Genomic DNA, 72,089 nt, shown 5'->3' with positions numbered 1-72,089 from the left:
TTTCCTCGATGAGATTTTGATGATTTTCTTCGAGTCGTTTGACCTTGATGCTGTAAGCTTGACTGACATCTTCCAGTAGTTTCTGCACGGCAGTGTATACTTCATGACGTTGTACTTCGACATTTTGAATGTTCTTCTCAAGTTCTATCTTCTTAGCGGCACATCGCTGGACAAGGTCGTTCACCTAAACAGAACAAATGATAGAGAAATGAAAATAACTTTTTCTGGCATGAGATGTATGCTATTAACATGGAGTTGATTTGAACATGAAATACAGGTGTTGCAAGCGCCTGAATTTTCACAAAAGTAATACCCCCTCCCCCCACACACATAATTATACGAGGACAGAGGAATTGAATTCATTTTTGTTTTTCTGAAACCTTAAAAGAGAATCCAGCCCTAGTAATTAGTCCATTTGTATGAAAGCAGTAAAAACAGATAAAAAGAACGGAGATAGTTTTATGATAATAATGATTATAATCATCATCATGGTAATAATGATAACAAAAGCAATATACATGTAATAGATAATAAGAAGAATAATGGTACTACTACTTCTACTTCTACTTCCAAGTATGGTGATGATGATGATGACGACGATGATGATTTTTTTTATTAACATTATTACTTTTATCTAAATGGTTTTCGTGTAACAAAAGAAAAAAAATAAAGACATTGCATTGCTCAAAGATTTGCAATTGAAGCATATTTAAAATTCATATTTTGTTACATATATTTTGTAATTCCTTGCGAGGCCACCCCCCCCCCCCTCTTGTCCCCTCCGCCCCACCCCCTTCTATCTTCTTGTGCCATTGGTACCTTAAAGTTGAATGATTTTGTCGTTTTCATGCCAAACTGAGACACGTTGACTTTTCAATCCTTGCCAGGGGAGGGGGCCTATTTCTGCCACAACCCCGGCCGGCCGTCAGTTTGACGGATGGGAGAATCTTCTCATTTGGTTGCGGTGCCTAGTAGGCCTATACATTGTAGACAGGGTTTATAATTCCATACACTGTTGGTCATAATGGTGGAATATTTTGTTTAACCCTATTTATTGAATGATTTTGACAATGATTTATTCCTAATAGATCTAGATAATAGTATACATGCTCAGATTTTATTTAATGACAATTGGGGAGTGTTTGTTTTGCGTGACTGCTATTGAGCATGTGTGTGCTACTATGCTAATCAACTAGGGGACCTTCGTCCTTAAGTCATAACTGACAGTAATGGGGATTAATACCTCATAAAAGGGCACTAATATAGCACATCGACACGGTTTTGATCCTGGGGGCTCACAGTAACGAGGCCATTGCTTAGCCAATGAATCATGACTGTACGCAGCGGGCGCTAGGGTATTTCGACGCCCCCACAAAACAAAAAAACAAAGAAAATGCAATAAAGTTTAAATAATTAATTGCATTTTCCCCCAGTCCCCACGACCCCCACGACCCCAACAGAAAAAAATCTTCTATGTGGGCATGCCTTGAACCATAATGCATGGCCCTACAGAGGAATTTTTTCCGTTGGGGACTGGGGGAAAATGCAATTAATTATTTAAACTTTATTGCTGTCAGTTATGACTTAAGGACGTAGGACCCCAAGTTGATTACCATAGTAGCACACACAAGCTTTAGCAGTCACGCAAAACAAACACTCCCCGATTGTCATTAAATAAAATCTGAGCATGTATACTATTATCTAGATCTAATAGGAATAAATCATTGTCAAAATTATTCAATAAATTGGGGTAAAATAATTATTCCAACATTATGACAAACAGTATACAATAAACACCTGATCAATCAATATTCGAGGGAATTTAGCGACCGCGTGAAGAAATGTTTAATTTTAGAATGCTCGAAAAATACTTTTCAGAGAAATTGAAAGCTTATTTTGATGCAGGGAATTCTATATAATTTTCCTTTACTTGTCCTTGCATGCGAGGGGTACCTTCCCTTGTCTGAATTGTATGAGTAAAGTTGTCAGGTCTTTATAGCCAAACGCAAGTAGCTTTGGTAAAATGAACCCACTTACCTTCATTCAATTTTGTCCCCCACTTGAATAATGCAGCTCTAGACATCAACCCCCTCTGCCCCCACCCTCCGACTTCAAGGGCCTATGCACCTTCCCTTATCTGAATCGTATGAGTTAACTTGTGTCAGGCCTCATAGATTGTGTCAAATGAACCCACTTACCTTAAGACGTAGCTGCTGCTCGAAGTCAGCCTGATTTTTGATGTTGTGATGTTGATGACCGACGATCACGCACTTGAGACAGACATGGACCTTACAATCCTCACAAAACATATCTTTGTTCTCTTGTTTGTGGATGGAGCACTTCTCAGGTAAGTGACCAATGTTGACCTTCCCGTTGATGATATCCTGTATGGATACAATCTCATGACCTTCAAAGACTGAGGTCATTAGCTCATGACTGCAGTCGCAATTAATGCACAAGTAATTATTACACGTTCTACAGAATGAGACAGCCTCTGATTGTTGATGAAAGTTGGAAGCAGTGCATTTTGGACGCATCTCAAGGACAGCGTTCAACCCTCCACACTCGGCGTGGTGATTATCTACAAGTCTGTTGACAGTCACATTGGTGAGGAGATTACCGACACGGTTCGCAGACAACTTGGTGATCTTCCTGCAGAGAGGACAGATCATGTGATCAAGATCCTGGTGGGAAAGGTCATAGTTCTTAAGACATTTCCGACAGAAGGTGTGTCCACATGAAGTCAGGATCGTTGCTTCGTCGAAGATATCAAGACATAATGGACACGTCAGGTTCTCTAAAGAGCTTGGAGCTTTCTCTTTCTCAGTCTGCTGAGCCATTGGTACATATAGCGGGTTTCTGGCTTATTACAAACACGAGCTCATTCTACGCTTATATATATCCAATGTCCCTAAAAACGCAATAACTACTAACACTAGAAGCCAACAATCAGTTCATGTAAGCACGAAGTATGCAGTGATAGATTTTGTCCTGAGTGCATGCATGCAATTCTGTACCAAGTTCTCACGTTGATTACAAATATGTGACGAAAGAGGAGCGAATTACTTTGATCGAAAATACTGAGCTTCTATTGAGGTGTATATATTATATACAATTAATAACGATGCTGAAATTAAACAACTTTTTCGTGATGTTTGTGTTCTCTTTGATTTGTATTAGCAATCTATATTTACAATTCATAGTAAACGTTTATAGCTGACATAATATTTTCACATAACGGTAACGAAATTTGGCCCCAAACAAATCTTATCCCAATCTATAGAGAGCACTACAGTACTACATCAACTACCCCGAACTATTATGATATATCACTACGTCCAAGAAACCCAAAGTTTTTCATTTGACTTCTGCTTTATTTTTATATCATCACAGGACAACTAAACAAATGACCATAATTATTATAGCATTTTAGTAAGAACACTAACTAAGTATGCGTAGCTTTGTTTGTTTGTGTGTGCCTCAAATGAGGTGTATACATTCAAGCATCAAAATAAAGTTGTGAGAACAAATATGATTGACGTACAATGTTATCAACAGAAATCACATATTTTCTCAACTGTACAATATTTTGCTTCTTTTCATTTAAAGTGCTTTTAACAGTTTCCCTGAAAACTCTTGGTCTGGCTTTTTTTAGCTCTTGATTTTACAACACAACAAGTATTTTTTCTTTTCTCTTTCAAATATATACGTATTTTAGTTTGAAACGGCTTTCGTTGAAACCATACTTATTCCGGAAGACTAATATTTTGTATATACATGTACACCAGAATGAGATAGTTGTTACATTGTCTATCTCTCTGTCAATACTAATTTTAAGTAAAAACTATCAGTCGATTGTCTGTGAATATAATGCAGTTTGTGCCTCCTAAATCTATGAATAGAAGTGGTTTTCCCACAGAGAGTGCGCGCGCAGCCGATATTTAGCACCTTTAAACTTATTTCCTAATTCGCAAACTCAAACGGAAATACATCTTTTCCTATTGATCTTACGACCTTTGCTATACTATACAAACATAACAATGACACATTATAATTACCTTGGGGAGCACCGAACTTCAGCTACGAACACGAGACCGCGCGCGATACAGGCAGAAAGTAGATCAGTAAGACATCATGAAACGATCTCAAGATGGAAAACAATTGTCCTGTACGAGGAAGAAGCAACACGTCTTCCTATCGCCAAATTAGATGTAATCTTTAACAGAGGAAAGTGTGTCTCCTAAAAATACAAAATGGGCAAATGAACGAAATGTTTTACCAAACCGACACAACAAAGAACATCACCATATCTTTATATTCGATCATTTTCAATTTATTCCAGGTAGAACCAAACAAGATATATTCTATCTATATAAGTAATACGCTAAGGCTCCGCGGGGGGGGGGGGGGGCGTGACGTCTCCGCCAGCCTTTCTTTCTATTATTTTTTAATGAGATCGCCGACCGAAGTTGGTGCAACTATCTCCTCCTGAACCCTCCCCTCGGGGTACCCGTGCCCGGTGCCATCGTCCGCTGGAGAGTCTACTCTGTGGAATTGGCTATACTCCGCCCGAGGTCCTCCTCCGTGTCGACGTCCAGGGCGAAAACAGACGCGATATGCATAATGCATGATATGCGTGACGACAGAGATACCTCATGGATATTCAACATTACATCCGTAGACACACGACCGATGACCATCCACTCACATTAAGTTGCGTATTAAATGCACGATGCACAGGGTCGGGATTACCCAGAGTAAAGCGTCTTGCTATAGGATGTGCTTTGTTGTAGCTAGGATGTGCTTTGTAGTAGCTGCACAAGAGATACACGGGGCTTCCAGTCGACGTCCAAACTTAGAGACCTATTTCCATCATGATTGCCGCGATTTTGATATAGTTTTCGTGAATGGAGGTATGAAATCAAAGCTTATTTTGTGATTATTACGGCCATGTTTACTGAATTTTGATTATCATTTTCTAAAGGAAAGTTTTCACAAGAAAATCATTGGACTGGTAGTTCAGTCGCAAGCTGCCTTCAGTCAACACACATACACATACACACAGTGCAGCTGCGCTGCTCGGGAAGCTCCAACACCGGCACCGCGCACCGCAGGCGTCCGACGCCTGCGGCGCCGGTGTTCGAGCTTCCTGGAGTTACGCTGCAGTGTGTGTGAGTTCAGCTGAGCTGAGCTCGAGTCGAAGAGATTTGACACTTTGAAATTGTTATCTGTTGGTTTGCATCATTATTGCCGCGATTTCAATATAGTTTCGTGAATAGATTTACGAAACCTGAGCTTAGAATTAGTAAAAGTATTACTAATGTCTACGTTTTTAAAAGACTGTCTGATTTTCTTGTGAAAATTTTACTTTGAAAAATGATTATCGAAATTCATGGTCAGAAATAATCACAATCTAGGGTCTATTATGTTACAGTTCTTGCATCAAATCAATGCATGAAAACTTAGTTATTGAACTAGAAAAATGTTTTGTTTTTTAAATAGGCAATTATGAAGTAGGAAGCCTGAAACCTTAGCCTACTAAACAAATCTCAACAAAGTGTAGGCCTATCCTTTTATGAATTAATGAAAAAGTATCCCCAGAAAAAAGAAACGACTGTCTGATTTTCTTGTGAAAATTTTACTTTGAAAAATGATTATCGAAATTCATGGTCAGAAATAATCACAATCTAGGGTCTATTATGTTACAGTTCTTGCATCAAATCAATGCATGAAAACTTAGTTATTGAACTAGAATTTTTTTTTTTTTTAAATAGGCAATTATGAAGTAGGAAGCCTGAAACCTTAGCCTACTAAACAAATCTCAACAAAGTGTAGGCCTATCCTTTTATGAATTATTGAAAAAGTAGCCCCAGAAAAAAGAGCCCCCGAAAGTTGAAAAAGTAGCCCCCGAAAATTTCCCAAAAATTTGAAATGGAGCCCCCGAAATGAAAAACTTAATTTTTTGCCTGCGCCCCCCTCTAGAATCCCGCGAATTTCCGCGGGTCCTGAGTTGAGTGTATATATAATATAGGCGTGGGGTCCAGGGGTTTCAAGGGGCCATAAACCCCCGAAAGCTCGGGGGTTTTAGGCGTTTAATAAGGGTCAGATGAGCATATTTTTAATACTTTATTTGTGACACTTGCGGGTCACTAATTGGCGTGGGGTCAATACGTAGAGTTGCGAAGTGTTGCGTACCAACTACGCTGGCCTACGTTACTATATGCTGAGGGACGGAAAGGGGTACGCAAGATGAACGAAAACAATTCAACATGTTTAATTTTTTTCGCGTACTTTCGGCGTAGCAACTTGACGCAGAAAGTACGCCTTTTTACGCAACACTACGCTACATGCCTACGCAACAGTACGCTACCCTACGCCAGATCGATAAAGCAGTAAAAGCTTTCCACACAGTAAGCAACCATAAGCAAACCTGTAGGCCAGCCTACGCATAACCTACGCAGGGACTATTTTCCATTAATACGCAGCCTAATTTCTGCGTAGTCGGTACCCCACACTACGGAACTCTACGCAGTTCCAGTGGCTTAAAGAATAACTACCGGTACAGTTGGATTTTTTTATTTTATTGAATATAAGGCCAAATTAAAAAAAAAACATGCTTATAGCGTCCTGTTTTTTCGAAAAATGGGAAGGAAGAGGCCCCCTTTTTTTTTTTTTCAAAATGGCCGCTCCGTACATTTTCCCTGACATTGGGGCTATTTTTCAAGATGGCGGCCGACAATTTTTTTGTTTTCTTTTTTTAAATCAGAAATACATTTTAGCAGTGCTTTTCATGTTTTTTTTCTTTCAAAAAAAAAAAATTCAAAACAAATTCAAAAAAAAAAAAAAAATAGGAGGCGGCCCCCAAAAAGGAAGCGGGCGGGGACGCTAAACATGTATATTTTTTAATAGCCTGAATGGCAAATAAAGTTCTTGGTGGTTTTAATTTAGACAGTCTCTATATATCTATTTACACCCCCCCCCCCCGCCCCCCTCTAGAATCCCGCGGATTTCCGCGGGTCCTGCTAGTCATTATATAAAAAACTACAAAACTAAAGTGGCCATGAAGCTCGAAGCGATAACGGTCAGTGGCTAAACCATTCACTCTGTACGTACGTGTAATGTACATGCGTACACACTATGAACATGACGGGCAAAGAAAGAGGACAAATATACAGTTCCTTATTCTACCCTCAACAATTGCTGTGGTAGACAAAGGAACATCCCTTCACTGCTATTATGTAAACATGTGTAGAACAGCTGAATATGCATGTGACACCTGTTCTACACATGTTTACATAATAGCAGTGAAGGATGTTCCTTTGTCTACCACAGCAATTGTTGAGGGTAGAATGAGGAACTGTATATTTTGTCCTCTTTTTTTCCGTCATGTTCATAGTGACACAACCTAATCTTCATTTGTATAGGAATACAAAGCATCTTGTAACATACAATAGGAAATTACATTATATCATAACTTAATCACAATTATAATTAATAAATGACACATATTTGTAAAGCTTTCATTGTATACAACTCATATAATGCATATTTCACGCGTGAGTGATTAACAGCAATTTGAAGGAAGGAAACCAAAAAGTCATTTGGTGGCGAATTTCAAACAAAATCATATTTCTAGAAAGTTCATTTTCTGCTCTTTCGTATGACACCTCAATCAGGGAAAATGAGCAAGTAATAACGAAGTTCTGTTAGTTTATTTTGATGCTTGCATTTCCATAATTTAATTTTAAAAGTTCGTTTTCACTGGCTGCCTGCCGTAGCAACAAGCAGTATTGACAAAAGACCTAACTCCGTTTCATTGACAATCAGCCATGCATGGAGTCTTTCACGTGTACTGGTATTTAAAATGTGTTTAGCTGTATTTTACTTGAATGGCAATCAGCCTAATTGAGAAGTGCAATATCCATTTTCTTATGAATTAAGTTACGATCGGAATATGTTAAGGAAGAATTAGATACCACAATTGGTTTGTATGCTGGTTAATTAATAGGAGCTCAATTGCTCATTTGTATTCTCTGTAGAGCCAGTAATACCTCAATGATGCCACGAGACTGACTCAAACCGACTCCACACCGATCTGTTTTTTGACATTCGGGATAACGTGACTTTTATTTTATGCGGTCTGGGGTCGGTCATGTGTTGCTCTCGTCCGTGCGACTGAGATTTTACATATTTATGAGTTATGTAGCGTAGTATCACATCTTTTTAAATGTATTACTCGTTTATTTTTTTAACAGATAAAGCAATACTAATTATCATTTAAAGCCATATACAGCTTGCAAAAACAGGATATTAGTATGAACATTTGTTTTTCATCAATGCTTGAATGTTACTTCATTGACCTGTCTATATTGGTTGTTATAACTACAGTTAAACCGTAGATTTGTCTTCATGTGTAGCATATTTATATTGGAAGAAGGTGGGTATGAGGGAGAGAGAGAGAGAGAGAGAGAGAGGGAGAGAGGAGGACAGTAGTCAATGATCGAGACGATGAGTGATAATTCGCAAGAAAGACAAAAGAAAAGAGCATGCAAGAGAAGAAAAAAGGAAAAGTAACAGACAGAATCAATCTAACTCTGAGAATGAATAGAGAAATAGAGAGGAGGAAGAGATCATCTGAAAAACATGTGCTTCGATATTACAGCGTATGGACACCCAACTGCGATGATATCTTGCTTTCCATACAGTGTGAGATAACACGGTATGCTAAGAAACGTGGAAAGAGATCTTACAGCGTATGGACAGCAACACGTGATCAAAGTGTAACCTATGAAGGATCAATATTACCAAATTCTACGTCAGCTAGCGCTTCATCTATACATTTTTTTTATCATCTCATTAACGATTAAACAAATTGAATCAGTCATTTTTATACTCAGAAAAGTTTACATTCATGTGATTTTATTTTGGAAAGGCTTGCAGTAATAACACGAGAATACTAAGTTTATGGATGTCAATATCACATAAGACAAGTATAATCTAGATCTGCCACAAATATATAAAATGAACATGTTATTGTGATATATAGGCAACATTTAAAGCGTATACATACTTTCTATAACTTTTTAAGTTAAGGAAAAAAAAGGACAATAGAGGAAAATACACACACACAAAAACAAACTTCGATATGTAAAAGGGTAATCCAACCCTTGTAATAAGTTCATTTGTATAAAAGTGGATCTCAAATTGGCGGATTGGTCATAATGACGCAGTCCCGTTTGTCGTGTACACAAATATAATTATATTTCCGTTTTTCGCCTAAGCGCCTTCTCCCTTTTGAAATGTTAGTACTTGTGTGTGTTGGAAGAAATTGGGCAAGTTGTCCGCCACTACATCACAGAGACATTACCGATTCAGTCAGTTTAAACAGCCTATATTTATAGTGATTACAACTCTAAACAATTCATAAATTTCTCAATTCTGTCCGATTTCATTCAAACTTTCACCAGTCTACTTTTCGGATTTTTCTGCTTTTCTCTAGTCGGTAGTTTAATTTCCAGGTTGGATTCCCTTTAAAGGTACTTCACACAACTGTGTTTGAAACAGACAGTAGTCTGTCCCGAAATAGTCACCCCATTTTCCCCATAAGAATTGACCGAACAAAGTTACTTAGACCATACGAGGAACAAAATCAAGCTTAACATTATCCTCGGGTTTGGTCAATCATATTGCGTCACTGCATATCCATGCACCAAACATTGTTAGGAGGGAGATGTAGGAACATTATCATGACACAAAAACTGAAAAGAAAACAATGAAGGTCTGGATTGGTTTTCAGACCAACCACTGTTTATGGTTATCAGATTATATGTATGATTGAATCCAATTTAATATAATTTAACTAAACTGAATTTAATTAAAGCGGCAATTATTATGGAAAGAAAAACTGCCGAAATCAATTTTAAAATACGCAAAAAGTGACGTTATATATCATTACAGAAATACAGTAAACATTTTCCAAGATATAATAATATTTATAAAGTACTTAGGATGTTTTAGTCAAGAAGCTGAACTTCCGATTGTTAAACTTGGCCTATTCTGTGTTGATACATTGTTCTTCTCTACATCATTCTCTACATCACATTATCAGTTCCCGGAGCTTTCAATTTAATGGCTTTTCAGATAGAGTGCAAAGTGAATACGAAGGAATTTTTGATGGAATATCGCACCAGGGTCCTCCCATGATTTTTTAAATTTAATTTGATGTATTAGGCAAGTTCAATGTAACATCCATATGAAGAGTAAAATGATATTGTAAAGGATATTGTAAAATTGAAACAAAATAATAGTACCAATAACTTTACAGGATGACCCACAGGATGACCCGTGAGAGCCAAAAAGATACAAAATAATCACAATATATAAGTCAAGAAATATAAGCACAAACATTTAAGGTAAAGTTTAGTTCTGGTCGTGCGATTGCATTGTGAAAGAAAAATAGTGGAATCAATACAAAAGTTGGTAATCTAGCATATATGTATTGGTGTGTACTGCAAGGTTCTGGAATCAAAATGATAACAAATTTAGTCCAGTCTCGGTGAAGTTACAAGCACTGTACACAAAAATATGTATATGGGACTACACGAACACGTGGCATAAAAATCCGTCCCGATTGTTATGATGTTACACGCCATATTTCGAATATATGGACATTTTAAGAGCCATGCTTTTCAGGGAACATGTTTCATCTGATGTTTTTCCACACTTGCATAATAACAATGATAACGCTGACAAACTATTTTTCACCTCTTCCCGGAACTCAACCTTCTCTTTAAACGAAATACTTTGGGAATAACAACATAAGAAATAAAACTAATAATAAGTCAATCAATATCTTACCAATTTCCAAGTTGTACATTATACATGTAATATCATATCACTGGCTTTCAGTAAATATCTAGGAGATGCGATTACACAATGGAAGAAGTAGATGCATATTTTACGTAAAGTATTTACATACTATTTTAAAAGAGGGAATTGCTTGGATAATGACAACGGTATTCAGGCACTATAAAACATAATTAAACAATATGATATGACACGTTAATTATAGGCCCATATTAGAGTAGAGCTGGAGCAGAGAGGTATACACAACACCAATAATGATAATAAAGAGAGTGAGATGGATTACAGTGTTACTTTGATAAAATACAACTTCTTGTAACAAGCAAACGCGAGCATGTCTGGAGAGAGGGAAACCAAGTAGCACCAACTATTTTTAAGCGTCAGATTAAGAACAATGAACTCCACTCTCTCCTTCAGGTTCAGACCATCAAGGTCATAGAGCCTGATCACTACGTCACCATTCTTACAATCAACACTCGCTACATACACCCTATCCTGCTCATCCACGGCAGCATACAGCTGGACACCGCTTGGAGCTTGTAGAGAATTACCAGCATTACCATCCCTGTCATAGACCGTCACCACGCTTGGATTGGTGAAATAACATGAACTCGTGACGATCAAACCTGACCTGGTGGCAGATACCTGCCTCGTAATGTTGTGTTTTGTTGAAACAGTGCGTTTGAGAGCGGATCCAGTCGGGTCATAGACATATATTTGCTTCCCAGCGTTAGCGATGAGGATTTCATTTGATGGACTTCTGTTTAGTTTGAGAAAATAGATATTGTCTTCCACGTGGATGGTTGATTTCCTGGATCCATTGGGAGAATATATGTGTGTTTCTTTGCTACCCGTCGATATGCATAATGACCTGTCTTGTTGAAACACAAGATCATAACACCCAATGTTACTTGGTATGTTTGTATACTGCTCCTGTTTACCAGCTGAATCAATTATATCTATACCCTGTGTACCTCTATATGCGATAGCCACACTGTCATCAGAGTACTTGGTCATACCATTCATCTTTCCCCGTAGATCTACACACTGAATGACTTGCAACTTGGGATCTGATTCTGAGATGCTACCGAGGTCCAGATGAGTATCATCTGCAGGCTTGAACCTCTTCTTATGTCCTTTCTTCGTAATGGCTGCAGCAGAAGTGTGATCAGTAGCCTCCTTCAGCATGTCATCCAGCTCCTCACAGAGCAAGGTATGAGCAGACAGACTGTCTGTCTCAAGACGACCCAGTCTGTCATTAGATACCAGTGCTATTGAACTACAAATACTCTTAATCCTCTGTCGATCCTTGGATTTCAAGACGCTGAGGTCGTCATCGAAACTCCACTTTACTGCATTGATCTGCTCGATGAGACTTTGATGGTTTTCTTCAAGCACTTTGGCCTTGATGATATAGGCTTGACTGACATCGTCCAGTAGTTTCTGCACGGCAGTGTATACTTCCTGGCGTTGTACTTCAACATTCTGAATGTTCTTCTCCAGTTCTGTCTTCTTAGCGGCACATCGCTGGACAAGGTCGTTCACCTAAATAAAATAAATAATAGAGAAGTGAAAAGATCTTTTTTCTAGCATGAGATGTATGATAATTACATGGAGCAGAAAATGAAACAAAACCCCGCGCCTGAAGTTTCACAAAAGTAAGATCAACCAACCCCCCCCCCCCCCTCCCCAAACACACACACACGCTCATCATCATATATCATATGAGGACAGAGGAATTGAATACATTGTTTTTTTCTTCTGCTTTCTTAACCCTAAAAAGGCTGGGCTATTTGAGGTCTTAATACGCCCCCCTCCCTAAGATCTCGGCCTAGGAATGTCCAATTAATGTGAACGTTAGCATGGTGATAGATTGAAGTATATTAGATAAGATGGTGATGTTTATTTTCTTTTATATTTATTTTTTTCATGTCTTTATTAATATTTTTATGACAATATGCACACAAAAAATAGAAATTTTCAAAAAGTGCGTGATTTTGAACAATGCATCCATGGGCAGATTTGATTTGATTTGAAGTTGCTGTTTTAGTTGAGTAATATCATTTATCAATCGAAATATAATAGTTTGTAATAAATACAAACATACAAATAAACACACACATGCAGGTACAAATATGTTTGTACAATATTTTGAGGGTGAAACGCGTCAGTTTCTTTTATATTTATAATTACCAATTTCTTATTTATACTATTGGTTTTAATTTCTTATGTATTTCATTATGTGAATTTAAAAAAATGTTTGGCCAGTACTAAACAAGTATAAGCATGAATGTATGACTGCTTAACATGAAAATAAATCACTCATGATATTGATTTTGATAAAGATCAAATAACTGCAATATACTAACACACGCACATTTTGTGAGAATTACATATTTTGATTGACATGTGATGATATTCCGTCACCTAACACCCGAACCATAGGTCTGCCCATGACAAATTTGATATCAAAATGTGCGGGAGATATAGGGGAAAACTCATGAAATTTCAGCGCCAGAAGTTCAGGGGTTTTGATGCAGCGGCAAAAATTCGACAGGGGGGGGGGTATTATGCCCCCAACCCCTCCCCCGGGCTTATTAGGGTTAAAAGGAAATCCAGTCATTGTAATAAGTCCATTTGTATGAAAGCAGTAATATCAGATAAACATAATGGATATAAGCCAAATAGTAATAATATTATCATAATAATTATTAATATCATCATGATAAAAATAATAACTTAAATAATTATGATACATATTTTTTGTTTTCAATATACACACAAAAATAGAAATTTTCAAAAAGTTTTCAAAAATGATACATATAGTAATAACGATAACAAAAGCAGTTTAATGATAATAATACGAATAATGATACTATGGGCTGATTGTAAAGGGGAGAGGGGTGGATCTCATTTTGCCTCAACACTTTGATAGATAGGAATACCTTCTCCCATGCTCGCCGTGTCTTTATTAAAGACAGTTTTTACAAACATAATAAACACAGAGTCTATATATTTGAAGGATAGTATGTAGCGACCGCTTGGAGAAAATTTTAATTTTAGGATGCTGAGAGTTACTTTTCAGGGCACTTGAAATCTTATTAAGTTGCAAAGGAACTAAATGTAATTTTCCTTTATTTGTCCTTCGGGGTGGGCCAGAATCGAATTTTTCCACATTTTGAATAATGCGGGACATCAACCTCTCTTCTCGCCTCTTCCGGCGCCTACGATATCTTCCCTTATCTGAATTGTATGAGTAAATTTGTCAGGCCTTAGCCAAACGCAAGTATTTTTTGTCAAATACCGACTTACCTTAAGACGTAACTGCTGCTCGAAGTCATCCTGATTCTTGATGTTGTGATTTTGATGACCGACGATCACGCACTTGTGACAGACATGAACCTTACAATCCTCACAAAACATATCTTTGTTCTCTTGTTTGTGGATGCAGCACTTCTCAGATAGATGACCTATGCTGACCTTCCCGTCGATGATATCCTGTATGGATACAATCTCATGACCTTCAAAGACTGATGTCAGCAGCGCATGGCTGCAGTCGCAATCAGTGCACATGTAATTATTACACGTTTTACAGAATGATACAGCATCTGATTCTTGATGAAACTTGGAAGCAGTGCATTTTGGACGCATCTCAAGGACAGCATTCATCCCCCCACACTTGGCGTGGTAATTGTCTACAAGTCCGTTGACAGTCACATGGGTGAGGAAATCATCGACACGGTTTACAGACAACTTGGTGATCTTTCTGCAAAGAGGACAGATCATGTGATCGAGATCCTGGTGGGAAAGGTCATAGTTCTTGAGACATTTCCGACAGAAGGTGTGTCTGCATGAAGTCAGGATCGTTGCTTCGTCGAAGATATCAAGACATAATGGACACGTCAGGTTCTCTAAAGAGCTTGGAGCTTTCTCTTTCTCAGTCTTCTCAGCCATTGGTACAAATATCGGATTTCTGGCTTATTACAAACACGAGCTCATTCTACGCATATATCCAATGTCCATTAAAACTTTAATTTGTGATCAGCTGACGTGTACTATAGAAGCCAGCAGTCAGTTTCTGCAAGCACAAACTTTGTATATGCAATGCAGTGACGTACTGTAGTATAGTAGATTGCGTCCTATACTGCATGCAGTTCTGCGAGGTGCGAATAACTTTGATCGAAAATACTGAGATTCTATACAAGTGTATACATCAATACAAATGTGATTACAATGCTAAACTCATACTTCAGTAGATCGTCTGTGAATAAAATGCAGTTTGTGTATCCTATATAGTTATGGCCTATTAATAGATGTGGGTTTTTCCACAGAGAGTGCGTGCGCATCGTTATTGCACCTTTGAGCGTCATAGCGGTATTCATCATTTTTATCTATAGAGGGCGACTCATAGTTTTTCAGTTATGGATACATTGCGTTGGAGATCTTTAGTTGGAGTACTTTTAGTAGAATCCGAAGTACTACTAATAAGAGTAAGACATTTATTTGCCTCTATAACTATGTTTGGAAGGGTAAAAGACGATAACCACACTTATATTTCACCCCTTCCTTCTCCACTACTCCTCCTTTATCTTCTTCCATTTCTCTCATTCTCTTCCCTTTTTCCGTCATAAATTGATTTCAAAACTATTGCGTTTTTAATGCTACAAGATGTCTCACCTGCCTGGCCACACTTATTATAATGCGAAATTCGCCTGAAATAATATTTAACCACTTCCTCTCTTATAAAATATATCATGCTTTAGAACTATAAACATACAAATGTTGTTCATGTCTGTCTCATGAGCTGATGATCTGAAAGATGATAGCAAATAGAATATGTAGGCCATATTGCATGGAAATATGATTCATTTGAAAAAATAACGTGTTAAGGTTACTGTAAGAGTTCTGTTTGTGCTACTGCATTTCGTGGAAAACTGTCGAAGTTGTTTCTTTTCATTGTTAACATTAATGGGTTGTTTTGGACTAGCAAAATAGCAAAAATAAGTCTGAAACATTGCTAGAATAATATATCTGTGTGCAGTGGTTTTCACTGGTTGTGATTTTCAGCAAGATTGATATCAGTGTGTCAGTATCATTTAAATGATTCCTAAATATCATAAATAAGCCTACATAATTTGGCCCAAACAATTACTCCTATGTTATATACTACATAGTCAACATTTCCCGATAACTTAATAGACAGTTTCAATTGCTTCCGGACAGTTTCTCTCGTACATGTCATACAGGCAAATTTAATTTACCAGCACTCATCTTTATCTGTAGTGGTATCAAAAGTTCAGTCGCTCTGTTTAGATTATCTCAGGTATTCAACAAGATGACAGTTATCTTCTGTCATTTCTGTAGATTAGTGACAATCAATATAAGTGTTCATGAATGTATATTTGATTTGCACAAGATGCATCATATATTTATATGAGTGTAGGTGTATTTTATACATTTGCACTGGTATTAAAAAGGTTTTTCGTGTATTTTATATTAATGACCATCAGCCTGATTGCGAAATGCAATATTCATTTATGTATGAATTAAAGTTTACAATAATTGGAACATGTTAAGGGAAAAATTAAATAGCACAACAGGTTCATTGCTAGTTAATTTAATATGAGCTCAATTGCTCATTTGTATTCTCTGTAGAGCCAATAATACCTCAATGATGTCACGTGACGGGTTCAAACCGACTACACACCGATCTGATTTTTGACATTCGGGGTCACGTGACTATTATTTGGTGCAGTCTGGGGTCGGTCTTGTGTTGCTATTGTCCGTGCGACTGAGATTTTACATATGTATGAGTTATGTAGTGTTTAGTATGTTTATCATATCTTTTTAAATGTACTACTCGTTTATTTTTAAAGCAGTACTTATTTTCATTACAAGCCATATACAGGTGAACTGCAAAACAGGAAACTATAGTATGATCATTTGTTTGATCAATGCTTGAATGTTAGTTGCTTGACCTGTCATATATTTTTACAGTTAAACCCAAGTTCACTCTTTTTTCATGGGTTGCATATTAATTTCGAAAGAGAGTAGGTATTCGAGAGAGAGAGAGAGAGAGGGGGGAAGGAAGGAATAGAAGTCAATGATCGAGACGATGATAATTCGCAAGAAAGACAAAGGGAAAGAGCATGTAAGAGAAGGAAAAGGGAAAAGTAACAGGCAGAATTAATCTTGTTCTGAGAACGAATAGAGAAAGATAGACAGAGGAGGAAAAGATAATCTAAACAAAGATAAGCTTCAATGCATGTAAAGGCCTAATAGCAATGGACATAGAAAAAAGAGAAAGATTTACATCGGAGAGAACGTTCATTAGTCTGCAATCTACAGTGTATTTTGCATTTTTGTAAATCGTTTATGTCGTAGTGTCTTAAAGGGATCGTTTAACAATGTTAAATATGAGATACACGGCCCTACGTGTTATCAGTGTCCGTGATATGGTGTAATATTGAAGCCCTAAAAAAATTGCGCTTCAAAATGATCAAGAAGTGCCTCAAAAAAGTAAAAATCTTTGAGTGACCGGTTTTACCATACTCGTTTTCCCCAATAGACTGTAGTGTTATGAAAACCGTCAGGCGAACGGTTTTCAAAATTTGTAATTCCAATCATAAATATCTTGATAATCAGACAGGCGATCGGCTTGTAAAAGTCATGGGGTTCCTGACTGACCTAAAGGTTTATAATTATCATTGCATCATGAGCTAAATCCAGAATTTTGTTTCAGAATCTGAGACAAAGTTACCGGATCCCTTTAAGGCTCGATCGTGGTTTTATTTATAAAAGATTTGACAGCTAACTGCGATGACATCTTGCTTTCCATTCAATGTGAGATAACATTGCATGCTAAGGAACATGGAAAGAGATGTTATGGCGTTCGAACACCTAACTGAGATAACATGACATGCTGAGAAACATGGTGAGAGATCCTACAGCGTATGGACACCTAACTAAGATGACACCTTGCTGTCCATACAGTGTTAGATAACATGACATGCTAAGATCCATGGACAGAGATGTCACGGCGTGTGGACACCTAACTGAGATGACATCTTGCTGTCCATACAATGTGAGTTAGTATGACATGCTAAGAAACATGGTGGGAGATCTTACAGCGTATGGACACCTAACTGCGATGACATATTGCTGTCCGTACGTACAGTGTGAGATAGCATAAGATGCTAAAAAACATGGACAGAGATGTCACGGCGTATGGACACCTAACTGAGATGACATCTTGCTGTTGATACAGTGTGAGATAGCATAACATGCTATAAAGAAACATGGACAGAGATGTATCGGGGTGTGGACACCTAACTGAGATGACATCTTGCTGTCCATACAGTGTGAGGTAGCATGACATTCTAAGAAAGATGGTGAGAGATCTTACAGCGTATGGACACCTAACTGAGATGACATCTTGCTGTCCATACAATGTGAGATAGTATGACATGCTAAGAAACATGGACAGAGATGTCACGGCCTGTGGACACCTAACTGAGATGACATCTTGCTGTCTATACAATGTGAGATAGTATCACATGCTAAGAAACATGGTGAGAGATCTTACAGCGTATGGACACCTAACTGAGATGACATCTTGCTGTCCATACAGTGTGAGATAGCATAACATTCTAAGAAACATGGTGAAAGATCTTACAGCGTATGGACACCTAACTGGGATGACATCTTGCTGTTCATACAATGTGAGATAGTATGACATGCTAAGAAACATGGACAGAGATGTCACGGCCTGTGGACACCTAACTGAGATGACATCTTGCTGTCTATACAATGTGAGTTAGTATGACATGCTAAGAAACATGGTGGGAGATCTTACAGCGTATGGACACCTAACTGCGATGACATATTGCTGTCCGTACGTACAGTGTGAGATAGCATAACATGCTAAGAAACATGGACAGAGATGTCACGACGTGTGGAAACCTAACTGAGATGACAACTTGCTGTCGGTACGTACAGTGTGAGATAGCATAAGATGCTAAAAAACATGGACAGAGATGTCACGGCGTATGGACACCTAACTGAGATGACATCTTGCTGTACATACAGTGTGAGGTAGCATGACATTCTAAGAAAGATGGTGAGAGATCTTACAGCGTATGGACACCTAACTGAGATGACATCTTGCTGTCCATACAGTGTGATATAGCATGACATGCTAAGAAACATGGTGAGAGATCTTACAGCATATGGACACCTAACTGCGATGACATATTGCTGTACGTACGTACAGTGTGAGATAGCATAACATGCTAAGAAACATGGACAGAGATGTCACGGCGTGTGGACACCTAACTGAGATGACATCTTGCTGTCCATACAATGTGAGATAGTATGACATGCTAAGAAACATGGACAGAGATGTCACGGCCTGTGGACACCTAACTGAGATGACATCTTGCTGTCTATACAATGTGAGATAGTATCACATGCTAAGAAACATGGTGAGAGATCTTACAGCGTATGGACACCTAACTGAGATGACATCTTGCTGTCCATACAGTGTGAGATAGCATAACATTCTAAGAAACATGGTGAAAGATCTTACAGCGTATGGACACCTAACTGGGATGACATCTTGCTGTTCATACAATGTGAGATAGCATAACATTCTAAGAAACATGGTGAGAGATCTTACAGCGTATGGACACCTAACTGAGATGACATCTTGCTGTCCATACAGTGTGAGATAGCATAACATTCTAAGAAACATGGTGAAAGATCTTACAGCGTATGGACACCTATTACTGGGATGACATCTTGCTGTTCATACAATGTGAGATAGCATAACATTCTAAGAAACATGGTGAGAGATCTTACAGCGTATGGACACCTAACTGAGATGACATCTTGCTGTCCATACAGTGTGAGATAGCATAACATTCTAAGAAACATGGTGAAAGATCTTACAGCGTATGGACACCTAACTGAGATGACATCTTGCTGTTCATACAATGTGAGATAGCATAACATTCTAAGAAACACGGTGAAAGATCTTACAGCGTATGGACACCTAACTGAGATGACATCTTGCTGTCCATACAACGTGAGATAGTACGACATGCTAAGAAACATGGCGAGAGATCTTACAGCGTATGGACACCTAACTGAGATGACATTTTGCTGTCCATACAGTGAGAGGATGCATGACATGCTAAGAAACATGGTGAGAGATCTTACAGCGTATGGACACCTAACTGAGATGACATCTTGCTGTCCATACAGAGTGAGATAACTGTGATCAAAATGTAACCTAAAGAAAGGATCAATATTACCAAATTCTACGTCAGCTTGCGCTTCGTTTAAAGAGTTCTTGTATCACCTCATTAACGATTAAACAAATTGAATCAGTCGTTTTTATGCTCAGAATTGTTTCCATTGTTGTGATTTTATTTTGGGTAGGCTTGCAGTAATAACACGAGAATACTAAGTTTACGGATGTCAATATCACATGAGACAAGTATAATCTAGATCTGCCACAAATATATAAAATGAACATGTTATTGTGATATATCGGCTACATTTACAGCGTATACGTACTTTCTATAACTATTTTCTAGGTTAAGGGGGAAAAAAGGACAATAGAGGAAAATACACACACACAAAAAAAAACTTCGATATGTAAAAGGTTAATCTAACCCTTGTTATAAGTTCATTTATATAAAAGTGTATCTCAAATTGGCAGATTGGTCATTGTGATGCAGTCCCGTTTGTCGTGCACACAAATATAATTATATTTCCGTTTTTCGCGTAAGCGCCTTCTCTCTTTTGAAATGTTAGCACTTTTGTGTGTTGGAAGAAATTGGGCAAGTTGTCCGCCACTACATCACAGAGACATTACCGATTCAGCCAATTTAAACAGCCTATATTTATAGTGATTACAACTCTAAACATTTCATAAATTTCTCAACTTTTTCCTATTTCATTCAAACTTTCACCAGTCTACTTTTCGGATTTTTCTGCTTTTCTCTAGTCGGTAGTTTAATTTCCAGGTTGGATTCCCCTTCAAAGGTACTTCACACAACTGTGTAATAATAGCTAGTTCTTATATAGCGCTTTCCAAGACCAAAGGCCCTCTCAAAGCGCTTTACAGATATATATGAAACAGAAAAGGGCCAGTAGTCTGTCCCGAAATAGTCACCCCATTTTCCCATAAAAATTGACCAAACAAAGTTACTTAGACCATATGAGGAACAAAATCAAGCTTAACATTGTCCTCGGGTTTGGTCAATCACATTGGGTCACCGCATTTATACCCATGCACCAAACATTGTTAGGAGGGAGTTGTAGGTACATTATCATGACACAAAAACTGAAAAGAAAACAATGAAGGTCTGGATTGGTTTTCAGAACAACCACTGTGTATGGTTATAAGATTATATGTATGATTGAATCCAATTTAATACAATTTAACTAAACTGAATTTAATTAAAGCGGCAATTATTATGGAAAGAAAAACTGCCGAAATCAATTTTAAAATACGCAAAAAGTGACGTTATATATCATTACAGAAATGCAGTAAACATTTCCCAAGATATAATGATATTTATAAAGTACTTAGGATGTTTTAGTCAAGAAGCTGAACTTCCGATTGTTTAACTTGGCCTATTTTGTTTTGATACATTGTCCTTCTCTACATCATAGCAGACTAATCTGTCACATTATCAGTTCCCGGAGATTTCAATTTATTGACTTTTCAGGCAGGGTGCAAAGTGAATACGAGGGAATTATTAATGGAATGTCGCACCAGGGTCCTCCCATGTTTTCTCAAATTTGATTTGATGCATTAGGCAAGTTCAATGTAACATCCATATGAAGAGTAAAATGATATTGTAAAATTTAAACAAAACAATAATACCAATAACTTTACAGGATGACCCGTGAGAGCCAAAAGATACACAATAATCACAATATATAAGTCAAGAAATATAAGCACAAACATTAAAGATAAAGTTGAGTTCTGGTCATGCGATTGCATTGTGAAAGAAAAATTGTGTAATCAATACAAAAGTTGGTCATCTAGCATATAAGTATTGGTGTGTACTGAAAGGTTCTGGAATCAGCAAAATGATAACAAATTTAGCCCAGTCTCGGTAAAGTTACAAGCACACGAACACGTGGCATAAAAATCCGTCCCGATTTTTATGATGTTACACGCCATATTTTGAATATATGGACATTTTAAGAGCCATGCTTTTCAGGGAACATGTTTCATCTGATGTTCTTCCACACTTGCATAATAACAATGATAACGCTGACAAACTATTTTCACCTCTTCCCGGAACTCAACCTTCTCTTTAAACGAAATACTTTGGGAATAACAACATAAGAAATAAAACTAATAATAAGTCAATCAATATCTTACCAATTTCCAAGTTGTACATTATACATGTAATACCATATCACTGGCTTTCAGTAAGTATCTAGGAGATGCGATTACACAATGGAAGAAGTAGATGCATATTTTACCTAAAGTATTTACATACTATTTTAAAAGAAGGAATTGCTTGGATAATGACAACGGTATTCAGGCACTATACAAAATAATTAAACAATATGATATGACACGTTAATTATAGGCCCATATTAGAGTAGAGCTGGAGCAGAGAGGTATACACAACACCAATAATGATAATAAAGAGAGTGAGATGGATTACAGTGTTACTTTGATAAAATACAACTTCTTGTCACAAGCAAACGCGAGCATGTCTGGAGAGAGGGAAACCAAGTAGCACCAACTATTTTTAAGCGTCAGATTAAGAACAATGAACTCAACTCTCTCCTTCAGGTTCTGACCATCAAGGTCATAGAGCCTGATCACTACGTTACCATTCTTATCATCAACACTCGCTACATACACCCTGTCCTGCTCATCCACGGCAGCCGTAAGGTGGACACCGCTTGCAGCTTGTAGAAGCTTACCAGCATTCCCATCCCTGTCATAAACCGTCACTACGATTGGATTGACGATATGTGAACTCGTGACGATCAAACCCGACCTGGTGGCAGATACCTGGTTCGGATTGTTGTGTTTTGTTGGAACAGTGTGTTTGAGGGTGGATCCAGTCGGGTCATAGATATAGACTTGCTTCTCATTGTTAGCGATGAGGATTTCATCTGATGAACTTCTGTTTAGTCTGATAAAACCATGGCTACTCATGTGGATGGTTGATTTCCTGGATCCATTGGGAGAATATACGTGTGCTTCTGTCTCACCCGTCGATATGCATAACGACCTGTCTTGTTGAAACACAAGATCACAATACTTCGTGTTACTTGGTATGTGTGCATACTGCACCTGTTTACCAGCTGAATCAATTATATCTATACCAGATGCATTAAAATATCCGATAGCTACACTATCATCAGAGTACGGGGTCATACCCCACATCCGTCCCCGTAGATCTACACACTGAATGACTTGCAAATTGGGATCTGGTTCTGAGATGATCCCGAGTTCAAGACGAGTATCAGCTGCAGGCTTGAATCTCTTCTTCTGTGCTTTCTTCGTAATGGCTGCCGCAGAAGTGTGATCAGTAGCCTCTTTCAGCATGGCATCCAGCTCCTCACAGAGCAAGGTATGAACAGACAGACTGTCTGTCTCAAGACGACCCAATCTGTCATTGGATACCAGTGATATTGAACTACAAATACTCTTGATCCTCTGTCGATCCTTGGATTTCAAGACGCTGAGGTCATCATCGAAACTCTGCTTTACTGCACTGATTTGCTCGATGAAATTTCGATGATTTTCTTCAAGCCGTTTTGCCTTGATGATGTAGGCTTGACTGACATCGTCCAGTATTTTCTGCACGGCAGTGTATACTTCCTGGCGTTGCACTTCAACATTCTGAATGTTCTTCTCCAGTTCTGTCTTCCTAGCTGCACATCGCTGGACAAGGTCGTTCACCTAAACAGAACAAATGATAGAGAAATGAAAATAACTTTTTCTGGCATGAGATGTATGCTAATAACATGGAGTTGATTTGAATATGAAATACAGGTTTTGCAAGCGCCTGAATTTTCACAAAAGTAATACCCCCCCCCCCACACACACACACACACACACACACACATAATCATACGAGGACATAGGAATTGAATTCATTGTTGTTTTTTCTGCTTCCTTAAAAGGGAATCCAGCCGTAGTGATTAGTCCACTTGTATGAAAGAAGTAATAACGGATAAACAGAATGGAGATAGTTTTATGATAATAATGATTATAATCATCATGGTAATAATGATAACAAAAGCAATACAATAGATAATAAGAAGAATAATGGTACTACTACTTCTACTTCCAAGTATGGTGATGATGATGATAATTTTCATTAACATTATTACTTTAATTTAAATGATTTTCGTGTAACAAAAAAGGGGGAAAAAAGACATTGCATTTATCAAGGATTTGCAGTGTCTCCTCCCCCCCCCCCCCCCCCCCCCCCCCCCCCCTTCCTCGCTTCTCGCTTCTTGTGCCAATGGTACCTTTAAGTTAAATGATTTTGTCGTTTTCATGCCAAGTTGAGACACACGATGCCTTTACAATCCTTGTCAGATCAGGGGAGGGAGACCTATTTTTGCCCGAACCCGTCAGTTTGACGGATGGGAGAATCTTCTCCTTTGGTCGCGGTGCCTAGTATACATTGTAGACAGGGTTTAATATACGGACAATAAACACCTGATCAATCAGTACTCGAGGGAATTTAGCGACCGGGTGAATATTTGTTTGATTTTAGGATGCTCGAAAAATACTTTTCAGAGCAATTGAAAGCTTATTTTGATGCAAGGAATTCGATATAATTTTCCTTTATTTTTCCTTGCATGCGAGGGGGTACCTTCCCTCGTCTGAATTGTACGAGTTAACTTGTGTGAGGCCTTATAGTTATTGTTAAATGAACCCACTTACCTTAAGACGTAACTGCTGCTCGAAGTCAGCCTGATTCTTGATGTTGTGATTTTGATGACCGACGATCACGCACTTGAGACAGACATGGACCTTACAATCCTCACAAAACATATCTTTGTTCTCTTGTCTGTGGATGCAGCACTTCTCGGATATATGGCTTATACTGACCTTCCCGTTGATGATATCCTGTATGGATACAACCTCATGACCTTCAAAGTGTGACGTCAACTGCTCATGGCTACAGTCGCAATTAGTGCACATGTAGAAATTACACGTTTTACAGAATGAGACAGCATCTTGATGGCACTTGCATGCAGTGCATTTTGGACGCATCTCAAGGACAGCGTTCATTCCTCCACACTCGGCGTGGTAATTATCTACAAGTCCGTTGACAGTCACATTGGTGAGGAAATCATCGACACGGTTCGCAGACAACTTGGTGATCTTCCTGCAGAGAGGACAGATCATGTGATCGAGATCCTGGTGGGAAAGGTCATAGTTCTTGAGACATTTTCGACAGAAGGTATGTCCGCATGAAGTCAGGATGGTTGCCTCGTCGAAGATATCAAGACATAATGGACACGTCAGGTTCTCTAAAGAGCTTGGAGCTTTCTCTTTCTCAGTCTGCTGAGCCATTGGTACAAATAGCGGATTTCTGACTTATTACAAACACGAGATCATTCTACGTATATATCCCATTAATGTCAATACAACTCGAAAAGTGTGATCAGCTGACGTGTACTAGAAGCCAACGATCAGTTCATGCAAGCACAAACTATATGCAGTGACGTGACGTTATAGATTGTAGTATATTTGCGTCTCAATGCATGCTGTTATGTAGCAAGTTCTCACGTTGAATACATATATTTTTGTCGAATCAAGACTCCAATTAGGTGCATATAACTTTGATTGAAAATACCGAGTCTCTATTCAAGCATATACATCAACACAAAATGTGAATACAATGCTAAACTCCCAGATCGGTTGCCACTAATGCAGTTTATACATCCTAAGAATAGAAGTGGGTTTTCCCACAGAGAGCGCGCATGCAATATAATACCAAGCACCTTTGAACTTGATGGCGGTATTCATCATCATTTTATATCTATAGAGGGCGACTTATCTAGGTTTTCAGTAGAGTACCTATAGGTACTCTAGTTTTCAGCAGTGCCATTGATTAGGAGAGTTTGGCCAACCCGGTTCGAGTTGGACACAATATGGCGACTACTGCTTTGTTGGGCAAGCAGAAAACACAAGAATATACGCCATGTTGTGACCCAGTGAAACCAAGTTGGCCAAACTCTGTGTATAGATGGCTCTGATTCTAAGTAAAGGGACACTTTTTTCAGTTGAGGATACATGATTGATTGATTGATCTTATTCCATTTCATATATCAATTGTTTGCACAATAAAGAACATAATTGACAAAGTAAATTCAAAATCATGAAATGAAACAGAAACCTACTGGAAAGCATAGCTTGTTTGTGTAGGTTCCAAAGAATAAATATAATATGAATATTATTTTCATAAATCATTTTAAAAGTGTCTTAATAATCACATTAAAATAGGTATTATATAATAACACATTTTCATAAACCATTTTAAGTATCTAAAGGTGAAGGTGTGTCCGCATGAAGTCAGGATGGTTGCCTTGTCGAAGATATCAAGACATAATGGACATGTAAGGTTCTCTAAAGAGCTTGGAGCTTTCTCTTTCTCAGTCTGCTCAGCCATTGGTACAAATATCAGATTTCTGGCTTATTACAAACACGAGCTCATTCTACGTGTATATCCCATTCATGTTCAATAAAACTCGAAAAGTGTGATCAGCTGACGTGTACTTGAAGCCAATAGTCAGTTTATGCAAGAACATATTATATGCAGTAACGTACATGTAGTAGATTGTTCAGCTTGTATAGTAGATTGCGTCATTTCTGCATGCATGCAGTTATGTACCTAGTTCTCACGTTGATTACAAATATGTGTCGAAAGAGTTGCGAATATTTTTCATCGACAATGCTATAATCATATTCAAGTATTGATCGTCTGTGAATATAATGCAGTGTGTGCATCCTAGATCTATGAACAGAAGTGGGTTTTCACACGCGCTCAGTGTATACTATAGCACCTTTGAACTTAAGTGGATAGTTGAGTTCTTGTTTCAGACCGAAAATGCCTTCAAAGTGCATGGTTATTGCTCTTATTCTTATTTATGACATTTCTAGTGCTCTTTTAGGACCTGAATTTGCTATGAAGATAATTTTAGACCCCAAAATTTGTGAAATTTAGCCAATACGATCATACTAATTCAGCTCCAAGTTCCCAAAAATATGGTGACCGTTAATTGATTAATTAATTAACTTACATTACACGGGCCGGCCGTTGTTGTTGTTGTTTTAGTCTTAAAGGCGTGTGTCATTCAATTATGAATATTTACGCCTGTTGTGCGTATCACAGCCTGCACGAAAAAGCCAACAAAAAGCCAACATCGGCATTGGCTGGAATAGAACGTTGAGGCGCTATTTCGTTTTTCTCCGGCTGGTTCAAATTTTGAATATTTGTGGTGGTACACAAATATTAAAAATGGTTATGTTCATGGATATTTCAACCGTCTCTGAATCGATTTTGATCAAACAAAATGATTTTGCCATTTGAATTGTATGGTCTTTCAAATTTGATACTCAGTTTTTCATTATCTCACCAAAACAAACAAAATTGTGTAGCGCCCTCTGCCACAGAACTCGACTATCCCTTTGATAACCGCTATCAAAGGGATAGTCGAGTTCTGTTTTTATCATTTTGATAGAGGGCAAACTGATTTAGGCTTTCAGTTGTGGATACATTGTGTTGGAGATCCACTTTAGTAGAATCCTTAGTAATAGAGCAAGACATTTCATTTGCTTTTATTTTTACCAAACTTATATTTCACCTCTTCTTTCTCCACTATTCCTCCTTCCATTTCTCTCATTCTCTTCCCTTTTCTCTGTCAACAATTTTTATTATTTCTTTGCCTCTGGAAAGCTGCGATGCTACACTTATTACAATGCAAAAGCCGCCTGAAAAAATATTTCACCACGTTTTCTCTTATAAGAAATATCATGATTTAGACTTAAATATAACCATAACAATGTTAATCATGTATGTACGTCTCAAGAGCTAATGATGTGAAAAACAATATCAAACAGAATATGTAGGCCATATTGCGCGGGAATATGATTCATTTGAAATAATAATCTATCAAGGTAATCTTAAGAGTTCTGTTTGTGATACTGCATCTTGGGTAAATATGTCGACTAGTTTTAATTCTCATTGTAAAGTGAATGGGTTGTTTCGGACTAGCAAAATAGCAAAAATAAGTCTAAATACTTGCTGGAATCAAAAATCTGTGTGCAGTGGTTTTCACTGGTTGTGATTTCCAGCAAGATTGATATCAGTGTGTTATCATTTGAAATTATTCCAAAATCTAATAAATAAGCGTCATAAAGTATCTGAAGTGGTATCAATTTAGTCGCTCTGTTTAAATTATTTAAAGTATTCAACAAGATGACTGTTATCTTCTGTAATTTCTGGAGATTAGTGAAAATCAAAACATAATAATAATAAAATTAATTTTTATATAGCGCTTAATACATATATGTGTTTATGCATGCATATTCGATTCGCACAGGATGCTGATGAAAGAAGTATGTATCATGTTTGTACTTGCATTTAACATGTTTTTACGTGTATTTAATTTTAATGGCCATCAGCCTTATTGCAAAGTGCAATATCCATTTATTTGTTATTTTAAGTTACAATTGGGATATGTTTAGGAAGAGTTAGATAGCACATTAGGTTTGGTTGGTAGTTATAAAATTAGGAGCTCAATTGCTTAATTCTCTGTAGAGGCAGTAATACCTCGATGATGCCATGATACTGGCTCGAACTGATTCCACACCGATCTTTTTAAATGCATTACTTACTTTTTTTTTCTTCTTTTCTTGTCTTCAGAAAAAGCAGTACTTATTTTCATTCAAAGCCATATACAGGTGAACTGCAAAACAGGAAAAAGGTATGATTATTTGGTTGATCAATGCTTGAATGTAAGTTAATTAACCTGTCCATATATATCTCCTGTAAACCCCAGGTTCACTCTTTTTCTTCATGTGTTGCATATTAATTTCGAAAGAGAGTAGGTATTCGAGAGAGAGAGAGAGAGAGAGAGAGAGGGGGGGGGAAGGAAGGAATAGAAGTCAATGATCGAGACGATGATAATTCGCAAGAAAGGCAAAGGGAAAGAGTATGTAAGAGAAGGAAAAGGGAAAAGTAACATACATAATTAATATTGTTCTGAGAACGATAAGCGAAAGATAGAGGGAGGAGGAAGAGATAATCTAAACAAAGATAAGCTTCAATGCATGTAAGGGCCTAATAGTAATAGCCAGGCGCGTACGCAGGATTTTTTTCAAGGGTGGAGTGGGGGGGGGTAAGAGGGCCCTTTTTTAGGTCAGCCATTTGTATACATTTTGTTTTTTAATTTGTAAAATTACCAAAGGGGGGGGGGTTCCTCCAAAATACACAAATAAACATTACCAAAGGGGGGGGTTTAACCCCCCCCCCCCCCCACCACTGCGTACGCGCCTGGTAATAGCAATGGACAGAGAAAAAAGAGAAAGATTTACATCGGAAAGAACGTTCATTGGTCTGCAGTCTACAGTGTATTTTTCCTTTGTAAATCGTTTATGTCGTAGCTCGTTCAGATGAGGCGGGGTTTTATCTGTAAAAAATTGAACACCTAACTGAGATGTCATCTTGTTTTCCATTCAATGTGAGATAACATGGCATGCTAAAAAGAATGGGAAAAATATAACAGCGTAAAGACACCTTACTGAGATGTCATCTTGCTGTCCATATAGTGTAGAGATGACATGACATACTAAGAAACGTGTGGAAGATATAACAGCGTATGGACAGCAACATGTGATCTAAATGTAACCTAGGAAGGATCAATATTTATTTACCAAATTCTACGTCAGCTTGCGCTTCATTTAGAGATTTCCTTTATCACCTCATTAACGATTACACAAATTGAGTCTTTTTTATGTTAAAAAATGCTCCATTCTTGTGATTTTAATTTTGGTAGGCTTGCAGTAATAACAAAAGAATACTGAGTTTACAGATGTCAATATCATACGAAACATAATCTTGATCTATACCATAAATATATCCCGTGTCCGTCAACAAAACTGTGTTTATACAAAGAAAAATGAACATGTTATTGTGATAATACGCTACATTTACAGCATATACTTTCTATAGCTATTTTCTAAGTTAATGACGAAAAATAATAACAGAGGAAAATCAAAAAAAGGAAGAACTTCGATATGTTTAAGGGCAAATCAACCCTTGTAATAAATTCATTGGTATACTATAAAAGCGTATCTCAAATTGGCGTATTGGTCATTGTGACGTAGTGACGGATAACTCTCCCGTTTGTTGTGCACAAAATATCATTGTATTTCTATTTTACGCCATAGCGCCTTCTCCCTTTTGAAATCTTAGTAATTTTGTAAGATGAAAAAATCTGTCCGTCCCTACATCACAGAGACATGACTGATTCAGCCAATGTTAATAGACTGTATAGTGATTACAACTTTACAAATTCATAACTTTTTCATTTTTGACGGATTTTATTCAAACTTTCACCAGTCTACATTCCTCATTTTTTGTTGTTGCTTTTCTCTAGAGTGGTTTGATATGAAGGGTGGATTTCAATTTAAAGGTACTTAACAAAACTGTGTACAAAGCAGTACAGGGGTCAGTAGTCTGTCCCCGAAATAGTCGCCCCATTTTCCCCATAAGAATTGACCGAACAAAGCTTATTAGACCATACGAAAAATTTGTCAAGCTGAACATTTGTCCTCGTGTTTGGTCGGTCACTTTTGGTCACCGCATCTACACCCATGCACCAAACTTTGTCAGGAGGAAGTTGTAGGTACATTAATATTATCATGACACAAAAACTGAAGAAAAAATATAAGGTGGGGATTGGTTTTCAGACCAACCATCGTGTGTGGTTTAATATCAGAATATACATTATGTCATAGTTTTAAGACTATTGTACTTTTATCTTGTAATATCATGTACTTTTCAATTGTAGTCGAATGGCAATTCAGTTGCTAAACTGCGACGATGGAATTTTTTGTAATAAAACCCTTCCATATAATAATATCCTTATGATTGAATTCAACTTAGTCTAATTTAAATAAACTTAATTGAATTGAAGCGGTAATTTTTGTGAAAAGGAAAACTGCTGAATTCACATGAAATATGTAAAAGGTGAAATTACCAATTATAACAACAATGCAGTTCAATGTTATATCCATACGAAGAGTAAAATAAAGACAACATAATAATACCAATAACTTGGTAACTTGGATAACCCGTGAAGGCTAAAAAGATACAAAATAATCGCAATATAGGTTAAGGAATATAAGCAAAACATTAAAGAAAATGCTATTGGAATAACTTTATACAACATAAGGAAAATAACACTAATCAGAAGTTAATCAATATCTCACGTTTTTTTAAAGTTGTACACTATGATATCATATCACTGTCTTTCAGTTAATATCTAGGAGATGCGATTACACAATGGAAGAATTAGATGCATAGTTTATGTACAGTATATACATACTATTTCGAGAGAGGAAAGTTCTAATAAAATTGAATAATGACAACGATATTCAGGCAATTAAAAATCTATCGAGAGAATACACATCTTCTCATTCGGTTAGTTATCACATAATAAACAATAGAATATGACACATCATAGGACATATTAGAGTAAATCTGGAGCAGAGAGGTATACACAAAACCAATACTGGTAATAAAGAGTGTGAGGTGGATTACAGTGATACTTTGATAAAATACAACTTCTTGTCACAAGCAAACGCGAGCATGTCTGGAGAGAGGGAAACCAAGTAACACCACGTAGGTTTTATCGCCAGATCAAGTGCATTGAACTCCACTCTCTCCTTCAGGTTCAGACCATCAAGGTCATAGAGCCTGATCACCACGTTACCATTCTTACGATCAACACTCGCTACATACACACTGTCCTGCTCATCCACGGCAGCGTACAGGTTGACACCGCTTGGAGCTTGTAGAGACTTACCAGCATTCCCATCCCTGTCATAGACCGTCACCACGATTGGCTCATGATCACATGAACTCGTGACGATTAAACCCGACCTGGTGGCAGATACCTGCCTCGTAATGTTGTGTTTTGTTGAAACAGTGTGTTTGAGAGTGGATCCAGTCGGGTCATAGACATAGATTTGCTTCCCAAAGTTAGCGATGAGGATTTCATCTGATGGACTTCTGTTTAGTCTGAGATAAAAGACAGAGCTATTTACGTGGATGGTTAATTTCCGGGATCCATTGGGATAATATATGTGTGCTTCTGTGTATAAACCCGTCGATACGCATAACGACCTGTCTTGTAGAAGCACAAGATCAAGACACGCCATGTTACTTGGTATGTTTGCATACTCCTCCTGTTTACCAGCTGAATCAATGATATCTATACCATGTGTAAAACCATATCCAATAGCCACACTGTCCTCAGAGTAATGAGTCATACCCGACATCACTCCCCGTAGATCCACACACTGAATTACTTGCAAATTGGGATCTGGTTCTGAGATGCTCCCGAGGTCCAGATGAGTATCATCTGCAGGCTTGAACCTCTTCTCCTGTGCTTTCTTCGTAATGGCTACCGCAGAAGTGTGATCAGTAGCCTCCTTCAGCATGGCATCCAGCTCCTCACAGAGCAAGGTATGAGCAGACAGACTGTCTGTCTCAAGACGACCCAGTCTGTCATTAGATACCAGTGTTATTGAACTACAAATGATCTTGATCCTCTGTCGATCCTTGGATTTCAAGACGCTGAGGTCGTCATCGAATCTCCGCTTTACTGCATTGATTTCCTCGATGAGATATTGATGATTGGCTTCAAGCTCTTTGACCTTGATGCTGTAGGCTTGACTGACATCGTCCAGTAGTTTCTGCATGGCAGTGCATACTTCATGGCGTTGTACCTCAACATTCTGAATGTTCTTCTCCAGTTCTGTCTTCTTAGCGGCACATCGCTGTAAAAGGTCCTTCACCTAAACAAAACAAATTATAGAGAAATGAAAAGAACATGTTTTGGCATGAGATGTATGCTAATAACATGGAGTTGATTTGAATATGAAATACGGATTAGGTAAGCGCCAGAATTTTCACAAAAGTAATACCCCCCCCCCCCGACCCCACATAATCATACGAGGACAGAGGAATTGAATACATTGTTGTATTTCTGCTTTCTTAAAAGGGGATCCAGCCCTTGATATTAGTCCATGTGTATGAAAGCAGTAATATCAGATATTACTGAATGGAGATAGGCCAAATAAAATTAGTTTTATGATTATTAATAATTATAATCATCATAATGATAATATTGATATAAACACAAGCAATATATAGATAGTTAAGAAGAATAATGGTACTACTAAATGGTACTACTACTTCTACTTCCAAGTATGGTGATGGTGGTGATGATCATGATCATGATCATGATAATTTTCATTAACATTATTACTTTTTTTTATTACTTTTATTGCAATTTTTCAGGACTACACTCCTCCAAGAAAGATTACCGAGTCAGAGTCCTTTTCAGGACTCCTCAAACCTCTCTCTCTCTCTCACACACACATGGTGCAACCGCAAACCTACTGTATTATTACTTTTATCTAAATGATTTTCGTGTAACAAAAGAAACCCAAAAAACACATTGCATTTCTCAAAAATTTGCAATTGAAGCATATTTAAAATTTGCATGTTTGAATAATAACATAACATACCTGATGCAAAAGTGTTTCTATAGTATTTAGGATCATAAAGAAATCGACAGAAAGTCTACTATTAGTATTACGCGAGTGAGTGAAGCGAAATTTAAAAGTGTAACTTTCTTATTAGTTATCTGATTTTGCTCAAACATTTTTTGATTGGTTTGTCTAATTTTCTGCTTTTATTGAAAGTAAGTTATTTGTTAGAATGGTCTCGTCCTTTAAAGGGATCCGGTAACTTTGTCTCAGATTCTGAAACAAAATTCTGGATTTAGCTCATGATGCAATAATAATTATAAACCTTTAGGTCAGTCAGGAACCCCATGACTTTTACAAGCCGATCGCCTGTCTGATTATCAAGATATTTATGATTGGAATTACAAATTTTGAAAACCGTTCGCCTGACGGTTTTCATAACACTACAGTCTATTGGGGAAAACGAGTATGGTATAACCGGTCACTCAAAGATTTTTACTTTTTTGAGGCACTTCTTGATCATTTTGAAGCGCAATTTTTTAGGGCTTCAATATTACACCATATCACAGACACTGATAACACATAGGGCCGTGTATCTCAGATTAACATTGTTAAACGATCCCTTTAAGGGAGTCAATATGGATTACTGAACACATGTTAAGCCAGATCATTACATATTGCAATTTTGTATCTTTACAAAATTACTGACATATAATCGATATACGGAGAAATTATGTCTTGTAAAGGGGAGAAAGGGGGAGAATAATTATCAGCCTCATCGCTTTGACGATTCGAAAAGATAATGAGAATTCTAGAATTTAGATGGTGACACTTTGTTTTTTAGAACCTCTTTTTCTATGGTTAATGATGTCAATTTTTGTATTTCTCTGGCAGGGGAGGAGGGAAAAAAATCTCTCTTTTGGAACTTCTAGGAGATGATTTCTATTGTATAAACAGAGGCTTACAATCTTTATATATTTTGTAAGGAAGGGTAGGTCTGGGTAACGAGCAATAACTGATAAAAGTTAGGTTTAGGAATGGTTAAACTTCGCACTTGAGAATACTTATCTGCTGATTGAGCAATAACCTTTTGCTAATTCTGTTACATATATTTTGTAATTCCTTGCGAGGCCACCTGAATTGTATCTGTAAACTTGTCAGGCCTTTATAGCCAAACGCAAGTGCCTTTTGTCAAATGAACCTAATTCCTTCCTTAAATTTTGTCCCCCACTTGAATAATGCAGAGACATCAACGCCCTCTGCCCTACCCCTCCGACTTCCAGCGCCTAATGGTACCTTCCCTTATCTGAATCGTATGAGTAAACTTGTGTCAGGCCTTATAGTTTTTGTCAAATGAACCCACTTACCTTAAGACGTAACTGCTGCTCGAAGTCAGCCTGATTCTTGATGTTGTGATTTTGATGACCGACGATCACGCACTTGAGACAGACATGGACCTTACAATCCTCACAAAACATATCTTTGTTCTCTTGTTTGTGTATGGAGCACTTCTCAGATAGATGACCAATACTGACCTTCCCGTCGATGATATCCTGTATGGATACAATCTCATGACCTTCAAAGACTGATGTCATTAGCTCATGACTGCAGTCGCAATTAGTGCACAAGTAATTATTACACGTTCTACAGAATGATACAGCATCTGATTCTTGATGAAACTTAGAAGCAGTGCATTGTGGACGCATCTCAAGGACAGCATTCATCCCTCCACACTCGGTGTGGTAATTGTCTACAAGTCCGTTGACAGTCTCATTGGTGAGGGAATCATCGACACGGTTTACAGACAACTTGGTGATCTTCCTGCAGAGAGGACAGATCATGTGATCGAGATCCTGGTGGGAAAGGTCGTAGTTCTTGAGACATTTCCGACAGAAGGTGTGTCCGCATGAAGTCAGGATGGTTGCCTCGTCGAAGATATCAAGACATAGTGGACATGTAAGGTTCTCTAAAGAGCTTGGAGCTTTCTCTTTCTCAGTCTGCTGAGCCATTTGTACAAAATATCGGATTTCTGACTTATTACAAACACGAGCTCATTCTACGCATATATCCAATGTCCAACTTGAACTAGAAGCCAACAGTTAGCTGCTGCAAGCACAAACTACATTGCATATGTAATGCAGTGACGTAGTAGATTATAGTAGTATATTGCGTAACTGCATGCATGCAGTTCTGTACCAAGTTCTCACGCTGATTACAAATATGTGACGAAAGAGGAGCGAATTACTTAGATTGAAAATACTGAGTCTCTATTCAAGTGTATACATCAATACAAATGTAACTACAATGCATAAACTAACAGTAGATCGTCTGTTAAATATAATGCAATTTGTGCATCCTAGATCTATGAATAGAAGTGGTTTTCCCACAGAGAGTGGGCGCGCAGCCAATGCTAAGCACCTTTGAACTTATTTCCTAATTCGCAAACTCAAACGGAAATACATCGTTTCCTATTGATCTTACGACCTCTGCTATACTATACAAACATAACAATGACACATTATAATTACCTTTGGGAGCACCGAACTTCAGCTACGAACACGAGACCGCGCGCGATACAGGCAGAAAGTAGATCAGTAAGACATCATGAAACGATTTCAAGATGGAAAACAATTATCCTGTATAAGGAAGAAGCAACACGTCTTCCTATCGACAAATTAGATGTAATCTTTAACAGAGAAAAGTGTGTCTCCTAAATATACAAAAAGGGCATATGAATGAAATGGCTTACCAAATATGTCAGATTTAAATACTGAAAATTATTATGGTCTGACGATAAATTAGGTTCTGATGAAATGAGTATGTATCACAATAAAATCAAGCAATTTCAAGAGTAAAGTATAATGTACAAACAGTTTATTTAAGAGCCATCGGCTCAATATAATTAAACATGCAAATAATTGACAAATATAAAATGATTCAGAGTCACTATGAACTGAGATAGGAGTATATCCTATCACTGTTTATGTCGTCTTATCGGTACTCAATTATATCACAATATAATTCTCCATATTTCCAAAGGAAAATAGATTACCTGATGACCAGGTCATCCTTCGAGGTATAACATACAGTTAATCTCCCACCGACTCTAGCCCGGTCTTTATATAAAAAGTATACTGTTGTGGGTTAGAGAGTCCCGATTTAGAGTTCGTAAATACCACCTCTTCCCAGATAACAATACGGCGTTGGGCCAACGTCGGCCACGGTCGGCAGGGTCGCAGTCGGCAAGCCAACGTTGGCTAATCGTTGGGCCATCGTCGCCATTTTTTACTGATAAATGGTGGCTATTGGTTGGCTCATTCGACGTTGGGCCAATGTTGGCCGAACGTTGGTCCATTGTCGCCATTTTCACTGATAAATGGTGGCTATTGGTTGGCTATTCGACGTTGGGCCAATGTTGGCTGGACGTTGGTCCATTGTCGCCATTTTCACTGATAAATGGTGGCTATTGGTTGGCTATTCGACGTTGGTCCAATGTTGGCTGAACGTTGGTCCATTGTCGCCATTTTCACTGATAAATGGTGGCTATTGGTTGGCGCTTCGACGTTGGGCCAATGTTGGCTGAACGTTGGTCCATTGTCGCCATTTTCACTGATAAATGGTGGCTTTTGGTTGGCTATTCGACGTTAGGCTATTGTTGGTTTAATGTTGGTCCATTGTCGCCATTTTCACTGATAAATGGTGGCTTTGGGTTGGCTATTCGACGTTGGGCCAATGTTGGCTAAATGTTGGTCCATCGTCTCAATTATCACTGATAAATATTGGCTATTGATTGGCTATTCGACGTTGGGCTAACGTTGGCTCATTGTCGCCATTTTCACTGATAAATGTTGGCTTTTGGTTGGCTATTCGACGTTGGGCCAATGTTGGCTGAACGTTGGTCCATTGTCGCCATTTTCACTGATAAATGGTGGCTATTGGTTGGCTATTCGACGTTGGGCCAATGTTGGCTGAACGTTGGTCCATTGTCGCCATTTTCACTGATAAATGGTGGCTATTGGTTGGCTATTCGACGTTGGGCCAATGTTGGCTGAACGTTGGTCCATTGTCGCCATTTTCACTGATAAATGGTGGCTATTGGTTGGCTATTCGACGTTGGCCAATGTTGGTTGAACGTTGGTCTATTGTCTCATTTATTACTGATAAATGGTGGCTTTGGTTTGGCTATTCGACGTTTGGCCAATGTTGGCTAAATGTTGGTCCATCGTCTCAATTATCACTGATAAATGTTGGCTATTGGTTGGCTATTCGACGTTGGGCCAATGTTGGTTGAACGTTGGTCTATTGTCTCATTTATTACTGATAAATGTTGGCTTTTGGTTGGCTATTCGACGTTGGGCTAACGTTGGCTCATTGTCGCCATTTTCACTGATAAATGGTGGCTATTGGTTGGCTATTCGACGTTGGGCTAAAGTTGGCTCAACGTTGGTCCATTGTTGCCATTTTCACTGATAAATGGTGGCTATTGGTTGGCTATTCGACGTTGGGCCAATGTTGGCTGAACGTTGGTCCATTGTCTCAAATATTACTGATAACTGTTGGCGTTTGGTTGGATATTCGACGTTAGGCCAATGTGGGCTGAAAGTTGGACCATCGTCTCAATTTTAACTTATAAATGTTGGCTATTGGTTGGCTATTCGGCGTTGGGCCAATGTTGGCTTCATGTTGGTCCATCGTCTCAATTTTTTTTTTTAAATGGTGGCTTTGGGTTGGCTATTCGACGTTGGGCTAACGTCGGCTGAACGTTGGTCCATCGTCTCAATTTTAAATTTTAAATGTTGGCTTTTGGCTGGCCATTCGATGTTGGGCCAATGTTGGCTGAACGTTGGTCCATCGTCTCAATTATTACTGATAAATTGTGGCTGTTAATTGGCTATTCGACGTTTGGCTATTAACGTTGGCTCAATGTTGGTCCATCGTTTCAAATTTTACTGAGAAATGGTGGATATGTTGGCTAATATACGCGACGTTGGGCCAACCTTGGCTTAACGTTGGTCTATATCGTCTCCATCTTTACTGATAAATAGTGCATGTATATATTGGTTGGCTATATGACGTTGGGCCAACGTAGCAAATACGACCTAGTACCGCTACATCCGGGTAAAAAAAAAATTGCATGCGTGCGCATGCCCATGTGCTCATGCAATTGCAATGCAACGTACGTCAGCCATATCCTGTCCATTTGTCTGGATCAGTTGCCGGGGAGTACCAACACTGCATGGTAAATGAATGATTTTCTTTCTCTTTCAACGTTATTTTTGTGAGCATGTCGCGTGAAACTGATAAATTGTATAGTGTGAGAACTCCCCGTCACAAAGCGAGGGAAATAGCATGAGAAATTGTTAAAGTAATCATTGATAATTCCCTGTCCAAATGAAAGTGAAAGTGCATGATTACGAGTGTACCGCTCGGCGTACGCTTAATTAGCATGCACACCCGCTGCGTGCAATTGAAGTGTGAGTGATGGCTATGATGGCTATGATGGGGGCCGAAGTGTCGGCATCAGATGCATTGAGTGTTTGCCGTGATAAATGTTAATATGTTCCTGACTTAGAGTTAGACCTAGGTGATGTATTGATGCATCATGTTGCAGCGTCCGTGACAGTGATGATGTTCATCCCAATATGCAATATCGACCATGAATCAAATGATTGTGAATCTGTTGGTGTTACAAGTGTTGAAGGTGCTGATGCATTGTTGGAAAGACCAATTGAATCAAATAGAGCTGAATGGGAAGACGCATCATTTTTTTATGCATATCTAAATGATATTATAGTCTCTGATACTTTCAGATTTAGAAGTAGGTCTATACTATACTATACTCTGTAGGAGCTCAATATATGCTGATGATGATTCAGTTCGAAAAGGAATAAATTACGAGATTGGGCTGTGAATTAAGATATCCCGCTAGTACATGTTTCTAGCCTCCTGAAATCTTACAAGGGAGTGTGCCAAGTCTGCCAAAATATGCAAGAACTTTGTATCAACACATTTAGTGGATTTTGAGTGTGATGTGAAAGAGGTAGCTGGTGGGAATTACCCTCATTTTGGCATTTGCAATCATTTAAAGTCGCAATTGGCCAAGAACCTCAATTTGATCAAATAGTAAATAGGAAAAAATATTGGGGGCGGGGGTAACACTGATCGATCCCATAATTTTCATTCACAATTTTAATTCACAAATTTGATTATTGCTGCATTTTTATTCCCATTTTCAAATTAGTTTTTATTGTTTATGCACATGTATATTAAATTGCTATAATTTTAACTGAAGGTAAATATTCTAATTATTTATTTTTAAAATTCTGACGTTCTTTATTAATACATTCAATTCTATATAGCTCTTCCAAATCCCAATACTTTTTTCTCCCATAATCCCTACAATTCTGAAATTTAAATATGAAATCCTGCATTTCATATCGTCAACTTTACAACAAATTCCAGATTCCTCTACCCGTTCAGATCCAGCTACCCCTACCTCGATCATCCAGAACAGCATCAACAGCACCAAGGACCCCTTCGACATCGACCCCATCAACCTCCAGAACACTGTCGACCCCAATGACCCCATTGACCTCAACATTAAGAAATATGGGTATGTCATTTGGCATTTTATTCATTTTGTATTTAGTTATACATGTAGACAGGATAGCACTTCTTAGTATTCGTTATAGTTGTGCCCTGCACACAAAGTACAAATGTACTGGATTAATATACGTTTGTGTAGGACATAGCTGCTAACGGATGCTAGTATCTTTTTCCTGATTATATTGAGAAACTGCATTGTGATCACTTACAAAACTATTCAACAACAACAAATCTTGAAATACTGCTTATAGCAGTATTTTTTGGGAAACGATTCTGAATGCAGGGTGCCACAAAAAACAAAACACAGTCAATTGATTTGTTTCTTGTATAAGCAACTAACGATATAGCTTTGTGTTTTTGTTTCTACTTTGAAGCCCCTCGAGCTCTCTCAAGTATTGGGAGCTTACATAAATACAAAAAAAAGTATTGGGAGCTTCACATTTCTCTTCAATGTTGTAATGATGTGAAAGAAAATGCCACTCTTCTTCAAAAATTTGTCCTAAAAATTAGAAAGAATACAAACTTACTAAGGGTTTTGTGTTGTATGCAGAAAACGCAAATTTTGTATTCTTTCATCCATATTCTACTTCAAACACATTTGTTAGGGCAATATTCTATTTGCAGAAGTGTCCGGGTGTTAATGACATCCTCTTTTACATCATACCATTTAAGTGAGATTGTGCCATCTATTCTTTGGCTAATTTTGGGATCCAACACTTAAGAGGGGCTTTAAACTGTTATCAATCAAGCATCTCAACACTGAGCAAACAGATACTATAAATTGGTTCTTTCTATTGAAGAATATTACTGCCATTTTACCTCAAATGTATATTTCCTTTGTTAAGAAGAGTGTTTGATGCTATTCTAATTAAACAAGACAAAAATAAAAGAAATCCCTTCCTTTCTAATTTCCATACGTCTGGGTCATTCGCTCTAAAGTTTGAACGAAGTTATTTTCATGACAAAGTACTTCTATCCATGAAATTTCATCAAAACTAGGGAGGATGTGCCACTCAGGACTACTTCCCTTGAATGCCGTACTATTTGATTAATATCCGTACTATTTCAAGGTGATGTTTCCATGATCTGCTTTTAAATCTTGTTTGGTTTCTTTCTTCTTCTTTTTTTTTGCCGCAGATGTCGAAGTTGTACCACCACAAGCTAGACAAGATTTTGATTCCGACCAACCCATTCTTTAAAGGTCCATTGCCTTAGGAAATTAAAACTTTTATGTCTTGTATCAAGACCCTTTTAAAGCAACATAATAACAATTGTTTCATAAATAAATGCCTCCTTATATTTTTTACAATTTTTTGAAAACCTCTCCAAGTTGCTCGTCTAATGGTGGACCCCGCCCCTTACAATTCTCAGAGTTCCTCGGAATGATTGACCAAAGGATTAGTGATGTTATATCAAGAACGATCTCCGCTTAGGCAAGCTACGGTGCTTGCTAGCCAGCTCTGCAGGCATTATGTTTTGTACACAAACATAAACAATAACTTTTGTTATTAAATAGTGTGCTATGCATCTTTACTTGTTATTTATTGTGGTGAAATTTCACTAATGGCCCAATTTTAAAAAGAGAGCTATACCATGAGTCGAAGAAGGTCATAATTGATTTGAATGCCTGTATAACGTGTCAACTAAATGCATGCTATAAAGAATTTCAAAGGTAAGAAAAAAATGTTTCATATATCTAAGTGACTGAATGTTTTTCGTACTACCTTCTTCTCAATTTAAAGAAATATTGAAAGTGGTATATCAGAGTGAAGAAACTTGTGTTTTTCCCTTTACAAGCTCTGCTCTTTCTTACTTCACTTTCAAATTTCCTCTCTTGTTATATAAACATTTAGCGATTGCTTTACTTCACACATTCAAGCAATGTATACCATCCCTCCTAAAAAAAAAACAGTTTGTAGATGTGTTAACAATAGATATGGCGACGAAATGTATCAGCATCTCTGAAATGCCTAAGCATAAAAAATGTTGGCAATTTCTCTGAATTTTATTTTTTATTTTTTATGGGACATTGTTTACATTAATTGCCTAGTTCTTGGTATGCAAATGGTGGACACTTTATTAATTTCTTTATATTTTTGTGCTGTACATATGTAAAGGAATCTTGTCATAAGCAATCGTGTTCGTCTGCCAGAAAGTTTGTTTTGTTTTACTCGGGAAGTTGTGAGGATTGTTTATTATATTCGTACAATAAATTTCAGTATGTTATGTTGTGTTACGTGTAAGCGACAATTCATTTTATAACAGCTCCTATCGTCCTAGCATTCATTGATAGTAGGCCTATATTGTGACACATTGAGATACCTTGAACTTGAAACTATGTTTACATCTTTTTCGAATTCAAACGAAAATACAAAAGAAAGATGTACAATAATTGTATTCACATTTACAACAATTTGTTTATTACACATAAAATAAAGTATGTTTTATCACAAAATCAGTTTATTTTCCTTGTTCTTTTGTTTTGGAGGGAGGGGGATGTATTCAGAGCAAATTCTTAGAAGCAAGATGGTGAACTTTTCATTAAAATGGGACAAATAAGTTGTTATCAAGTTTTGATAGTGATTAAAATGTACAAGATAATAGACATGACGAAATTAAAATAACATGTCCCTCTTGCTTCAATATTGTTATTATACATATCTTCCAGAGGGATCTAAGTCGAGTTCTATAATGAACTTTTCTCAAATTCAGTCTAATTTTGATGAAATTGTTACTATCTTCATTTTGTGGATTTTGCTCTGTTTATTTATTTAATCCATCCAATCTTAAACTACTAGTCTTGGCTTTTCCTTGTCATGTTGTGATGCATGTGTTTGAATGATTGTACATGTCCGATGTAGTATGATCTTGACGATGTTCTTATGAACGGACGACTGATGTTGGTGTGAATATGTTTTTGAGTTGGTGTTGGTAATGTCAGAAGAATGTTGGCATGAACTGGAAAGGGGAGGTACAACGTCGGCACATGGTAGGATACGGGTTGGCATAACGTTGCTTCTACGTCGGCAAATGGTGGAGAAGAGGTTGGCATAACGTTGGTCTAGCATTGGCACATGGTGGAAGAGGGGTCGGCACTTGGTGGGAAAAGGGTTGGCATTATGTTAGGACAACGTCGGGGAGACGTCGGCACATAGTGTAAAAGGGGTTGGCATTACGTTGGTCCTACGTCAGGGAGACGTCGGCACATGGTGGAAAAGGGGTTGGCATTACGTTAGGACAACGTCGGGGAGACGTCGGCACATAGTGTAAAAGGGGTTGGCATTACGTTGGTCCTACGTCAGGGAGACGTCGGCACATGGTGGAAAAGGGGTTGGCATTACGTTTGTCCTATGTCGGCATATGGTGGGATAGGGGTTGACATGACGTTGGTCATACGTCGGGGGGACGTTGGCCCGATGTTGGCTTAATGTCATTTCGTCGCTGTCGAGCCAACGTTGGCCCGCCGGCAAGAAAGCCGTTGGCCCAACATCACATTGACGACGATGGCGCAACGTAACAGCCCACGACGTCGGCACATGGTGGGATAGGGGTTGGCATAACGTTGGTCCAATGTCGGAACTAAGTCGGCACATGGTTGAAAAGGGGTTGGTATAACGTTGGGCCAATGTCGAGGAGACGTCGGCACATGGTGGGATAAGGGTTGGCATAACGTTTATCCAATGTCGGAACAACGTCGGCACATGGTGGGATAGGGGTTGGCATAACGTTGGTCGTACGTCGGCACATGGTTAAAAAAGGGTCGGGACGACGTTGGTCCAATGTCGGAAAGACGTCGGCATACGGTGGAAAAGAGGTTGGCATAACGTTGGTTCAATGTCGGGAGGACATCGGCACATATGGTCGGATAGGGGTCGGCGTAACGTTGGCCCGATGTTGGCTTAATGTCATTTTGTCACTGTCGGGCCAACGTTGGCCCACCGGCAAGAAAGCCGTGGGCCCAACATCATGTTGGCGACGTTGGACCAACGTAACAGCTTACGTTGGCCCCACGTTGGCGTAACGTCGTATTGTTATCTGGGTTCCTGTTTCTGAATAGGCGGAACCAAATACTCTGGTGTATGTAGTAACCCGGTGCGATATGATGCATGACCTGCTAAGCCTGACCGGTGTACGACAGCACTGGGCGTTGACTCAACGACTTGACGCGAGTAGGTTGCCTGAGCTTGTCGACTACGAACACATGTCCATTCACTGATGGTGCCTAGGGTTATGGCTACGAGCCCAGCTTGTCCAGTTCAGATGTTCAAATGATGATTCAAGTTGAGGCGAGGGCTGATGAGGCTTCTACCACGTCGGCCTGTGCTGCCTGGTTCTTGCCTGGTCCCATAGTATAGGGAAAGTCTATGCCAGCAACTGCATGCTTATAGCCTGTGGCTGTAACTTTTACCTTCGTGGCCAACACCCCTCATTCACTCCCCAAAATCAGACCAAATTCTGAAAGGTCTGCTCCTCTCGAGATCTCATGTGCAATCTGATTAAACTACCCTAAATCTCTAATCCACGTTGGCTCTCTCAATAGTAACCTCTTTAACATTCTTTGTATTCCTCTCATGCCAAAACTGTCCATCCAAATTCCTTTTACTGAATCCTCTATACAAAACTTTCCTATTAACATTCTCCTCATCCTTTCCCCACACACAGACAAAGACAGACACCTGCTCTACTAGAGACCCAAGTTAGTTGACCTAGTAAATTGCTACCAACAACATCTATTCATCTAACACCTGTCCATTACATTCTCTGTCTAAAAAAGAAATCCCAGTCACATTGTGACATATCTCCCCTTCCTTCAAGAAATTTATATAATTTCAGAAAAAAAATTCAGAGTGGTTTTCTCATTCTATGCAAGGAAAATTTCAGAGTGGTTTTCTCATTCTATACGAGGAAAATTTGTTTACAGGAAAATATAAAGATCAATAATAATTATTAAAAAAAAAAAACCTTCTGTTCCTGCTTTACTTGAAATCAACTACTGGTATCTGGTATCCTACTTAAGTAGTCTGCACCGACGTTTTCACTGCCCTTGATAGCTGTGATGCTAAAATGGTACGGTTGAAGCGCCAGAGCCCATCTCAGAATCCTTGAGTTCGCGACTTTTGATTTCGTGATACACTGCAGTGGCTGGTGATCAGTTTCTAGTTCAAAATGCTTGCCGTAGAGGTATGGTTCGAACTTCTGAACACCCCAGACTACTGCTAAGCATTCACGTTCCATAACACAGTAGCGCTGCTCTCTTGGGAGAGGTTTCCTACTAGCGTAGGCGATAGGGAACTTCTTCCCTTCTGTCTCTTGTAGCAGAATTGCACCGAGACCATGATCTGAGGCATCAGTCCTCAGGATGAAAGGAAGATCTAAGTCCGGAAGATGGAGGATGGGTTCACTAGCAAGTTTCTTTTTCAAGGTAGTGAAAGCTGCCTCTTCCGCATCTCCCCATTTCACTAGAAGTGGCTCTCCTTTCTTCGTTCGGTCAGTCAGTGGTACTGCTAATGCTGCGAAGTTGGGAACAAACCGTCTGTAATAACCCACAAGACCTAGAAAGGATCGAAGTTGCTTTTTGGTCTTAGGTCTCGCAGCTCCTTGAACTGCATCGACTTTGTCTTGCACTGGTCGAAGCTCTCCTTGACCTATTCGATGACCAAGAAATTCGATACTTACACATCCTACAGTGCACTTGGTAGGCCTCGCTGTCAAGTTTGCTCTCCTCAGTCTCTCGAACACCTCACGGAGGGTATCTAAATGCTCCTCAAAACTTACTGTATGGATCAAAATATCATCAATGAAATTGTCTACACCATGCAAGCCACGGAGCAAAGCCCTCATGATACGACTAAAGCTTGCCGGAGCATTAACTAGCCCAAATGGCATGCTTCGAAATTGATACAAACCATCTGGTGTCACAAATGCTGTCAGTTCCTTGGCTTCCTCTGTTAAGGGTACTTGCCAATACCCTTTGGTTAGATCAATCTTTGTGAAATACTTGGCCCTAGAAAGTTTTGCAAATATTTCTTCCTGATCAGGTATCGGTTCTGCATCAGTTACGGTAACTTGATTTAACTTACGATAATCACAACAAAACCTGATCGTCCCATCTTTCTTCTTTACCATCACTACCGGGGATGCATAAGGAGAAGACGAGGATTCAACTATGCCAACATCTATCATCTTCTGAACCTCCTCCTTCACCTTACCTCGCAAAGCATGTGGTAATGGGTACGGTTTACTCTTAATGGGTTCCTTATGGACAAGTTTAATGTCATGCTTACCTAAGTTTGTCAATCCCGGCATATCAGTCAAAACTTCTTCATACTCCCGTAAAAGAGAGTTGACCTCCTCACGCTGCTTATCATCTAGATGTGGACTGATCTGCACATCTTTGAGAGATTCTGTTGGGGTAAGATTGGGGAGATGAAGAATATCCTTTCTCGAAGAATGGTTTACATCTTCATTCTCTCCTTCGCTACATTCCTCAGACAAGCCATCATCCACAACAGAAACACCAGCAACATCAAACCCACCTGCACTCTCCTCTCTCCTGTAGTACTTCTTCAGAAGATTTGCATGGAAGGATTTTATCTTTCCATCCTTATCAATTCTGTAGTCCATTTGTCCTATCTTCTTTACCACCTTGAAGGGTCCTTTCCAGTGCATCAACAGTTTGTTGTTGTCACTCGGAAGTAGAAGAAGGACTTCATCATCAACTTCAAACTTTCTCTCCTTTGCTTTCTTATTGTACTGTCTCCTGTACCTCTCTGCTGATTTGCTGAGATTCTGTTGGGCAACTTCACAAGTCAATTGCAGCCTGTCTTTCAGATCCAATACATACTGATATGTAGTCTTGGTATCCGGTTCATCAACCTCTCCAGTCCACAGCTCCCGTAGGATAGCAAGAGGGCCTCGAACTGCTCTCCCAAACAGGAGTTCAAAGGGTGAGAATCCCGTGCTCTCCTGCACTGACTCTCTGTAAGCAAACAAGAGGGGGTTCAAATACCTACCCCAATCCTTGGGTCGTTCTTCACACATCTTGCGGAGCATAGACTTCAAGGTACCGTTGAAACGTTCAACCAACCCATTGCAAGCGGGATGATAGGGTGTAGTCGTCATCTGACGGATGGAGAATAGACGACTGACTTCCTTCATCAGCTCTGATGTGAATTGGCTGCCCCGGTCTGTCAACACCTCTCGTGGTATCCCCACCCTGGAGTAGATGTCCATCAGTGCCTCTGCAACTGTCTGTGCATCAATCCTGCGAAGTGCCACAGCTTCTGGGTAACGTGTAGCATAGTCTACAACGGTAAGAATGTACCGATTACCTTTGCTAGTAGCAGGTTCTATCGGTCCAACCAGGTCCATCGCCACACGTCTAAAAGGTTCATCGATGAGAGGGGTTGATCCCAGAGGCACCTTCGTAACCTTCCCCTTAGGCGAAGTACGCTGACATGGTCCACATGACCGACAATACCGCACTATATCTGCATGCATACCTGGCCAGAAAAAGTGAGTCAAAATCTTATCACGGGTCTTTTTAGTTCCAAAATGACCACCAAGAATAGATTCGTGAGCAAGCTTCAAGACTTGATTCCTGAATTTAGTGGGTACCACAACTTGCACGAGTACATCTGACCCTGGGGTTGCATCAATATATTCTCTATAGAGTACATCCTTCTTAACGAGAAAGTAAGACGAATTTCCACTCTTACTTATCTTCTTTTCTCCACTTTCAGCGAGTTTCCTGGAAGCATCCAGTGCATTGTCCTCCTTCTGGGCCTGGATTAGATCATCCACAGACACAATGTCATTCAGTGAATCAGGTACTTGAAGGGGAGGCCTCGTACGTCCTGCCTTCCGCTTCTGTGCTCTTGTCTCTACTGCGTTGGCCTGATGATCTTTTGGCTTCCAGTCTTGGTCTGGGTCAGCTGGTTGCCGGGCTCCATAAATGTTCCCTAGTACAATATCATACACGGGTGTTAGCACACACAAAGCTTCTGCCTTACCTGTGAAGAAAGGAGTATCTAGCTCGATCGTTGCAACTTGGAAGGTTCTGATCGTCCGATCAATGAGCAAGCAAGTCCGCTGTTCTCCAGTGAACTGCTCTTCCGACACCAAGTCTTGCCGAACAATGACAGTCGTACAACCGCTGTCACGTAGAACATCCACGAGCTTCCCGTTCACCATTCCCTTGCTGACTGGCATCTCCACTGGTGAACCACTCGCTGCTGCTGATAGTACCGGGAGGGTGTCGCCAGATGCTAGCTTCACTCCGGTTCCATCTTCGGTGAGGTTTTCTCTCACGATGAGACTCAAACCCTTCGAGTCATCCAGATGAGCTGTCTCTCTTGAGTCAGTAGGTCCTGCTGCAGCATCATGTCTGGCTGATATATCATCTGCTGACCTGCCTTTGACGAGACTTGATCCCATCTTACGTCGACCTTTCTTTCCACTTGGGCAATTGAAAGAAAGATGTCCAAACTTATTATAAGTGTAACATTTCTTGTTCGAAAGATTAGAGTTGGTTGGATTCTCAGACCTACTTGATCTTTTATCACTACTTGAACTAGTAGAACTGTTTGGACTCTTAGTATTATTTGAACTGTTAGAACTGGACTGCTGGGCTTTCACCCTTCTTACCCTCAAATCTGTATGAGCATCATGATATTGATCAGCTAGAGTTAATACTTCTGTAAGCTTTCCAGGATGACGTTCCTTAACGAACATCAGGCATTCCTTACTGCTTGTATTAAATATCTGTTCCTGGATGAGCAGGCTCTTCAGACCTTCAACATTGTCATCATAAGAGCTAAGATCAATCCATCGATCTAAGTATTTCTCAATTCTATGGGCATATTGAACATAGGTTTCCCCCTGATGGAGTTTAGCATACCTAAACTTAGTCCTATACCCTTCTTCCGTAAGATCATATCCTTTTAGAAGTGAGGATTTAACTATGTCATAATCCTTAACCTGGGAAACTGTAAGTCTTGAAATAATATCCAAAGCCTTACCCGACATCAAAGCACAAATTGCGAGTGCCCAATCCGACTTATCCCACCCTACAATTACGGCATGTCTCTCAAACCTAGACAAATAACTGTCAATATCATCCTTTCCTTCTTGGAAAACTGGAAGAGGAGGAATACTGGGCCTACTACGTGGGTGCCCCGACTGTGAACTAGGTCCCGTCCCATTAGTTTTCCTTAGTTCCTCTAGTCTAATCTGTTGAGCTATTACTTCAGTCTCGGCACTCCTTGCTGCCGCTCGTTCATCTCTAGCTTCACGCACACACTCATCAACATACGTTCTCAATTCCTTCCCCTCCAAATTAAACTCTTTCCCTTGTGTAATAAACTTATCTCTCTCCATACTGCAGGCCACACCAAGGTAAATTTACAAACCTGCCAAATGCAGACAATTTATGCAGCGCAAACGTCACCACGCCCTCAGCTCTGGCACAGGCACGTAGAGAAGCCTCCCTGCCCCGACCTGCACTTGCACCACCGTCCGAACAGTCTTGAACCTACAAACACTGTAAACTGGAGAGAAGATCAAGTTTTCATTATTACACAAAAACAATCACAAGACATATTAACCAATGATAACAATCTAATCATTATAACCTAACCTATCAAATAGACAAAATTTGTCCCTTCGTGGTCGCCAATATGTCAGATTTAAATACTGAAAATCATTATGGTCTGACGATAAATTAGGTTCTGATGAAATGAGTATGTATCACAATAAAATCAAGCAATTTCAAGAGTAAAGTATAATGTACAAACAGTTTATTTAAGAGCCATCGGCTCAATATAATAAACTGTTTGTACATTATCATTTGGCGGGCGGTATCTGAATTTCGAAGAAAAATTCACATTTCTAGAAAGTTTATTTTCTGCTCTTTCATATGACACCTCAATCAGGAAAAATGAGCCAGGAATAACAAACTTCTGTTTGTTTAAATTGAAGCTTGCATTTCCATAACTTGATTAAACGTTTTCACTGGCTGGCTGCCGTAGCAACAGACGGAATTGACAAAAGACTGAACTCCGTTTTGTCAATTCTGCTTTTTTTTTCTTCTTAATATTTTTGATAAATAGAGTAAGGCATTTTAATTGCTTTTATTACTGTGTTTGGAAAGGGTGAAAGACGCTAACCACACTTTAATTTCACCTCTTCTTTCTACTATTTTTCCTTTGTCTCCTTCCACTTCTCTCATTCTCTTCCCTTTTCTCTGTCAACAATTTATCTTAAAATGATTGCGTATCGAATGATACGAGGCAACTCTTATTCCACTGCAAAATATGCCTGAAAAAAATATTTCACCACTTTCTCTCTTAAATGAGAAATATAATGATTTAGAATTATAACCATTATAATTATAATTATAAATTACGTCTCAAGAGCTAATGATGTGAAAAATGATATCAAACAGAATATGTAGTCCATATTGCGCGGAAATATGATTCATTTGAAATAATAATCTATCAACGTAATCATAAGAGTTCTGTTTGTGATACTGCATTTTGGGGAAATCTGTCGACAAGTTTTTCTTTTCATTTTAAAATGAATGGGTTGTTTGGACTAGCAAAATAACAAAAATAAGTTAAACATTGTCGCAATCATAAATCTGTGTGCAGTGGTTTTCACTGGATGTGATTTCCAGCAAGATTGATATCAGTGTGTAATCATTTAAATGATTCCCAAATTTCATATATAAGCCTACACAATTTTGCCCAAACAATTACTCATACTACATCGTAAACATTCCCTATGAATTTGTAGACAGTTTCCAATCGCTTCTGGACAGTTTCTCTCGTACATGTCATGTAGTTAGATATGAGTGACCGGCACTCATCTTTATCTGTAGTAGTATCAAAATTGTAGTCGTTATGTTAGTCGTTACTACGAGCCACATGAAAAGTTAATCGAAATGGGTCTGCATTGGAGCGAAGGTTTGTACGCACAGGTCGATACAACTCAAGACAGTCACTAAAATACTCTGGCGCCTGATCATGAAAAAAATTGTATACAAATAAAAGAATCTTAAAAACAATCCTCTGTTTGATTGGCAACCAATGAAGGGATGTTAGTAGAGGCATGGTATCATGACGACGGTCTAACCGAAAAATAATACGAGCAGCTCAGTTCATCAAACTTTGAAGTCTTCTGATATGTGTTTGAGGGACTTATGTAAGCAGCCCGTTACAATAATCTAACCGGGAAAGAACATGGCTGCGAATCACATGATGACATGCATCTTCAGATGCATACTTCCTAATCTGTGATATATTCTGCAACTGAAATCGTACAGATTTACAAAGCTGGTCTATTTGGTTAGACATGGACATGTTACAATCAAAAATTACACCAAGGTTCTTGCCCGATGTAGATGGTGCAATCTGGGTGGTTCCAAATGTAAGATTAACATCACTAATGTTTCCCAATTAAGTTGTGTTTGGAGCCGATTACCAAAAACTCTGTGTTTTCCTCATTTAGTTTAAGCTTATTCTTCCTTATCATATTCCAATCGTAACTTATGCTATGGTCACATAACCAAAAAGTAGCCTGCTCGGCGGCCGAGCGGCGAGTTTTAAACCAATTCTGCCCGGCGGCTGCCCAGCCACCGACCGGCGGCCGCCCAGGCACCGCTCGTTTTTAGGGCATCGCTCGGTCGCCGCTGAAGTTTTAGCGCGGAGTTAAAATTTGGGCGGCGCCTGCTCACTTTTCTCTCGCCGCCCAAAATACGCTCGGTGCCTGGGCGGTCGCCGCCCGGCACCGACCTAATCGCTGGGCGATGCCTAAATTCCAGCAACGACCGAGCAGGCTACTGATCGGTCGGTCGCTGCTCTGATTTGTGACCATAGCTTAAGAGTATAAGTAATGGATTGCACTCCATTTGAAATGGTACTTTAAAATGCTTTTAATTAACAAAAATTGTAACGCCCATCAACCTAATTGCGAAGTGCAATCCATTACTTATGAATTGATTGGAATATGATAAGGAAGAATTAGATAGCACAATGGGTTTGTCTCCTAGTTAATTTAATAGGAGCTCAGTTGCTCATTTGTATTCTCTGTAGAGGCAGTAATACCTCAATGATGCCACGAGACTGGCTCAAACCGATTTTACACCGATCTGGTTTTTTTGACATTGCATAACTTTTTATGCAAAGGAAAGTTAACGCTAAAATTAAATTTAACGCTGTTTCTGGACTTATCGCTAAAATAGGGGCTTAACAATGCGTTAAAAGTTTGATGCAACAGGACCCAGGGGTCCGTCTTGTATTGCTCTGGTCCGTGCGACTGAGATTTTACATAGTTATGTAGTTTGGTATGAGTATCGTATATTTTGTTAATGTATTACTCATTTTTTTCAAACAGATAACGCAATACTAATTTTCATTTAAAGCCATAATAAAGGTTAACTGCAAAACCAGGATATTAGTAGGATCATTTGTTCTGATCAATGCTTGAGCATTGAGATGAAAATATTGTATAGTTGAGAAAAAAAATATGTGATTTTATTGATAACATTGTGCGTCAATTGTATTTGTTCTCACAACTTTATTTTTATGTTTGAATGTAAATAAACACCTCATTAGAGGCACACAAAAAAAGCTAATTGACCTGTTCAAATTGGTTGCTATATCTACAGTTAAACCGAAGTTTTTTCTTCATGTGTAGTATATTTATATCGGAAGAAGGTGGGTATGAGAGAGAGAGAGAGAAAGAAGAGGAATTACAATAATCAATGATCGAGATGAGGAGTGATAATTCACAAGAAAGAGAAAAGAAAAGAGCATGCAAGAGAAGGAAAAAGGAAAAATAACAGACAGAATCAATCTAATTCTGAGAATGAATAGAGAGAAGGAAGAGATCATCTGAAAAACATGTGCTTCGATGTAACGGCGTATGGACACCTAACTGCGATGAAATCTTGCTTTCCATACAATGTGAGGTAACACGGTATGCTAAGAAACGTGGAAAGATATATAACAGCGTATGGACACCTAAAATCTTGCTTTCCGTACAGTGTGAGATAGCATGACATGCTAAGAAACATGGAAAGAGATCTCACAACGTATGGACAGCAACACGTGATCAAAATGTAACCTATGAAGGATCAATATTACCAAATTCTACGTCAGCTTGCGCTTCATCTATAGATTTCTCTTATCACCTCATTAACGATTAAACAAATTAAATCAGTCGTTTTTATGCCCAGAAAATGTTTCACTCTTGTGATTTTTATTTTGGTAGGCATGCAGTAATGACAACAACAAAAATTAGTTTAGAGATGTCAATATCACACGAGTCTATAATCTATATCCGCCACAAATATATCCAGTGTCCGTCAACAATACTGTGTTTATACCCCCCAAAAAGAACATGTTCTTGTAACATATAGGCTACAAGTACAACTTATACAAACTTTTTAAGTTAAGAAAACAAGAGAACAACACAGGAAAATACAAAAAAGGGCAATGCAACCTTTGTAATAAGTTCATTACTATGTATGAAGGCGTATCTCAAATTGGCAGATTGGTCATTGCATTGTAACGTAGCGACGGATAACCCATTCGTCATACATGCACTAAAATATCATATTCCCGTTTTCCACCTAAGCGCCTTCCCGCCTTCTCCCTTTTTAATTACGAATTTAAGTAACTGAATTGAATTGAACCTGTAATTATTAGAAAAAAGAAAACGGCGTAATTCACATGAAATATGCAAAAAGTGACATTACCAATTATAACAGAAACTTAGTAAATGTTTACAAAGATATCATTATATTATTACATTACTTACGATGTTTAGTCAAGAAACAGAACTTCCAACGGTTAACCTTGGCCTGTATTCTGTTAATATAAACATTGTTCTTCTCTACATCATAGCAAACTAATCAGTACCCAGAGCTTTCAATTTAATGGCTTTATCAGACAGGGTGCAAAGTATACGACGGTATTACTAATGAAATGTCGCACCATGCATGGTCGATTTTGTAACTCTTGATTTTGTAACTCTTGATTTGATGCATTAGGAAAGTTCAATTTAACATCCATACGAAAAGTAAAATGATATTATAAAATGAAAACAAAATCATAATACCAATAATTTTACAGGATGACCCGTGAAAGCTACAAAGATAACAAATAATCACTATAAAAGTCAAGAAATATGAGCAAAAACATTAAAGAAAATGCTTTTGGAATAACTTACAGCGTGAGGGAAATAACACTTACTCAATATCTTACCAATTTTCAAGCTGTACATTATGAAATTATATCGCTGGCTTTCAGTTAATATCGAGGAGAAACGATTACACAATGCAAGAAGTAGATGCAAAGTTAACGTACAGTATTTACATTTACATTACTATTTCGAAAGAGGGAAGTTCTAATTATATTGGATAATGACAACGGTGTAGTCATGTAATTCAAATCTATCGAAAGAATAGGCATCTTCTTATTCGGCTAGTAATTTAGTTATCATATAATAAACAATATAGTATGACACATTATAGGCCCATATGAGAGTAGAGCTGGAGCAGAGAGGTTTGCACAACACCAATAAGGGTAATGAATTTGAGATGGATTACAGTGATACTTTAATGAAATACAACTTCTTGTGACAAGCAAACGTGAGCATGTCTGGAGAGAGGGAAACCAAGTAACACCAATCAGTTTCAAGCGTCATATTGAGTACATTGAACTTAACTCTCTCCTTCAGGTTCAGACCATCAAGGTCATAGAGCCTGATCACCACATTACTATAAATCTTACGATCAACACTCGCTACATACACCCTGTCCTGCTCATCCACGGCAGCATACAGGTGGACATCGTATGGAGCTTGTAGAGACCTACCAGCATTCCCATCCCTGTCATAGACCGTCACCACACTCGGGTCGATGGAGTAATTACATGAACTCGTGATGATTAAACCCGACTTGGTGGCAGATACCTGTCTCGTTACGTTGTGTTTTGTTGAAACAGTGTATTTGAGAGTGGATCCAGTTCGGTCATAGATATGAATAGGCTTTTCACAGCAAGCGATGAGGATCTCATCTGATGGACTTCTGTTAAGTTTTAGAGAATACGAAGTATTGTCTTTCACGCGGATGGTTGATTTCCTGGATCCATTGGGAGAATATAGGTGTGCTTCGTTGACACCCGTCGATATGCATAACGACCTGTCTTGTTGAAACACCAGATCACAACACTTCATGTTACTTGGTATGTGTGCATACTGCTCGTGTTTACCAGCTGAATCAATGATATCTATACCACGCGTGTCCCCATATACGATGGCCACACTATCATCAGAGTACTGGGTCACTCCCCACATCTTTCCCTGTAGATCTACACACTGAATGATTTGAACCTTCGGATCTGATTCTGAGATGCTCCCGATGTCAAGACGAGTATCATCTGCTGGCTTGAACATCTTCTCGTGTGCTTTCGTCGTAATGGCTGCCGCAGAAGTGTGATCAGTAGCCTCCTTCAGCATAGCATCCAGCTCCTCACAGAGCAAGGTATGAGCAGACAGACTGTCTGTCTCAAGACGACCCAGTCTGTCATTAGATACCAGTGATATTGAACTACAAATACTCTTGATCCTCTGTCGATCTTTGGATTTCATAACGCTCAGGTCGTCATCGAAACTCCGCTTTACTGCATTGATTTCCTCGATGAGATTTTGATGATTTTCTTCAAGCCGTTTGGCCTTGATGCTGTAGGCTTGACGGACATCTTCCTGTAGTTTCTGCACGGCAGTATATACTTCATGGCGTTGTACCTCAACATTCTGAATGTTCTTCTCCAGTTCTGTTTTCTTAGCGGCACATCGCTGGACAAGGTCGTTCACCTAAATAAAACAAATAAAAGAGAAGTGAAAAGATTTTTTTCTAGCATGAGATATATGATAACTGCATGGAGCTGGTATGAAAATGAAACAAAACCCCGTGCTTGAAGTTTCACAAAAGTAAGATCACCCACCCCCCCCCAAAAAAAAAACAACAACAACAACAACAAACAAACAAACAAACAAAACACACACGCTCATCATCATATATCATACGAGGATAGAGGAATTGAATACATTTTTTGTCCTGCTTTCTTAACCCTAAAAAGGCCGGGCAATTTGACGTCTTAAAACGCCCCCCCCCCCCCCCCCCTCCCAACGTAAGATCTCGGCTTATCCGTGATTTTGAACAAGGCATGGGCAGATTTGATTTGATTCGAAATTGCTGTTTTAGTTGAGTAATAACATTTATCAATTGAAATATAATAGTTTGTAATGAATACAAACATACAAATAAACACACACATGCAGGTACAAATATGTTTGCTACATGTTGTTTTCATATAAAACTATAGTGTTTACAATATTTTGCGGGTGAAAAGTGTAAGTTTCTTTTATATTTATAATTACCAATTTCTTATGTATTCTATCGTGTTTAATTTCTAATGTATTTCATTATGTGAATAAAAGAATGCTTGGCCAATACTAAACAAGTATAATCATGAATATATGATTGCATAACATGAAATAAATCACTCATGATATTGATTTTGATAAAGATCTTATAACTGCAATATACTTACACACGCACAATTGCGAGAATTACATATTTTGATTGACATATGATGATATATCTTCATCTAACACCCGAACCATAGGTCCGCCATAAGGAAAAAACTCATAAAATGTCAGCGCCAAAGGTTCAAGGGTTTTGATGCAGCGTCAAATATTCGACAGGGGGGATTATGCCCCCTCCCCCGGGCTTATTAGGGTTAAAAGGGAATCCAGCCATTGTAATAAGTCCATTTGTATGAAAGCTGTAATATCAGATAAACAAAATGTATATAATAGTAATAAAATTATCATAATAATGATTATAATCATCATCATAATAACAAATAACTATGATACATATAGTAGTAACCATAATAAAGTATTAATAATAATAAGGGCTGATTATCAAGGGGGAGGGGTGGATCTCATTTTGCCCCAACACTTTGATAGATAGGAATATCTTCTCCCATGCTTGCGGTATCTTTATTGAAGACAGATTTTACAAACATAATAAACACAGAGTCTATTAATATTCGAGGGATAGTATGTAGCGACCGCTTGGAGAAAATTTAGATTTTAGGATGCTGAGAATTACCTTTCAGGGCACTTGAAAGCGTATTTAGTTGCAAAGAAATTCAATGTAATCTTCCTTTATTTGTCCTTGCGAGGGGGGCACAATCAAATCCGTCCCACATTTGAATAACGCGGGAAATCAATTACTCCCTCTGCTCGAATCTTCCGGCGGCTACGGTATACTTTTCCTTATCTGAGTTGTATGAGTAAACTTGTCGGGCCTTAGCCAAAGGCAAGTATTCTTTATCAAATGAACCAACTTACCTTAAGACGTAACTGCTGCTCGAAGTCAGCCTGATTCTTGATGTCGTGATGTTGATGACCGACGATCACGCACTTGAGACAGACATGGACCTTACAATCCTCACAAAACATATCTTTGTTCTCTTGTTTGTGGGTGGAGCACTTCTCGGATAGATGACCAATGCTGACCTTCCCGTTGATGATATCCTGTATGGATACAATCTCATGTCCTTCAAAGACTGAAGTCAGCAGCGCATGGCTGCAGTCGCAATCAGTGCACATGTAATTATTACACGTTCTACAGAATGAGACAGCATCTGATTCTTGATGAAACTTGGAAGCAGTGCATTTTGGACGCATCTCAAGGACAGCGTTCATCCCTCCACACTCGGCGTGGTAATTGTCTACAAGTCCATTGACAGTCACATTGGTGAGGAAATCATCGACACGGTTCGCAGACAACTTGGTGATCTTCCTGCAGAGAGGACAGATCATGTGATGGAGATCCTGGTGGGAAAGGTCATAGTTCTTGAGACATTTCCGACAGAAGGTGTGTCCGCATGAAGTCAGGATGGTTGCCTCGTCGAAGATATCAAGACATAAGGGACACGTCAGGTTCTCCAAAGAGCTTGGAGCTTTCTCTTTCTCAGTCTGATCAGCCATTGGTACAAATATCGCATTTCTGCCTTATTACAAACACGAGCTCATTTTACGCATATTATATTCATTGTTCAATAAAACTTAAAATTGTGATCAGTTGACGTGTACTATAGAAGCCAGCAGTCAGTTTCTGCAAGCACAAACTTTGTATATGCAATGCAGTGACGTATTGTAGTATAGTAGATTGCGTCCTATATTGCATACAGTTCTGCATATACACCAAGTTCCCACGTTGATTACACAAATGTTATTATATGTCGAAACCGCTAGGTGCTAATAACTTTGATCGAAAATACTGAGATTCTATACAAGTGTATACATCAATACAAAATGTGAATATAATGCAGTTTGTGCATCCTATATAATTATGGCCTATTAATAGATGTGGGTTTTTCCATGGAGAGTGCGTGCGCAGCGTTTAAGCACCTTTGAGCTTCAAAGCGGTATTCATCATTTTTATCTATAGAGGGCGACTCATAGTTTTTCAGTTATTGATACATTGCGTTGGAGATCTTTAGTTGGAGTACTTTGGTACGTAGAATCTGATCAGTACTAGTAATAAGAGCAAGACAATTATTTGCCTCTATAACTATGTTTGGAAGGGTAAAAGACGGTAACCACACTTAATATTTCACCCCTTCCTTCTCCACTATTCTTCCTTTATCTCCTTCCATTTCTCTCATTCTCTTCCCCTTTTTCCGTCAAAAATTGATTTCAAAACTTTTGCGTTTTTAATGCTACAAGATGTCTCACCTGCCTGGCCACACTTATTATAATGCAAAATTCGCCTGAAAAAATATTTAACCACTTCCTCTCTTATAAAATATATCATGCTTTAGAACTATAGACATACAAATGTTGTTCATGTCTGTCTCAAGAGCTGATGATCTGAAAGATGATAGCAAATAGAATATGTAGGCCATATTGCATGAAAATATGATTCATTTGAAAAAATAACGTGTTAAGGTTACTGTAAGAGTTCTGTTTGTGCTACTGCATTTCGTGGAAAACTGTTGAAGTTGTTTCTTTTTATTTTTATAATGGATGGGTTGTTTTTGACTAGCAAAATAGCAACAATAAATCTGAAACATTGCTAGAATAATATATCTGTGTGCAGTGGTTTTCACTGGTTGTGATTTTCAGCAAGATTGATATCAGTGTGTCAGTATCATTTAAATGATTCCTAAATGTCATAAAAAAGCCTACACAATTTGGCCCAAACAATTACTCCTATATTATATACTACATAGTTAATATTTCCCGATAACTTAATAGACAGTTTCAATCGCTTTCGGACAGTTTCTCTCGTATATGTCATGCAGGCAAATTTAATTTACCAGCACTCATCTTTATCTGTAGTGGTATCATAAGTTCAGTCGCTCTGTTTAGATTATCTAAGGTATTCAACAAGATGACTGTTATCTTCTGTAATTTCTGTAAATTAGTGACAATCAACATAAGTGTTCATGAATGTATATTTGATTTGCACAAGATGCTGGCGAGAGTAGTATGCATCATGTATTTATGTGCACAGGTATTAAAAAGGTTTTTCGTGTATTTTATATTAATGGCCATCAGCCTAATTGCGAAATGCAATATCCATTTATTTATGAATTAAAGTTACAATAATTGGAACATGTTAAGGGAAAATTAAATAGCACAACAGGTTCGTTGTTAGTTAATCTAATAGGAGCTCAATTGCTCATTTATATTCTCTGTAGAGCGAGTAATACCTCAATGATGCCACGTGACGGGTTCAAACCGATTCCACACCGATCTGTTTTTTGACATTCGGGATAACGTGACTTTTATTTTATGCGGTCTGGGGTCGGTCTTGTGTTGCTCTCGTCCGTGCGACTGAGATTTTACATATTTATGAGTTATGTAGTGTTTAGTATGTTTATCATATCTTTTTAAATGTACTACTCGTTTATTTATTTTTAACAGATAAAGCAATACTAATTTCCATTTAAAGCCATATTCAGCTTAACTGCAAAAACAGGATATTAGTATAAACAAATGTTTTCATCAATGCTTGAATGTTAGTTAATTGACCTGTTCATATTGGTTGCTATATCTACTGGTAAACCGAAGTTTTTTCTTCATGTGTAGCATATTTATATCGTAAGGAAGTGGTTATGAGAGAGAGAGAAGAGAAAAGGAACAGTAGTCAATGATCGAGACGATGAGTGATAATTCGTAGGGAAGACAAAGAGAAAGAGCATGCAAGAGAAGGAAAAAAGAAAAGTAACAGACAGAATCAATCTCATTCTGAGAATGGATAGAAAAAGATAGAGAGAGGAGGAAGAGATCATCTGAAAAACATGTGCTTCGATGTTACGGCGTATGGACACCTAACTGCGATGACATCTTGGTGTCCATACAATGTGAGATAACACGGTATGCTAAGAAACATGGAAAGACATAACAGCGTATAGACAATATTACGTCAATTCTACGTCAGCTTGCGCTTCATTTAAAGATTTCTTTTATCACCTCATTAACGATTAAACAAATTGAATCAGTCGTTTTTATGCTCAGAAAATGTTCCATTTTTGTGATTTTTATTTGGGTAGGCTTTCAGTCATAACAAATAATACTTAATTTACAGATGTCAGTATCACATAAGACAAGTATAAGCTAGATCTGCCACAAATATATAGAGTGTCCGTCAACAATAGGCGTACCGTGTTTATACAAATAAAAAAATGTACATGTTATTGTAATATATAGGCTATATTTACAGCGTTTACATACTTTCCATGAATGTTTTCAGTAAGTTAACCGGCAAAAAAAGAACAGAGGAAAGTACACAAATGAAAAAGTTCGATATGTTAAAGTGACTCGGTAAAATTGATGAAGGTTGATGAAAAAAAATGTATGTAATTTGTGTATAAAATGTTACTTATTATATTCCTTCTACTGTACTAACCCTCTGACATGCAAAAATACTGAAACAAATTCTCAAACCACAAAGATATCTATGGTTTTCTTTGAAGGCGTAACTGGGCAACACCCTCCAACAGTGATTAACAGTAAATTCTTCCAACCTTTTTTGAATTTTCCCAACCGTTTTTCCATGAAAAAAGACATAAAACAGGCTATTAGAATCTTTCAACACCTAAATGTCTGGAATGGTATGTAAATCCAATATATTGTTTTGTGACAATTTACATTCACCTAAAATGTAATGAAATTGTAATTATATAGTTGGGAGAATGAAGGAATCGATCAGATCAGTTGTTTCCAATTTGTATCATAATTAATAACGGTCCGTTTTCACTCAAATTTTCAGATAATCTTTAACTGTACACCTAGCATAGAAGTCACTACCTTATCACCACTTTCTCTCATCTGAACAATGTTACCAAGTCCCTTTAAAGAGCAATCCAACCCTTGTAATAAGTTCATTTGTATAAAAGCGTATCTCAAATTGGCAGATTTGTCATTGTATTGTGACATTATAGTGACGGATAACTTTGCCGTTGGTCGTGCACAAAAAATATCATTATTCCGTTTTCGCATAAGCGCCTTCTCCCTTTTAAAATTTCGGTAATTTTGTTTGTTGGAAGAATTTGGGAAAATTGTCACCACATCACAGAGACATTACCGATTCAGCCCATTTGAAAAGGCTATTATTTGTAGTGATTTCAATTTTTTAAATTTAATAATTTTCTCAATTTTGTCTGATTTCATTCAAACTTTCACCAGTCTACTTTTCAGATTTTTCTGCTTTTCTCTAGTCGGTAGTTTAATTTCCAGGTTGGATTCCCCTTTAAAGGTACTTCACACAACTGTGTAATAATAGCTAGTTCTTATATAGCGCTTTCCAAGACCAAAGGCCCTCTCAAAGCGCTTTACAGATATATATGAAACAGAAAAGGGCCAGTAGTCTGTCCCGAAATAGTCACCCCATTTTCCCATAAGAATTGACCGAACGAAGTCAAGCTTAAAGATGAAGTTGAGTTCTGGTCATGCGATTGCATTGTGAAAGAAACAGTGTGGAACCGACAAGAAAAGGTTGATCATCTAGCATATAAGAATTTGTTTGTATTGCAACGTTCTGGAATCATCAAAATGATAAGAAATTTGGCCAAGTCTTGGTAAAGTTACACACACTATACACAGAAAAATGTATATGGGACTACACGAACACGTGGCGTAAAAAGCCGGCCCCCGATTTTTACGATGTTACATGTATATTTAGAATATGAAGGCATTTGAAGAGCCATGCTTTTCAGGGAACATGTCTTATCTGATGTTCTTCCACACTTGCATAATAAGAATGAGTAACGCTCACAAATTATTTTTCACCTCTTCCCAGAACTCAACATTCTCTTTAACATTGTCCTAGGGTATGGTCAATCACATTGGGTCACCGCATACCCATGCACCAAACGTTGTTAGGAGGGATTTGTAGGTATATTAACGTGACACAACAACTGAAGAACAGAAATGTAAGGTCTGGATTGATTCCCAGACCAACCACCGTGTGTAGTTATCAAAGAATATCCCGTATGTTTGAATTCAATTTAATTTACCAATTATAACAGAAATGCAGTAAACGTTTACAAAGATATCATAACATTTTTACATTTCTTAGGATGTTTAGACAAGAAATAGAACTTACGACTGTTAAACAAATACAATTTGATATATTAGGCAAGTTCAATGTAACATCCATGCCAAGAGTAAGATGATAAATTATTATAAAATGAAGGGGAAAAAATAATACTATTAACTTTACAGGATGACCCGTGAAAGCTGAAAAGATACAATATAATGACGATATAAGTCAAGGAATATAAGCACAAACATTTACAAAAATACTTTCGGAATAACAACATGAGAGAAAAGTTTAAACATATTTGTGGCTTACACCCAGTAAATAAGATCGATAGAAATTTTTCTCAGGAAGCATTACATTTATTAAAAAAAATGAGAGAAATAACATTAAAAAGAAGTAAATCAATATCTTACCAATTTTCAAGCTGTACATTGTATCGCTAGCTTTCATTAAATATCTAGGAGAAACGATTACACAATGCAAGAAGTAGACGCATAGTTAAGGTACAGTATTTACATACTATTTCGAGAGAGGAGAGTTATAATTATATTGGATAATTACAACGGTATTCAGACAATTAACGTGTATAGAGAGAAGAGGTATCGTCTTATTTTGGTTACTTATCACGTAATAAACAATAGAATATGACACACTATATAGGGCCATATTAGAGTAGAGCTGGAGCAGCGAGGTATAGATACAAACAACACTAATAATGGTAATAAAGAGTGTGATAATGATTACAGTAAAACTTTGATAAAATACAACTTCTTGTCACAAGCAAACGCGAGCATGTCTGGAGAGTGGGAAACTAAGTAACACCAATCGCTTGTAAGCGTCATATCAAGTAAATTGAACTCAACTCTCTCATTCAGGTTCAGACCATCAAGGTCATAGAGCCTGATCACCACGTTACCCATCTTCCGATCGACACTCGCTACATACACCCTGTCCTGCTCATCCACGGCAGCATACAGGTTGACACCGCTTGGAGCTCGTAGAGACTGACCAGCATTTCCATACCTGTCATAGACCGTCACCACGATTGGCTTATGATCACATGAACTCGTGACGAGCAAACCCGACCTGGTGGCAGATACCTGCCTCGTAATATTGTGCTTTGTTGGGACAGTGTGTTTGAGAGTGGATCCAGTTGGGTCGTAGATATAGATTTGCTTCCCAAAGTTTGCGATAAGGATTTCATCGGATGGACTTCTGTTTAGTCTCAGATAACAGCCAGAGCTATTTACGTAGATGGTTGATTTCCGGGAACAATTGTGAGAATAAAGGTGTGCGTCTGTGTATCCGGTCGATATGCATAACGAACCGTCTTGTTGAAACACAAGACCACAACACTTCATGTTACTTGGTATGTTTGCATACTGCTCCTGTTTACCAGCTGAATCAATGATATCTACATGTATACCATGTGTACCATTATATCCGATAGCTACACTGTCATCAGAGTACTGGGTCATTCCCCACATCCATCCCCGTAGATCTACACACTGGATGACTTGCAACTTGGGATCTGGTTCTGAGATGCTCCCGAGGTCCAGACGGGTATCAGCTGCAGGCTTGAACCTCTTCTCCTGTGCTCTCTTCGTAATGGCTGCCGCAGAAGTGTGATCAGTAGCCTCCTTTAGCATGGCATCCAGCTCCTCACAGAGCATGGTATGAGCAGACAGACTGTCTGTCTCAAGACAACCCAGTCTGTCATTAGATACCAGTGTTATTGAACTACAAATACTCTTGATCCTGTGTCGATCCTTAAATTTCAAGGCGCTGAGGTCGTCATCGAAACTCTTCTTTACTGCATTGATTTGATCGATTAGATTTTGATGATTTTCCTCAAGCTCTTTGACTTTGATGCTGTAGGCTTGACTGACATCATCCAGTAGTTTCTGCACGGCAGTGTATACTTCGTGACGTTGTACTTCGACATTTTGAATGTTCTTCTCAAGTTCTGTCTTCTTAGCGGCACATCGCTGGACAAGGTCGTTCACCTAAACAGAACAAATGATAGAGAAATGAAAATAACTTTTTCTGGCATGATATGTATGCTAATAACATGGAGTTGATTTGAACATAAAATACAGGTGTTGCAAGCGCCTGAATTTTCACAAAAGTAATACCCCCCCCCCCCCCCACATAATCATACGAGGACAGAGGAATTGAATATATTGTTGTTTTTCTGATTCCTTAAAAGGGAATCCAGCCCTAGTAATTAGTCCATTTGTATGAAAGCAGTAATATAAGATAAACAGAATGGAGATAGTTTTATGATAATAATGATTATAATCATCACCATGGTAATAATGATAACAAAAGCAATACATAGATAATAAGAAGAATAATGGTACTACTACTTCTACTTCAAAGTATGGTGATGATGATGATGATCATGATAATTTTCATTAACATTATTACTTTTATCTAAATGATTTTCGTGTAACAAAAGAAAAAAAAAGACATTGCATTTCTCAAAGATTTGCAATTGAAGCATATTTAAGATTCATATTTTGTTACATATATTTTGTAATTCCTTGCGAGGCCACCCCCCCCCCCCCTGGTCCCCTCCGCCTCCACCCCTTCCTCGCTTCTCGTGCAAATGGTACCTTAAATTTGAATGATTTTGTCGTTTTTATGCCAAACTGCATGAGACACACGTTGCCTTTACAATCCTTGTCAGGGGGAGAGCCCAATAAACAGAACACTAAAAAGTAACCTCTTTTGGGAGTGTATTTTAAGTGATTTTAAAGTACAGTGCCTTTTGAACTAGATTTAAACGTTATCGACACGTGCCTTCATTTAAACAAAAAAGGTACTCCTGTTAACGTTTTCATCTAACCTAAAAACCACCAGTTTATCACGCGACTAGAGTAACGTGATTCCACTTACCTCTGTAAATCAAGTGTTTATGACCAAATAACCACTTGACCAAGCAACGAGTTTTTTGTCAGTTAACCGATGGTGGCGATAAATACGTAATTATTTGGTCTTGTAAGCACCTTTATTGATTGGTTTCACAGGTTATCCAAGGTTAATGGTAATAATCACGTTACTTACACCGGCTAATCGTCTTATTGTTCTGTCCGTGAATCTCTGGTTATATTCAACAAGTAATTCTGAGGTGTCTTACACACCTCTTTGAAAGGTTTCAAAGTTACCATAAATTTCTTGGTTATGATCACGTGGCTCAAGCTGATTACTAATCCAAGCTGTGAAAACGTGATATGTAGGTGTGAAAATTAGTAATTATTAAGTGTTTTAAAACACCTTTTTAAATGGTAGTCAAAGTTGCCATAAGTTCCGCGGTGATGATCTCGTGACTCAAACGAATTATTAATCTAAGCTGGTCATACGTGACTTTTAGGTGTGAAAAATTAGTCATTATTAGGTGTCTTAAAACACTATTTAAATGGTTTCAAAGTTACCATAACTTTCTTGGTGATGATCACGTAGTTAAAACTGATTACTAATCTAAGCTGTGAATCCGTGATATTTAGGTGTGAAAAATTAGTAATTATTAGGTGTCTTAAAACACCTATTTAAATGGTAGTCAAAGTTGCCAGCAGTTCCGCGGTGATGATCTCGTGACTCAAACGGAATATTAATCTAAGCAGGGCATTCGTGACTTTTAGGTGTGAAAAATTAGTCATTATTAGGTGTCTTGAAACACCTATTTAAATGGAAGTCAAAGTTGCCATTAGTTCCGCGGTGATGATCTCGTGACTCAAACGGATTATTAATCTAAGCTGGGCATACGTGACTTTTAGGTGTGAAAAATTAGTCATGATTAGGTGTCTTAAAACCCCTATCTAAACCGTAGTCAAAGTTGCCAGCAGTTCCGCGGTGATGATCGCGTGACTCAAACGAATTATTAATATAAGCTGGGTATTCCGTGTTTTCCATGTGTGAAAATGAGTTATTCTTGGGTGTCTTGATAGTTTCACAGTTACCATTTAAGTTCCGTGGTGATAATCCCGTGACTGTTGGCATATTTCTATGTTCACCAGTTGATAACTGACTGTTGGCATATTTTCATTGCACCAGTTGACAACTGGAGTGTGCATATTTCCAGTTGCACCAGTTGATGACTGAGCGTTGGCATATTTCGAGTTGACCCAGCTGACACCAATTCATTTGCATATTGAATATGGGGTGCGTGCAGATCTATGTTTTTTAAACAATTTATCTGAATTTACAGCATATTTCTTAATTACTGATGATTTAGTTATATGCAATTCATTTCGAAAATACTACAAATATAAATTACCAGTTATTAGGACATTTCGCTACTTCGTATAAATTACATTTAGTTAAACATGAATAAGGGAAACATTAACTGTGAACTAAAATAATTTCAATAAAGTACAAGTATACGAAATTTGTTCGATTAATTCAATTATGTAAGTCTACTTATTACCAATGCCCTTACATTGGAAATACAGACGTACCAGTATTGAAGTTTTGTTGCTGTTCAACTGGTTGGAAGTTTTACCAAATGGTTCTCATGGCTCAGCTAGACCAGTTGAATTATAACTGGCCTGGATCAACTGGATCATTTAGCCCATTTCAATTTCCAGGGTTACCAGTTAGCATCAAATGGTTCATCAACTGGACCAGTTGCAACTAGCTTTCTCTTCTGGGATGTTTGCACCCCCCCCCCCCCCCACCCAACCCCCTCTAATCCCAAACTGCTTCGTGCGCGCCTGGACGTAATTATGGAAGATCCAAGACACGATGTTCAGAAACGGGATGAGAACGTCATTATTTTGGTTCATTTATTGTGTAACATTTGCGTAATTATTGGGTTGAACGCGGGTTACAGTAACGTATTTCCTCTTCGACGTAAATTTCACGTGAATGAAGAACATGATTCATCTCAAATCAGCCTCGTAATATTCACGTGAATTTCACGCAGATATTTTGACTAAAACTATCACTAACGCTTCACGTGTTTCTGTGACGCGATAATTTCGTGTATGAAGATGTAATTTTATAACAAAACAAACACGGGAGTATTAGGTTTACAAACCATGGTCTCCAAGGTAGGGATAATCACGTTATTATAATGGTGATATCGCAGTGACAATTGCGTGATTTAGTGTACGTGTGTTTTAAGTTACCTAATGCAATAAACGTATTAACACATTTACGTAAATGTCCGGTGTTTGAAGAACGTAACTCTCCTCAAGTCGATACCTTGATATTGACGTGATTTTCACGTGATTTTGTTTATTGGGAGGGACCTATTTTTGCCCGAACCCTTTAGTTTGATTGATGGGAGAATCTTCTCGTTTGGTTGCGGTGCCTAGTATACATTGTAGACAGGGTTTATATACTGACAATAAACACCTGATCAATCAATATTCGAGGGAATTAAGCGACCGCGTGGAGGAATGTTTGATTTTAGGATGCTCGAAAAATATTTTTCAGAGCAATTGAAAGTTTATTTTGATGCAGGGAGTTCGATATAACTTTCCTTTATTTTTCCTTGCGAGGGGGATACCTTCCCTTATCTGAATTGTATGAGTAAACTTGTCAGGCCTTTATAGCCAAACGCAAGTTGATTTTTTGAATGAACCCACTGACCTTTATTCAATTTTGTCCCCCACTTGACGTCAACCCCCCTCTGCCCCATCCCTCCGACTTCCAGCGCCTATGGTACCTTCCCTTATCTGAATCGTATGAGTTAACTTGTGTCAGGCCTTATAGTTTTTGTCAAATGAACCCACTTACCTTAAGACGTAGCTGCTGCTCGAAGTCAGCCTGATTCTTGATGTTGTGATTTTGATGACCGACGATCACGCACTTGAGACAGACATGGACCTTACAATCCTCACAAAACATATCTTTGTCCTCTTGTTTGTGGATGGAGCACTTCTCGGATAGATGACCAATACTGACCTTCCCGTTGATGATATCTTGTATGGATACAATCTCATGACCTTCAAAGACTGATGTCATAAGCTCATGACTGCAGTCGCAATTAGTACACAAGTAATTATTACACGTTCTACAGAATGAAACAGCATCTGATTCTTGATGAAACTTGGAAGCAGTGCATTTTGGATGCATCTCAAGGACAGCGTTCAACCCTCCACACTCGGTGTGGTAATTGTCTACAAGTCCGTTGACAGTCTCATTGGTGAGGAAATCATCGACACGGTTTACAGACAACTTGGTGAACTTCCTGCAGAGAGGACAGATCATGTGATCGAGATCCAGGTGTGAAAGGTCATAGTTCTTGAGACATTTCCGACAGAAGGTGTGTCCGCATGAAGTCAGGATGGTTGCCTCGTCGAAGATATCAAGACATAGTGGACATGTAAGGTTCTCTAAAGAGCTTGGAGCTTTCTCTTTCTCATTCTGCTGAGCCATTGGTACAAAATATCGGATTTCTGACTTATTAGAAACACGAGCTCATTCTACGCATATATCCAATGTCCAACTTGAACTAGAAGCCAACAGTTAGCTGCTGCAAGCACAAACTACATTGCATATGTAATGCAGTGACGTAGTAGATTATAGTAGTAGATTGCGTAACTGCATGCATGCAGTTCTGTACCAAGTTCTCACGCTGGTTACAAATATGTGACGAAAGAGGAGCGAATTACTTAGATTGAAAATACTGAGTCTCTATTCAAGTGTATACATCAATACAAATGTAACTACAATGTATAAACTAACAGTAGATCGTCTGTTAATATAATGCAATTTGTGCATCCTAGATCTATGAATAGAAGTGGTTTTCCCACAGAGATTGGGCGCGCAGCCTATGTTAAGCACCTTTGAACTTATTTCCTAATTCGCAAACTCAAACGGAAATACATCGTTTCCTATTGATCTTACGACCTCTGCTATCAGGGGCGTAAATCCGTACCGAGGAGTGGGGGATGATTAGCCTCTTGTCGATGCCCTCGCGCTGTTGTAGTGTCTAAATTCTGACGAGCGAAGCGAGTCAGAGAAACCGAGGCGCTTGCGAAGCGAGTCAGAGAAACCGAGGCGCTTGCGCAAGCGCCTCGGTTTCTCTGACTCGCTTCGCTCGTCAGAATTTAGACACTACAACAGCGCGAGGGCATCGACAAGAGGCTAGGGGATGATCGGCGATAGCCATCACATACTAGCACGAGCACGCCCACACTAATTTACGCAAGCGCGCGCGATCGCGCACGCACAAACACACAACACACACACTTTTTTTTTTTTTTTTTTTAACAATTTTGTTTTATTTCTCCAGATGTGTAATACAAACCATGACATACAATTGAATAAAATAAACGTGTTCAATATTGATGCTTTTACATAAACATAATTAAACACAAACTTATTTGCAGTATAATATAACTTAACAACAAAGTAAACGTATAAGTACCTAAACATAATATGTCAATTGTAAATGTTATTTACTTATATATTACAAAAAAAAAAAAAAATCTGGAGATAATTTTACTGAAACAATCCTGCCCCCTCCCTGCCCCCTACATCACACAGACATACTCACCCTCTATCACACAAACATACTCACCCACTCACACACATACTCACCCACCCACCCACCCACCCCCCCCCCCCCCACCACACACACACACACACACAGTACTCACTCAGTGGATGTCTGCCAACATTCTCAACTTAAGAAAAATATACTAAATAAGTTATCCAGGCCGCAAAATCGAGTTACGCTTTTAACAAGCTCACGGTGGAGAAGAAAGCAAATCTTAATTAATCTTAAGCTGCTCCCACTTTAAAAAATGTGATCCTAGCTTTCCCATTTTAATTGCTATTTTCTTTTCCTCATCCCTATACTTAAAAATGCTTTTTTTCATCTTTTCTAAAGTTAGTACTCGCCCCCCCGATCTTGACATAAATGTAACATACTTCACCATGAAAATGATAGTATTACACATTTTTATTCTATATGAACTACCTACCAACCCAACAAATATATCTCGCCATTCTAAATCTTTAATTTCATCTAACTCAAAAAGTTGTATTAAAGCCTGCCATAACCTTTGAACGCTCCCACAAGATAAAAATAAATGTTTGTATGTTTCTATTTCCTGCTTACAAAACGAACATAAATTATCACCAACAAAACCAAATCTATGAAGATGCTCATTAGTGTACATGGCTCCATGCAATAATTTAAATTGAAATTCACGTTGTTTTCTAATGAGTATAGTAATTCTTGGTCTCACAAATATTTCTTTTAATTCTTTATCTATAAAATCATAATCATTTTGCCCATCCCTTACCTGCAAATCATACGTTCGCTGCAGTGCTTTGATGAAATAATCATAGATTGTTCTTGAACCCACATCCACAAACTGTATTTTTTTACTAGAAATATGGAAATAAGTATTAAAGCTTATCAAATCAACCTCGAGGAATTCTATTAACCCTGAATCATCCTTCCATAACCTGGGTATCGCATCATAAATATCAATAATCATAAGCAAATTATTACCTTTCATACCGAGGTTCATAAAATATTTAACAGGCTTAACATGACCTTTCTCAACCAAATGATTCAGTTGAACAATCCCTCTTTCAAACAAGTATCTATCAAATATACTTTTTCCATTTATACATATATTCTGATTATTAAAAATAATTGGATTAATATAACCCTCCAAATATCTTAAATTACTTGTCTCTTGCCATGCTTGCAACATTTCCATATAGTATGGTGGAATATCTAAAACGAGTTTAATCTTGTTTAAATCATAATCACATAAAAAAATAAATCTACCACCCACAAACTGTAAGCAATGATCAAAAAACAATTTCCATCCCAAACTTTTCTCTCCATATAAAAGACGTTTTATCCACATTATGCGCTGTATTTTAACGGACATTTCAAAATTAATCATTCTTAATCCTCCAAAGTCATAATCCTGATACATTATTGCCCGTTTAATTCTATCTTTCCCCCTCCATATGAATTCAAATGAAATTTTTGCAACTTCTTTATATACCCAATGAGGGACAATAACGAGAGATGAAATATAATTTAATTTTGAAAGCGCATAAGTTTTTAGCAAATGTATTTTACCCATAATAGTTAAATCTCTTTGTTTCCACCATACAAGCAATTTTTTTATTTTACTTAGAATTTCTTTATAATTCAAATCATCTTTTAAACTTCGATCTAATGAATAACTAACCCCTAAAATATGTATTTCC

The 72,089-nt window shown here is 38.2% G+C and overlaps 7 protein-coding genes across 7 annotated transcripts in view; all 7 read right to left on the bottom strand.

Moving 5' to 3' along the window:
- The window catches only part of LOC105447636 (tripartite motif-containing protein 45-like), a 3,913-nt gene extending 1,073 nt beyond the window's left edge, over positions 1 to 2,840 (bottom strand). Inside the window, exons 1-2 of the mRNA XM_030993729.1 lie at positions 2,199 to 2,840; positions 1 to 184 (exon numbers count right to left, since the gene is read on the bottom strand). The exon at positions 1 to 184 is cut by the window's left edge and continues 1,073 nt beyond it. Of these exons, the coding sequence (XP_030849589.1) occupies positions 1 to 184; positions 2,199 to 2,840 (826 nt within the window). The remainder of the gene's footprint in view (positions 185 to 2,198) is intronic.
- Positions 2,841 to 10,583: 7,743 nt separating this feature from the next.
- On the bottom strand, positions 10,584 to 15,135 carry LOC105447634 (tripartite motif-containing protein 45-like). The gene is made up of 2 exons (XM_030992987.1): positions 14,176 to 15,135; positions 10,584 to 12,408 (listed from the first exon to the last, which is right to left on the bottom strand). Exons 1-2 carry the CDS (start codon positions 14,815 to 14,817, stop codon positions 11,146 to 11,148), a joined length of 1,905 nt encoding a protein of 634 aa, XP_030848847.1. The 5' UTR covers positions 14,818 to 15,135; the 3' UTR covers positions 10,584 to 11,145.
- Positions 15,136 to 22,179: 7,044 nt separating this feature from the next.
- Positions 22,180 to 25,849, bottom strand: LOC105447635 (E3 ubiquitin-protein ligase TRIM71-like). The gene is made up of 2 exons (XM_030992988.1): positions 24,809 to 25,849; positions 22,180 to 23,812 (listed from the first exon to the last, which is right to left on the bottom strand). The coding sequence occupies exons 1-2, from the start codon at positions 25,442 to 25,444 to the stop codon at positions 22,556 to 22,558; spliced, it is 1,893 nt and encodes a 630-aa protein (XP_030848848.1). The 5' UTR covers positions 25,445 to 25,849; the 3' UTR covers positions 22,180 to 22,555.
- Positions 25,850 to 31,696: 5,847 nt separating this feature from the next.
- On the bottom strand, positions 31,697 to 35,664 carry LOC105445175 (tripartite motif-containing protein 45-like). The gene is made up of 2 exons (XM_030993728.1): positions 35,023 to 35,664; positions 31,697 to 32,959 (listed from the first exon to the last, which is right to left on the bottom strand). Exons 1-2 carry the CDS (start codon positions 35,662 to 35,664, stop codon positions 31,697 to 31,699), a joined length of 1,905 nt encoding a protein of 634 aa, XP_030849588.1.
- An 8,873-nt stretch (positions 35,665 to 44,537) lies between these two features.
- On the bottom strand, positions 44,538 to 48,697 carry LOC115927622. The gene is made up of 2 exons (XM_030993727.1): positions 45,274 to 48,697; positions 44,538 to 44,599 (listed from the first exon to the last, which is right to left on the bottom strand). The coding sequence occupies exons 1-2, from the start codon at positions 48,695 to 48,697 to the stop codon at positions 44,538 to 44,540; spliced, it is 3,486 nt and encodes a 1,161-aa protein (XP_030849587.1).
- A 6,171-nt stretch (positions 48,698 to 54,868) lies between these two features.
- LOC115927621 (E3 ubiquitin-protein ligase Midline-1-like) lies at positions 54,869 to 58,610 on the bottom strand. The gene is made up of 2 exons (XM_030993726.1): positions 57,689 to 58,610; positions 54,869 to 56,140 (listed from the first exon to the last, which is right to left on the bottom strand). The coding sequence occupies exons 1-2, from the start codon at positions 58,328 to 58,330 to the stop codon at positions 54,869 to 54,871; spliced, it is 1,914 nt and encodes a 637-aa protein (XP_030849586.1). The 5' UTR covers positions 58,331 to 58,610.
- Positions 58,611 to 63,634: 5,024 nt separating this feature from the next.
- LOC115927620 (tripartite motif-containing protein 45-like) lies at positions 63,635 to 69,281 on the bottom strand. Its single transcript, XM_030993724.1, has 2 exons — positions 68,640 to 69,281; positions 63,635 to 64,900 (listed from the first exon to the last, which is right to left on the bottom strand). Exons 1-2 carry the CDS (start codon positions 69,279 to 69,281, stop codon positions 63,635 to 63,637), a joined length of 1,908 nt encoding a protein of 635 aa, XP_030849584.1.
- Between the last annotated feature and the right edge of the window lie 2,808 nt (positions 69,282 to 72,089).

The sequence above is a fragment of the Strongylocentrotus purpuratus genome, unplaced genomic scaffold, assembly GCF_000002235.5.
Source record: "Strongylocentrotus purpuratus isolate Spur 01 unplaced genomic scaffold, Spur_5.0 spur5_scaffold_20, whole genome shotgun sequence".
NCBI lineage: Eukaryota > Metazoa > Echinodermata > Echinoidea > Camarodonta > Strongylocentrotidae > Strongylocentrotus > Strongylocentrotus purpuratus.
This window is presented reverse-complemented; position numbering and strand designations above follow the sequence as displayed.

What these genes read in the sequence shown, in the direction of transcription:
- LOC115927621 (XM_030993726.1), bottom strand. Translation starts at nt 58,330, where the DNA reads ATGGCTGATCAGACTGAGAAAGAGAAAGCTCCAAGCTCTTTGGAGAAC. An exon ending in AGCAGCAGTTACGTCTTAAG is followed by an intron (nt 56,141 to 57,688) that starts GTAAGTTGGTTC and finishes TGTTTTATTTAG; the next exon opens with GTGAACGACCTTGTCCAGCG.
- LOC105445175 (XM_030993728.1), bottom strand. Translation starts at nt 35,664, where the DNA reads ATGGCTCAGCAGACTGAGAAAGAGAAAGCTCCAAGCTCTTTAGAGAAC. An exon ending in AGCAGCAGTTACGTCTTAAG is followed by an intron (nt 32,960 to 35,022) that starts GTAAGTGGGTTC and finishes TGTTTTGTTTAG; the next exon opens with GTGAAGGACCTTTTACAGCG.
- LOC115927622 (XM_030993727.1), bottom strand. Translation starts at nt 48,697, where the DNA reads ATGGGATCAAGTCTCGTCAAAGGCAGGTCAGCAGATGATATATCAGCC. An exon ending in CGTCGGTGCAGACTACTTAA is followed by an intron (nt 44,600 to 45,273) that starts GTAGGATACCAG and finishes CTATGGGACCAG; the next exon opens with GCAAGAACCAGGCAGCACAG.
- LOC105447635 (XM_030992988.1), bottom strand. Translation starts at nt 25,444, where the DNA reads ATGGCTCAGCAGACTGAGAAAGAGAAAGCTCCAAGCTCTTTAGAGAAC. An exon ending in AGCAGCAGTTACGTCTTAAG is followed by an intron (nt 23,813 to 24,808) that starts GTAAGTGGGTTC and finishes TGTTCTGTTTAG; the next exon opens with GTGAACGACCTTGTCCAGCG.
- LOC115927620 (XM_030993724.1), bottom strand. Translation starts at nt 69,281, where the DNA reads ATGGCTCAGCAGAATGAGAAAGAGAAAGCTCCAAGCTCTTTAGAGAAC. An exon ending in AGCAGCAGCTACGTCTTAAG is followed by an intron (nt 64,901 to 68,639) that starts GTAAGTGGGTTC and finishes TGTTCTGTTTAG; the next exon opens with GTGAACGACCTTGTCCAGCG.
- LOC105447634 (XM_030992987.1), bottom strand. Translation starts at nt 14,817, where the DNA reads ATGGCTGAGAAGACTGAGAAAGAGAAAGCTCCAAGCTCTTTAGAGAAC. An exon ending in AGCAGCAGTTACGTCTTAAG is followed by an intron (nt 12,409 to 14,175) that starts GTAAGTCGGTAT and finishes TATTTTATTTAG; the next exon opens with GTGAACGACCTTGTCCAGCG.